The sequence below is a fragment of the Vulpes vulpes genome, chromosome 11 (assembly GCF_048418805.1).
Source record: "Vulpes vulpes isolate BD-2025 chromosome 11, VulVul3, whole genome shotgun sequence".
NCBI lineage: Eukaryota > Metazoa > Chordata > Mammalia > Carnivora > Canidae > Vulpes > Vulpes vulpes.
Genome location: NC_132790.1, coordinates 94,279,880 through 94,351,968, shown reverse-complemented (window position 1 = coordinate 94,351,968; position 72,089 = coordinate 94,279,880). Strand labels below are relative to the sequence as shown.

Below are 72,089 nucleotides of genomic sequence, written 5' to 3'. Positions count from 1 at the left end.
GAGTTACTAACATTGCTTTTTCCAACATTAGATCATATCTAACATTTCTTACTTTTAAGCAACTTGAACTTTTGGAACTAAGTTCTGTTTTAAAAAAATTGCATTTGCAAGTAGTCGCATCTCAAGCGAAACAGATTTCAGATGGATTGAAGTATTCCAGACTACTTCATAGGAGCAAAGATTAACATGGTTCATTCTCCTTTTTCCTGTTGTTTGTATGATAAAGAAGATGCAACATACTGCATAAAGACAAGAAAACAAACTTTCAATGGGAGCAGGAAGGCCGTGTATGGTTGTGTAGAATGCACACTGCACAATGCCGGGGAACCTGTTCACAACAGAGCCATCGTATATTTATGACACTAATTTCCTAGCAAATGGCTTGGAAATGTCTTGGGCAAGTGACTCCTCCCCAACCCCCATCCTCCAATTTGCAGAAAAGGTGCCATCTGGGAAAACAGTGGCCCTGATGATGAGTTAATATTTGAATGGTTTATTTTTGCTCCTTTGGTCTTAGGCCTGTAACTGAATTGAAATGATTAGTCTAGATTGGTTGTATCCTGCCGTGCTTAAACTTAGGACCTTTCTCCCAACTTGCTGATCATTCCAAAATAAGCAAACAAAACCCAAAGCATGGGTTATTTGCATTCTTTAGCTCCCCTGGCTTCCATTTGCTTTCTCCTGAGCCTAACGGGCTTCTTGCTGGGTTCTTCCACTTTGTCCTCACTTTATGCCAGATGCTGTTCTAAGCTCCTGATTCTAGCTCTCTGAGTCTTATAGTGCTAACCACCCTTTTTCAAAGGATGAGGCAAGTAAGGCTCAGAGAAGATAAGTAATATTCCTGTGGCCACACAACCAGTTAATGGCTGAACTAGGATTTGAATCCAGGCAATGTGGCACCAAAGGTCCTGCTGTTAACCACTCTACTCTCCTGCATTTCCTGAGCTGGTCTCTTGCCCCTGAAACCTGGGCCATTGTAGTCCTATTTAAACTGCTCTGGCCATGCACAGCCAGACAGCAGATATCCTACCGCCTTTACAGTGCCATTCAATTGGATCTCCGCTGGGCACTATCATGTGGCACCTTGCTAGACCTCCTTGAGGACCAGCCCTAACTTACACCAATTCCCAAAGGCCTGGTTCCCTCCAATCTCAATTTTCGCCCATTTTCTGCTGACCCACAGCTGAGGCTCCAGCATGATTTCTGGTGGACCTCCCTCCCCCTGTCCACCCAGTGACACATGAGGACAGGAAGGGGCAATTACTATTGAGGACCATGCAATTCCTGAACCCTGATATGCTGCTGAAGTTAGGAATCCTCATTTTTATTCTCCTTTAACCTTTAGACCCACTGTGGCAGCCTCCTCCTTTTTAAGGGACTTATCTTTATATTCTCAGCACTTCATAAGTCTGCCCGAGATCCTTGCTATATAGATAGAATTTATTTCTTTATACTTGCTTATTCTAGAAAGGATGTAAGAAAGAGTCTCAACTATATGCATGTATGAATGCAAAATAATGAGAGAAATAAAATTTAAGAAATAAGTGGCTAAGGAGAATAGGACAGAAGGAAAGTGAGAGAGTTTGGAAAGGTCAGATAAAATCAAGAGTAAGGCTGTACACAATACATGTGCTGTAAGGCCCTGCACGTTCACTGGTGATAGGGTCTGGGTGGGGGGGCAGGGCAATGTGGAGGGAGGGGGGGAGAGGGTAGACAAAACAATGCAATCCAGGGTCACTGTTCTTGGCTGGATTGACACTGTATAGACTTTAGAATGTTTAATGTGGCTTTTTAAAATCATGTTTTAGGTAAAACCAGTTCCACGGAATTTAATAGAGAATAAAAAGAAAAGCGGGCTGATGGATATAGCTTGTATTTCAGTAAGTTTGCGAAACGCAGGGTTAGCAAAGCAAATACATTTCTTTACTAATTTTTCTTACCATGCTCAGGTGTATGGTAGGTCTCTAGGGAGGGAGTTAGGGTTACAGTTATTTCCAGATTTTTTCAGCACAGGGGTCATTCTTTTGGAAACTTAGAGAACCACTGGATTCTGAAGAGATTTTGGGAAAGGAACTATTGATGGACAAGAAATGTTTTCCTGAAGGAGTTATTTTTAAAAGAAATGATCAGTAATTTTAAGTATATAAAAACCAAAAATTTCCACATGGGAAAAATACAGAAAAAGTCAAGGGAAAATGACAAACTGAGAAAGGATGACAGATAAGACAAAAAGCTAATTTCCTTAATATTTAAAAAGTTAGGATAACTTTATATATATAACTTTATATGATTACAAACCCACTAGAAAAATGGGTGAAGGGCATGAACAGGTAAAAAGAAAAAAATACTTCATAAACATGTGAAAAATACTTATCCTTACTCACAAATGGAAAAACACAAATTCAGTAAAAAAAACCCGAGCTGCTGCTTTTTCACTTCCAGTGTTGTGAAACCTCAGGAGTTTGTTACTGTGTTGCATTGGCCAGTGCGTGGGGACACAGGAAGTCTCCTTTACTGGTGGGAAAAGAAATTGCTGCAAAGACTTGAAGGGGCAATTTGGTAACCTCTGACCACATTTTAGGACCTCCACCACTGCCATTCAGGTCTCTGAGCCACTACATCTCTCAGCTGCAGTGCTGCAATGGCCTCCTGCTTCCATTCCACTCCCTAAAGTCCATTCTCAACACAGGTTCAGTTCAGAGTTAAGTATTTTATTTTATTTATTTTATATTTTATTTTTATAATAAATTTATTTTTTATTGGTGTTCAATTTGCCAACTTACAGAATAACACCCAGTGCTCATCCCGTCAAGTGCCCCCCTCAGTGCCCGTCACCCATTGCCCTCCAACACCCGCCCTCCTCCCCTTCCACCACCCCTAGTTCGTTTCCCAGAGTTAGGAGTCTTTATGTTCTGTCTCCCTTCCTGATATTTCCCAACATTTCTTTTCCCTTCCCTTCTATTCCCTTTCACTATTATTTATATTCCCCAAATGAATGAGAACATATAATGTTTGTCCTTCTCCGACTGACTTACTTCACTCAGCATAATACCCTCCAGTTCCATCCACGTCAAAGCAAATGGTGGGTATTTGTCATTTCTAATGGCTGAGGAATATTCCATTGTATACATAGACCACATCTTCTTTATCCATCATCTTTCGATGGACACCGAGGCTCCTTCCACAGTTTGGCTATTGTGGCCATTGCTGCTAGAAACATCAGGGTGCAGGTGTCCCGGCGTTTCACTGCATCTGTATCTTTGGGGTAAATCCCCAGCAGTGCAATTGCTGGGTCGTAGGGCAGGTCTATTTTTAACTCTTTGAGGAACCTCCACACAGTTTTCCAGAGTGGCTGCACCAGTTCACATTCCCACCAACAGTGCAAGAGGGTTCCCCTTTCTCCGCATCCTCTCCAACATTTGTGGTTTCCTGCCTTGTTGATTTTCCCCCTTCTCACTGGTGTGAGGTGGGATCTCATTGTGGTTTTGATTTGTATTTCGCTGATGGCAAGTGATGCAGAGCATTTTCTCATGTGCGTGTTGGCCATGTCTGTGTCTTCCTCTGTGAGATTTCTCTTCATGTCTTTTGCCCATTTCATGATTGGATTGTTTGTTTCTTTGATGTTGAGTTTAATAAATTCTTTATAGATCTTGGAAACTAGCCCTTTATCTGATACGTCATTTGCAAATATCTTCTCCCATTCTGTAGGTTGTCTTTTAGTTTTGTTGACTGTCTCCTTTGCTGCGCAAAAGCTTCTTATCTGGATGAAGTCCCAATAGTTCATTTTTGCTTTTGTTTCTTTTGCCTTCGTGGATGTGTCTTGCAAGAAGTTACTGTGGCTGAGTTCAAAAAGGGTGTTGCCTGTGCTCTCCTCTAGGATTTTGGTGGAATCTTGTCTCACATTTAGATCTTTCATCCATTTTGAGTTTATCTTTGTGTATGATGAAAGAGAGTGGTCTAGTTTCAGTCTTCTGCATGTGGATTTCCCAGCACCATTTATTGAAGAGACTGTCTTTCTTCCAATGGATAGTCTTTCCTCCTTTGTCGAATATTTGTTGATCATAAAGTTCAGGGTCCACTTCTGGGTTCTCTATTCTGTTCCATTGATCTATGTGTCTGTTTTTGTGCCAGTACCACACTTCACCACTGCTATTCAACATAGTACTGGAAGTCCTCGCCTCAGCAATCAGACAACAAAAAGACATTAAGGGCATTCAAATTGGCAAAGAAGAAGTCAAACTCTCCCTCTTCGCCGATGACATGATACTCTACATAGAAAACCCAAAAGCCTCCACCCCAAGATTGCTAGAACTCATACAGCAATTTGGTAGCGTGGCAGGATACAAAATCAATGCCCAGAAATCAGTGGCATTTCTATACACTAACAATGAGACTGAAGAAAGAGAAATTAGGGAGTCAATCCCATTTATAATTGCACCCAAAAGCATAAGATACCTAGGAATAAACCTAACCAAAGACGTAAAGGATCTATTCCCTAAAAACTATAGAACACTTTTGAAAGAAACTGAGGAAGACACAAAGAGATGGAAAAATAATCCATGCTCATGGATTGGCAGAATTAATATTGTGAAAATGTCAATGTTACCCAGGGCAATTTACACGTTTAATGCAATCCCTATCAAAATACCATGGACTTTCTTCAGAGAATTAGAACAAATTATTTTAAGATTTGTGTGGAATCAGAAAAGACCCCAAATAGCCAGGGGAATTTTAAAAAAGAAAACCATATCTGGGGGCATCACAATGCCAGATTTCAGGTTGTACTACAAAGCTGTGGTCATCAAGACAGAGTTAAGTATTTTAAAACAAAAGCCAGATCATGTCACATACATGTCTTGCTTAAATCCCCCCATTGGCATCCCGTTTTATTAAGAATAAAAGCCCAAATTCCCATGCTATGTGGCCCTATATGATGTGGCCCTAGAATCTCTTCCATCTTATCTCTTATTTTGTCCTTCTTGCTTCCTTTGCTCCAGCCACACTGACCTATTTGCTTTTTCTTGAACGTGTCGGTGATCATTTCATTCTAGAGTCTCTGCATGGCATCTTCCCTCTGCCTGGAATAGTTTTTCCTGCAAGGCCAAATCCTGCACCCGCTTCAGGTCTTGGCTGAAATAGCACTTTCTCAGTGAGGCCTTTACTGAGCCCTCGATTTAAAATTGCAAACCCGATACCATTCCCTCTTGTTCTTATTTACTTATTTCTGTAGATGTTACCATCTTCTAATGTACTATATGGCGAACTTATTTATTGTGGTTTTGTATGTTTTTTTTTTTCATAAGAATTTGAGCTCCACAATGGTAGTATACATTTTTTTCTTTATTCATTGACAATGCCTGGCAAGCTGTTAGTGTTTATTTACAAATATATTTCCAAATATTTGTTGAATATTTTTTGAGTTTATTGAATGCCATTTGATCCAGCAATTCTACTTCTAGGAATTTATTCTATGGCACACTTAAGTGTACAAAGCAACATAAACATTGATAGTCATTGAACTAGTTTTTTTGTAGCAAAAGATTGAGCAGTTCTCTCAAGAGACTAAACATTTCCTGAAAGGGGTTATTGAAAGGATTAGATAAAGTGTCAAACCAGAGAGGTTTAAGTTTATTCTATGTTCCACCACCCCTTAGAAGGTGGGGGCTGATATTGAAGACCAGATCAATTATAGTCAAAACAAATTACACCTCTGAATAAAAACTTGGAATATGTACATGCATGTGGTATTGTGTTTTTCCTATTTCTCCCAAATTGTGAATAAGGCTCAAAGTTGAGAACAAAATGGTGTTCAGTTCCCACATGCTAAATAGAACTGCCAGCAATTATGATCAGAGACTTCCATTTGGTGCTGAATTAACCATCACTTCTGCCCCCACATGCTTTTTTTCTTTTTACTTTAAAGATTCTATTTATTTACTCATGAGAGATACATGGGGGGTGGTAGAGAGACACAGGCAGAGGGAGAAGCAGGCTCCATGCAGGGAGCCGACCTGGGACTCGATCCCAGGACTCCAGGATCACGCCCTGGGCCAAAGTCAGGCGCTAAACTGCTGAGTAACCCAGGGTTCCCCCCACCCCCCCAACATGCTTATGTAAAAATATTAAGGAATAAATCCAGTGGTTAAGGTTCCTTCTCCCAAGATATAGTGAAGGGGCTTCAGAAGACTTATTCATAGGGATGGGGGCTGTTGGAAGAAGGTGCTGAGGGTGGCTGATATTTCCTCACCTGGCTGGATGCAATTCTGTGTGGAGGCTCACTGTGGTGTTATCATTGGAATGGAGTTTACTTGTTGAGAGAGCTTAACAGGTGCTCAGGTGGCTTGGAGGTAATCTGAACCCAGGGACTACTTATCTGGAGACTTCGGCGAGGAGGCTTGCAGGGGTCATCTATTGCAGTGAGAAAGGATGGGGCTCGTACGCTTGGGAAGAGGAAGTGGGCAGCCCCCACTTGAAGCTCTCCATGTCCTTTGAAAAAATGGAATATGAGTTTATAGGATACTGGATCTTCATGTAAAAGAGCATGAAAGAGAGAACTGAGATACAGGCCATGAGTTTATCCAGGAAGCCTCTGGGCCAAATGAATGTACAGGATTCAGAGACTGTATCAGTTTGCTAGGGCTGCCGTAACAAAAGACCACACATTAGGAGGCTTAAGCAACAGGAATTTTTATCTTCATAGTTATGAAGGCTAGAAGTCCAAGATCATGGTGCCAGCAACTTTGGTTTCTTCAGAGGCCTCTCTCCTTGGCTTGCAGATGGCTGCCTTTTTGTTGTGTTCTCACATGGTCTTTCCCATGTGTGTGGGCAGTTGTGGTATCTTTTTGTATGTCTAAATTTCTTTTTCTTAAAGGAATACCAGTCAGATTGGATTAAGGTCCATTCTTTTTTTTTTTTTTTTTTTTTTTTTGCCTTTTTTAAAGAGTTTATTTATTTATTTTTTATACATTTATTTTTTATTGGTGTTCAATTTGCCAACATATAGAATAACACCCAGTGCTCATACCATCAGGTGCCCACCTCAGTGCCCGTCACCCAGTCACCCCCACCCCCCGCCCACCTCCCCTTCCACCACCCCTAGTTCGTTTCCCAGAGTTAGGAGTCTTTCATGTTCCGTCTCCCTTTCTGATATTTTCCACTCATTTTTTCTCAGATTAAGGTCCATTCTAACAGCTTCATTTAACTGAATCACTTCTTAAAGACCTTATCTCCGGTCACATTCTGAGATATTGGAATTTTGTAATTCAATAAATGAATCTGGGGGGACACAATTCAGCTCATAACAGGGGCCTAGATTTTTTTATTGAGGCTGAAAAGAGGGACAGATGCCACTCTCTGAGGTGGCTCTCAAGAGTAGAGGAAGGCATGGAGAAGCTGGACACCACGCCGAGAAAATCATCCCACCCTGCCGGAAATATCTCCCTATCAGCAGAGGCTACTAGGAGCCTGTGGAACTAGATGAAGCCAAAGCAAGACTGGGAGAGCCTCCCAAGGATCCATAGGCTTTCAGTGACGTAAGAAGTGATGTAGAAGATGCTTCTGGTCCTCCCTCCAATCCAACCTGCCTGATCCAGAAAAGGAACCGGACCCTTTCCTTCTCCCTCCACAAAATGAAAGGGCATCTCCCCACCTGGCAGTGCCAGGTTTTCACCTGGGAGAAGAGAGGAGACAAGATTTAAACTGGATATGAGGTGGGAATTTTAAACAAATTAAAATGAAATTTAACTGACAGTGGCAAGGAAGTCCTAGGATCTGCTGAAGAAGTCATGCAGGCAAGAAAGGAGCTTCTGCAGAGTTCAGCTGAATGTAATGCTTGAAAAAATAATGCTATCACAATTTAAACTCTATCTACTTGACATTTCTCAATAAACCAGATTGCTATCTCTCTATATGAATAAAGGAGCATGTCTTGTAAAATATAACAAATGGTTTTTGTTTTTAGTAGTTACCTTGGAAAGGGGAGCTCATGATGAAGGCCAGGCCAGTATGAGCAGAAAATGTACTTTTTCACTCTATACCCTTTTGAACTTTAAAAAAAAACTTTTTTTTTTCCTTTTGAACTTTTAAAATAAATATCATGTGCGTGTATCATTTGAAAAACCTCAAATAATTAAAAACTAAAGTGGTTAAAATTTTATGGTACTAATGAACAGAAGCCTGAGTTCAGAAATAGCCCTGAAAGATATACCAATTCTGTATATGTTAAAGCAGTGCGAACAATAGTTGTCATAGGGTGAACCAGGGAAGCTCATAATGGGAAGAAGGTGAGGCAGGCTGGGCAGGAGGAGGAAATCTAGTCTATGCATTTGGAACAAGGTCTGAAGAAGATGGAGGGGAAGAGACTTGGGCCAGAGCTTGAATGTTAGAAACCAATGTGAACACTGCTGCTGGCTTGAAGGGAGATAAATGTTGTGACAGATGCCTGCAAAGCTTTTGGCAGGGAATGGGGTTCCATTTGGTATGATGCATTTCAAGGTTAAGCTCCTTTGTGTCATGTAGATATGGCATGTTTTTGGCTCCAGGCTGAACCTTGGGGTTTGGGATTTATATAATTGTGAAAGGCATTAAGTCAAGAGGCAACGCACAATGATTTGGTGAGTGACATTTGCTCTAATTCCTTACACATACATTGAAGCAATAGAAATCACCCCCAAAATATCAGGAAAGGATTCCAGCAAAATAGGAACAAAAGAGAGAGATCATTTAAGTCAACACATATGTTAAGTTTATGCATGTATCATTCATTTTCCCATACGCAATTCTTGGGTGTGTTAATAAAAATTGTAAAATCATCTCAAAAATTGGCTTGAGAGTGGGATGATAACCCTATCATCTTCCTGGAACTGACTTGGGCCGGGAAAGAAGAAGCTCTGATTAAGTGATGTGCTAAACTGGATATCAGACTAGAGCAATAAATGTAACTCATCCACACTAATGCCTGCCATTATTTTTTTTCCTGCTATTTGACAAGATAAAAGGAGCTAAGGTTATACAATGGTAATATAAATAGTAAAAGCTGCGGGTATCTGCCTTATTTTAGAAGGAGTCTTTGCTGTTGAGGAACACACTCCAAGGAGTCTACTGGAGCTTACAAAAGACAGCTGTTGGCTTTAATTTGATGCTTGTTATTCATTGAAGCCACTGGCTTTGATGGTGTCAGGCCATTTATGTTACAGAGTGTCTCCTCAAGAAAGGACTATATTCCAACCCCCCTTGTCTCATAAACACTCTCTCTCCATTGAGTTTTAAAATGGAAAATGTTTTTGCTAGTTTATTTAAAGCCTGGATGGTGTGAGATGTCAGGAAGCTGACTGGGAAGGAGAGGTGCTCTCTCTTTTCAGAGGGACTTGAATGAGGAAGGATGTCATTAGGTTGAAACTGTTGAAAGACCTCTTGCCAGCTTGTGGGTAGCGGTGGTGAAGCCTGTCCAGAATGTAGTAGCAGTACAGAGTAGGTATGGAGACTAGTTCCAAATGAAGGTTTTTGAAATTTCTATTTTGGTTATGCTTGAAATCAAGCCTGAAAGTTGATATTTTCAAGAATGTGGGTTAAAATATTCCACTCTCTCCACCTAAACCTTTATTTTGCTCCAGCTATTTGGAGAGAGAGCTTCTGTCATATGCAATAGGAGGATTTTTACCTGTTACTGTAAAGTACTATGAAGAGATTACAACAAAAATTTGAGAGGTAGAAAGAAATGAAAAGAAACACCATAAATAGGACAATTAAATCACAATAAAGACAAAAGATTAGGACCTAAAATGATAGATGAATAGGTGATTTAAAACAAAGATATAGGGGATCCCTGGGTGGCTCAGTGATTTAGTGCCTGTCTTCAGCCCAGGGCGTGATTCTGGAGTCTGGGATCAAGTTCCGCATCAGGCTCCCTGCATGGAACCTGCTTCTCCCTCTGCCTGCGTCTCTGCCTCTCTCTGTCTCTCTGTCTCTCATGAATAAATAAATAAAATCTTTAAAAAAATAAAACAAAGTTATAAACAATCGATGATTAAAAATATATCAATAACTCTGAAAAAAATGGGGGTGCCTGACTAGGTCAGTCAGTTAAGCATCCAACTCTTGATTTTGGCTCAGGTCATGATCTCAGGGTGGTGAGATTGCACCTCACATTGGGCTCTGGGCTCAGCGGGGAGTCTGCTTGAGATTCTTTCTCTTCTCCTCTGCCCCTCCCTACTGCTCACACTCGCATGTGCACTCTCTCTCATTAAAAAAAAAAATAAATAAAAATAAAAATAAAAAAATAAATAAAAGGGAGAAAAGATGAATATAAAAGACTAAAACCTATGATGTAAAAGTTTAGAATATAAAAGTAGAGGAGATTAAAGATTAAGAAAAGAAATTAAAAATAATACTAAAAAAAATTAAGCCAAAAATCTTAAAGACTAGACAAAGAAAAGAAAAAACAAAAAACAAAACCCAGACCAAAGTAAATCAGCGAGAGTCCACACAAAGTTCAAGTGGGTTGTTGAAAAAAATTGTTGATGGGATGTCTTCCATGAGGTAAAGAGCCAAGAAAGCAGAAAGCTCTTAGCTTGAACAGTTACCTGTAAATACGTAAGGATGTCTGCTAATTACTGACACAGAGCAAAACAGTGGGGGAAAAAACCTAGCCTTCTCATCCTTGGGAAACCTGAAAAGTGTTACTCATCCCACTCCACCAGCACACACACAATAGGTACTTGTCCAATTCTTTATTGTCTGACAATTTGGCATATTATGCATACAGCCCATAGAGCCCAGTTATAGTCAATTAGACAACTGGCAGGAAAAGCAAGGAGTCACTGGATTCCTTTATTCAAAGTATTTCCTTTTAAAGAAGAAATATATGGGGAATATGACAGCAATAAAATAGCTACAATTACTAAACATCAATAAAACTATGATTCCATTTGAGTTTACATGAGATGACAGATTTTAGCTTTGTGTTCAACAGTCTTTTAGTTCTTGAAATGCTAGAACAAGAAAGCAACTTTATATCCAATTTAATAAAAAAATCTTTATAGTATTTTTTTATAACCAATATTTTTCAACTGAGATTCAGATAAAAAAGGATTTAGTTCAAATTGAAAAAATTTATTGGGAAAAATATTGGTATGAATCACCTTGCTAATAACTTTTTCACAAAATTAGAAATAATTAAAAGTCAATTCTCATAGCCCTAAAAACTCAGGAGACAAAAACCCAATTTGATATTCAGACTCTAGAACAATATGCTATATGAAATTTCATCAGTTTCTCCCTTTTTCTGTAATCTAGAATGCTGAGAAAACACGTTCATTCACAAAAGCTATTTTTTCTTTACTTGCCTATACTACAGAATTTACTGTTACATTCAGTGTCAGTTTTTTTCCCTTGCTTAAAGTGTTTCCTGAAATATCTCAACTGCAGTTTCATGTATTTTATGAAATTCATTTGGAATACCTGTGAGAGTTAATTTTTTGTGTCTATTTGGCTTGATCATGGTACTCAGGTATTTGGCCAAACATCTATGGATGTTTCTGTAAAGGTATTTTTTATACAAGATAAATGTTTAAATTAGTAGGCTCTGAGTAAAGCAGATGGCTCTCCACGATGTAGGTGGGACTCATCCAATAAGTTGCAGATCTTAAGAAAAAAGACTGACTTTTCCAAAGAGGAAGGAATTTTGCCAGCAGCCTGCCTTTTAACTCAAACTACATTAATTCTTCCCTGGGTATTCACCTACCTGCTTACCCTAGAGATTTTGGACTTGCCAGCCTCAATAAGTACATGAGCCAATTCCTTAAAATGAATCTTTCCATATATGCACACATTCTATTTGTTCTTTTCTCTGGAGAACCCTGACTAATACAATATCCAAATTCTTTGAACAGCAGAGAATTGAAGGAGATTTATTTATTTTTTTGCAATGGAAAATGTACTTGGCTCAGAAAAAAAAAATCCACTCTTGATCAATAGAGTGCAATATCAAAATGTTGTCTGCAACATCTCAGAGGAATGTAAGTATCTTACCTCTTTCCTCCATTAAATATTTCTTAAATGAAACATACTTAATGGACAATTTTAATTATTATGAGATCTTCATAGGTTGCTAATCTTTGGGATTCACAAAAATGAAGTCACTCTAGTCTTCCCAACCCAGCAGTTCCCCATGCCCTCTACCAAGAACTTCATATAGAAAAAAAATACATAATGTTTTTCTGATAAGTGCTGGCATTTCTTTAAGAACATAAATAATTATTTAAAGAATTTTCTTGACCTGAATTAATTTTCAGCATCCTCTATATTATTAATTCTGAAAAGATTATATAAAAGGAAATTGTTCTATAAATATTAAGAAGACTTTTTAAAAAAAGATTTTATTTATTTATTCATGAGAGACACAGAGAGAGAGGCAGAGACATAGACAGAGGGAGAAGCAGGCTCCCTGCTGTGAGCCTGATGGGGAACTCCATCCTGGGACCCTGAGATCAGGACCAGAGCTGAGGCAGACACTCAACCACTGAGCAACCCAGGTGTCCCTTAAAAAGTCTTTTTTAAAGGCAAATTTGTAGAGTAATTATTTACAGAGTAATAGGACAGGAATAGGTAAAACAATTTAGGAATATGGGCTGGAGAATGTCTTTAGCATATATCAAGACTCTTTATAAAGTTGCAGTAATTGGGGAGCCCTGGGTGGCTCAGCAGTTTAGTGCCGCCTTCAGCCCAGGGCGTGATCCTGGAGTCCCGGGATGGAGTCCTACTTCGGGTTCCCCGCATGGAGCCTGCTTCTCCCTCTGCCTGTGTTTCTGCCTCTCTCTCTCTCTCTGTGTGTGTGTGTGTCTCATGAGTAAATAAATAAAATCTTAAAAAAAAAAAAAGAACTGACATTATAAAGCAGTGGGATAGACCCACAAACCTCAAATCATAAAGGAAAAGATTTTTGCCTGATAAATTTGGTATGCAAATTTTACGTGGCAGGTATCATAAGCAAGGTGAAAAGAAAAGACATTGACCAAAATAAATTATTTTCAAAGCATATAACTGAGTAAGAATCAATACTTTGAATATGCAGAAAATTTCTATAAATCAGAAAAACAAAAGCTTAGTTGGAAAATGGACAGGAGATGTGAATAAGAGATTAATATAATTAGAACCTGAGTGGCCAATATGCATATGAAAAAATGCTCAAATTCATAATCAGGAAACTGAAAATTTAAAAATGAAGTTACTCAGAAGGGGCATTCATACTCATTAAAAGTCTGAAAATACTGAGTATTATTGAGGATGAGGGGGAATTAGAAACCCATACCCTGTTGATGGCAGCATAACTTGGTATGCCACAGTGACAGCAACTTGACTACATCTAGTATAGTTTAAGCTTCCTATACTCTGACATATATGCCCTAGAGAATGCTTACAAACATGCACAATGAGACGCACAAAAATACTCTTTGGAGCATTACTTCTAATAGCCAGAATGTATATACAACATTTTAATAGAGAGATGGGTAAAAATTGTGGTATATTGAATATATATAGCAGTTAACATGAACAAACTGTGGTATCACTTTGAATAAATATAGAAAACGTGGTACTGGGTGCCTGGGTGGCTCAGTAACTGAGCGTCTGTCTTGGGCTCAGGTTGTGATCCGGGGGTCCTGGGATGGAGTCCCACATTGGGTTCCCCACAGGGAGCCTGCCTCTCCCTCTCCCTTTGCCTCTCTCTCGGTGTCTCTCATGAATAAATAAAATCTTTAAAAAAACCCCAAGAAACAAAACCTGGTACTAAATGAAGAAACAAGTTGCAGAAGGATTCATAGGCTAAACTAGTACTGAAGTAAATCTTTTAAACCATCCCACATCACCCCACATCATCAGATATGACTTTGGGGTAAATGCACACAGAGTAGAAGTATAAACACATGGACAGAAACAACAGACACCGTATTCAGAGCAGATGAATTAGGAAGGGTGAAGAATTTGGGAAGGTTGCAAAGGAGTTTTAAATATACCTATAGTGTTCTTCGAATCTGGTGAGGATGGGATAGAAGTGGAGGAGGAGCTAGCAGCACTGGTTGAAAGCCTCACTGCAGCAGATGAGTGGTTGCTCCATTGTTGGGCTGGCAGTGCCTTTCTAATTCTGAGCCAGGGCAGACAGTGGGGAGGGGCAAAGCATCTTTCCACCTTCTTTTCAGCCATCAGGTTTTCTGCGACCCAGTGCCAACACATTCACGGATCACCAATTGTACTTCTCAATCCAATTCTAAGGGCTTTACAAATAGTGGCCATTTCTCTAGATTTTGGCAATGAAGTGCCAGTTCTAGTTTTTATTGCTGTGAGTTCTCATCACTTACCAGCGGGCTTTTTAAGCATCTATATTAGTCAGAGTAGGCTAGACTATAATAAATATATAATAAATAAAAAAATATAATATATAAAAATATAATAAATAAAAATGCCAATCGCAGTGGCTTAAACTAGCCCATGTTTCCTTCTAGTTTCTTTGGTATCCAGTGCAGCTATTCCTGGTCAAGAGGCTTTTCTGGGTAGTTCTCAAGTGTACTCATTGATCTAGGCTTCTTCTATAGTACAGCTCTGCCACCATAGCCATAGGGAGGAGAGAAAGATGGTGACAGATTGTGAAGGACGGTCGACAGCCAGCTCTGAATGTGGTATACTTCACTATGGCCAATGCCACTAGCCAGAACCCAGTCACAAAGGCCCAACTAGCCACGAGGGGGCCAGGGAATGTAGCTTTTCTCTGAGCCTGAGAGGAAAATAAATGAGTTCGGTGAATTTATAGTATAGTCCAGCCACCACATTTTATTGAGAACATAAGACTCTGAGACAGAACTTAAAACCATTATATTTTGTTTTTTTTTTTTTTATCTTTTACTTTTAATTATTTACTTAGTTATCATTAATCAGGTGATAAGCCCCTGCAAACTCACCGCCCTAAATAGAAGCAAGGACCTTGACAAAATCCTACAACTAACTAAATGATCTTTCCTACCTCCATCCTCTGCCTCTCTACACAAGATTACCATCATCCTGAAACTGTATTGATTGTTTTATTGTTTTTTCTTAAAAAAAAAAAATCAACCATTGTCTTCAGATAATTTGAGATTCACACACAGTTGTAAATAGTAACACAGAGAGAATCTTTGTGCCTTTTACCCAGATTCCCTCAGCGGCAACATCTCGAAAAATTACACTACAACATTATAAACAGGATGTTAACATTGATGCAGGCAAGATATAAAATATTTCCACCATGAATAGGATCAGTTATGCTGTACTTTTATAGTCACACTAACTTCCCTCTGGTCCTCAATCCCTCCTTAGCCCTGGTAACCCCTAGATTGTATCTCACTTTTATAATTTTGTCATTTCAAGAATGTTATACAAATGGAACCACTTCATTTTGGGAGTGGAATTTTTTTCTGTCTCAGCATAATTCTCTGGAAACTCATCCAGATTGTTTCATGTTCCAATATATCATTCCTTTTAATTGCTCAATGGTATTCCATGGCATGGATTCCCTGCAGTTGCTTAACCATTTACCCAACAAATGGTAACTAGATTGTTTTCAATTTTAAGCTATACAAAAAAAGTTCCCATGAATATTTTTGTACAGCTTTTTTTTTTTTTTTTTAACATAAAGCTTTATTTCTCTGGGATAAACCCCCAGGAGTGGAATTGGTGAAGTTTGTGTGTTAGCTATGATGGTTCTCTTGTCTTTCCCTACAAACTCTAGAATAACTTTGTCTACATCTACAAAACATCTTGCTGGGATTTGGTAGATATTGTGTGAAATCTGTACATCAATATGGGAGAAACTGACAGCTTTATTATATTGAATTTACTAATCCATGAAGATGGTGCAGCTCACCTTTTATTTAAATCTTTACTCCATTAGTGTTTTATAGTTTGTAGTACAAGTTCTGTACATGTGTTATGAAGCTTATACCTATTTTTGTGCAATTTTTTAATGATATATTTTTAATTTCAGTGTCCACATGTGTTTATTGTTAGTGTATAGAAATTTAATTGATATTTCTGTTTATCTTGTATTTTGCAACCTTACTGAATTCACTTATTAGACCTAGGACGTTTCTTTTTGGAAATTCCTTGGGACCTTCTATGTAGAAAATCATGTTCTCTGCAATAGGAATACTTTTATATCTTCCTTTCTGATCTGTATGCTTTTATTTAATTTTCTCACATTATTGCATTGGCTAGACCTTCTATGTGGAATGAAAGTGGTGAGAGTGGATACCCTTGTCTCGTTCTAATCTTAAGGAGAAAGGGAGAAAGCATTAATCTTTTATCATAAATATAATATTAGCTGTTGGAAGGTTTTTAAAATTTTTTTTTAATTTTTAAGATGCTCTTTATTAGGTTGTGTCTGCCTCTCTTTCTCTCTGTGTCTCTCCTGAACAAATAAATAAAATCTTAAAAAAAAAAAGTCATGAGGTTGTAATGTACAGCATGATGTTTGTCTTATAGGTTATAGGCAGGGTTTTTACCTACACTTACTGGGAGGAATAGGGATAAATCCATCTATGCTCCTGGAAGTGGAAGAAGCTGCTTTCCTTTTCACGTGGATAAAGTGTATTTTTGCTTTATTCTTTGCTTTTAAAGATTTATCTGTTTGTTTTAGGGAGCAAGCGAGAGAGCCCCTCTCCTGCTTATGTGCCCCCGCACTTGGGGGGGAAGGACAGAGGGCGACTCTCCCCGCGGACTCCCGCTGAGCCAGCAGCCAGGGGGCTCAGCCTAAACCAAGAGTCAGAAGCTGTACCCCACCGGGTCACCCAGGTGCCCCTGTTTTTACTTATTCTAACTTGGCCTTTATTTTAGTTATTTTTAACTTTACAAGAAGAGCATCACGTTCAATCTATTCTTTAGGGCCTTTCCCCCCAGATTAATATCACATTGATAGGAGTTATCCTTATATGGCCATAACAAGTCCCGTGTGGTTAATTCCGTCTGCTGTGCTTGCATAGCAAGGTTCAGCCACCCAGGTTACCGTCCATAGGTATTTGTGATGTTTGCAGGTTTTTGCTATTGTGAACTGTGCTTTACATGGGCGCTGTTTTACACGTCTTGTCCTACGGATGCTAGTTTCTTTCTTTCTTTCTTTAAGATTTTATTTATTTATTCATAAGAGATACAAGGAGAGGGGGAGAGAGAGAGGCAGAGGGAGAAGCAGGCCCCACGCAGGGAGCCCGATGCGGGACTCGATCCTGGGTCTCCGGGATCACACCCTGGGCCAAAGGCAGACGCCCAACCACTGAGCCGCCCAGGCGTCCCGAAGTGTGTAAATCTTCCACTATATCATGCTAAATTCTTTAACAAAGTGGTTGCGCTAATTTACCTTCCCACTAGCTTTGTGGTACAGGTAACAGCAGATCCTTGCTGAGCTGAAGTCTCCCGGGGAGTAGGCCGCCGGGTGACTGTGGGGCTTCCCTCAAATTTCCTGCTCCCTCTGGCATCACTTGCTGTCAATTGTTGTGTTAATGACCCCGATATCTAAAAACTATTGTTCCGTATATTTTGCCTTTTTTTTTTTTTTTTAATTGTTTCTGGCAGATGAGTCACTCTGGTCCCTGATTCTCTAACTTGTTTGAAAGTAGAAGTCTTTTATAATCATTTTAACTCCAAATTTTCCTGTAATAATTGCCTCTTTTTATTTCCGAAATCATTTGTGACTGTTCTCTACGTATCTTGATTAGTTTTGCTAAGGTTTACTTATTTTGTTAGTTTTTTCAAATAGTTATAGTTCGGCGTTTTATCTTTTGTTGGTCTTCTCCATGTTTTCATTGATCCCTTATCTTGTATTTTCTTTAGTTTTATCCTGTTCCTTTTCTGATCTCTTAAGATGGACAATTAATTCATTAACTTCAAGACTTTCAATTTTTTCCTTTAATTTTATAGGCTATAAATTTCCTGTTTAAGGCTATAAATTTCCCTGTTTAAGGCTATAAATTTCCCTCCAATCACTGCTTTTCTTGCATCACACAAATTTTGATAAATAATTAAAAACCATTTAAATCAGTTCCAGGTATTTTAAAATTTCCATTATGACCTTATTTTAATCCATGAGTCATTTATCAGGGCCTTGAAAAATGAATTTCAAATAAGTGGGAATTGAAAATTTATATTTGTATTATTAATGTCTAATAATGTCTAATAGTATATTTTTTTTTGGTAAAATTGTTGAGTCTTTATGGCCTAATTCATGATAAATTAAAAAAATTTTTTTTCATGATAAATTTTTATAGTCACCTGACTTGAGACTTTATTCAAAGTGTCAGATGTGTATTAGGTTATATTTTTTAATATATCATTCAGATCTTGTATATCTTTGCTGTCTTTTTTCTGTATTTGACTTTTTGATAATTGAAAGAGGTGTGCTGAAATCCCTTACTATGATGGTGGATTTATTACTCTGTCCTTGCATTTCCAATAAAATTTACTTCATGTATTTTCAGGCAATTTTATTAGTAACCATGTATTTAAAACTACGTTATCTTCTTGGGTAATTGCATTAAGTAGTGGATTGAATTTTCTGTCCTTAATAATACATTTTACTTTGATATTTATTCTATATATTGTTAGTAATACCTGTAGCAACTTTTTTTTGGTTGGTTGTATTTGCTTCATATTTATTTTTCTATCATTTTATTTTTATGCTTTAGGAATAGCTTTTATAAACAGAATATTTTAGATTTTGTAAAATCAAAACTGTGACTTTATCTCTTAAAATTTATTAATATTTATTTATGCTAGTTATTAATATATTTGGACCAGTTCAAAATATCTCAACTTACTATTTCTCTGTTTTTTTTTTCTCTATTTCTTTTCACCCACTTCTTCTTCTCTCCTTTAAATTAATAGCTGTATCTACTCAAAATGCTCATCTGAAAATTGTTACTGATCCATAAGGATAAGGTCCTCCTGATAGAATTTAAAATAAGCACCACTCCCTTCATTGAGAAAGTATGTAAAAATCATGTTATCTGAACTAAGCAGTGTTTTTAGTGATGCAACTGGTACACACTTTAGTGCAAGAAACTTGTTAAGAACTGATGAACAGTTCACAGATCAACTAGCTTGGTGGACTACAGTTTGAGTTCTTAAATACCTTATGAGAATGTAACTCTCAACATACTGATATCATCTAAGTTTTTATTTTTATTTTATTTATTTATTTTTAAAAAATATTTAATTTATTTATTCATGAGAGACACAGGGAGAGGCAGAGACACAGGCAGAGGGAGAAGCAGGCTCCATGCAGGGAGCCTGATGTGTGGGACTTGATTCCGGGACCCCAGGATCACGACCCGGGCTGAAGGCAGAGGCTCAACCACTGAGCAACCCAGGGATCCCTGCATCTAAGTTTTAAGTAGGGTTTATTATAAATATGTTTCCTCTTTTTAGAATATGTTAATAAATTTATCTTATTTTAATTCAATCTGCTATGTTTCCTCTTTTATTTTGATGATAGATTTCTTTCTCACCCTCTCTCTTTTTTAAAAATTTATTTATTCATGAGAGACACAGAGAGAGGCAGAGACACAGGCAGGGGGAGAAGCAGGCTCCATGCAGGGAACCCAACTTAGGACTTGATCCAGGGACTCCAGGATCACACCCTGGGCTGAAGGCAGGCACCAAACCGCTGAGCCACCCAGAGATCCCTCTCACCCTTTCTTTAGTATAGCAACCAACTTTAGCACAGCAACCAAGGTATTTAATCTCTTTTATTCACATATCACTTGCAGCATCTCTTGTTTGTCCTTTTATTTACCTTGTTTTCATCATGGATCTTTGCATGTCAAACCTTCTGAGGCTTTATATTCCTGAGATGTGTTTATCAAGGCTTTAGATTTGTTTTATATTTGGGCTGTGTATAAAGTTCTAAATTCTAAGTTCTTTTTCTTTAATAGTTTGGAATAGTTTGGAAATTCTACTTCCTTAGTCTTTAGGGCAGTGTTGCTTCTGAATAATTTGATTCTTACTTCTTTGATACAATATGCTTTTCCTCCTTTTGTTAGATTTTAGAATTTTTTTTCTATTTCTTATTCTTAAATTTTAATATAATGTGGTGCGGATTTTTCTTTCTTTTTCTTACCGCTTTATAGACTATTTCCATCTTAGGCCTGTTATCTTTAAAAAAAATTGAACATTTATCTACATTGCTTCTTCAAATATTACTCCTCTTCAAATTTTTCTCTTTCTGTGATTTGGATTTTAGCACTTCTCTTTCTATTCCTTATGCCTATTGAATTTTCTTTTATATTTCTCATTTCTTTGCCCTTCTTTTCTGAGCAGTGTTCTTTTTAAAGCATATCATTTCTGTGTTATTTCAAACATTATAATCTTGTCTTTAAACACCTGCTTCACTCTTTTTAAAACATTTTTAATCCTGTTGATGCATTCTTTAATCCTAATGATATATTCTTTAATCCTATTGATACATTCTTTCCTTTAAAAAATATTAAGCTGATTTAAAGTTATCGGTGTGTGTATTTTTGCTTCTGATAGAATCTGAAAATCCAGATAGTTGTACTCCTCAAATATCTATCCTTTTGACTTATGGGTTTGTTTTTCCTGGGCTTATTCTGTCAAGCAGAGCATGTAGGGGAAGGTCAGACCCCTGCCTCTGTCATTTCCATTAGCTCAGAGGGTGGGAGTAGGGTATATGCATGAGGCCTAGGCAGTGAAAAACTCAGTCTCTCCTCACTCTAAAAAAAGGACTTAATGTAGGGCTTTTGCTCTTTGCTCCTCAGGAAAGAGTAGCTTTACGTGGGGATCTTCCTTAAGCATAGCAACTTAACTGGAGTCATTACTTTGCTTTGCACACCATGTCGCAGTAACTCCTGCGATTGATTTTCCTTTATTTTTGAGATCCCTTGGACCAAGTCTGAGTTGCTATAGGTGTAGGATGGATATTCTTTATCCCAATAATACCTTTTCTATTTTATTCTATTTTCTATCCTCTCTATACTTTCCTGGGCTGCTTCGTGTGCTCCCTGAAGCCAGTCTTTCCCTCTCACATCAGTTCAAAATAGCCCTTTGTCTTCATCTCAGGGACTTTTTATACCTCTCTTGGTGTATCTTTGATTGGTCTTGGGAGTGAAAGTCAAGAACGATTGCCTGTTCACCTTCCTAGACGGATCTGAAAATGGATCCTTCTACTCTTTGCTACTGTTTTTAGGGACCATCATTTTTTTTTTCCAGCACAAAGTAACATAGTTTTTCTCATGGTTTCATTTTCATAAAAGGTGTTCAGAATATAAATAAAAATGTAGAATGTAAAATATACCCGAACTCCTTTGTGTTCCACTTCCAAACTTTTGCCACATGCAACCACATTTTTTTTTATGATACAGGCTTTTTTTTTTTTTTTTAACCATACATTATTTTGAATGTATTTATTTTGATGTATTCTTTTTGTTTATTTTTATGATTCTACAGTGCTTATTTTTAACATATTGCATAACATTTTTAAAAATTATATACCAAAACTTACTAAAGCTCTCTTAGGTTTAGATTATTTTTACTTTTCACTATTAGAAGTGAATATAACATGTTTATAAATATATCTTTGTCTTTTGATTTATTGGTTTAGATTTGTTTTAAGAATGAGATTACAAGGTCCATGGATATAAAAACTTTATGACTCTTGATAAGTATTGCCAAATTGCACTTCAAAGAATGATGCTATTCTTTGAATGGCTTTCTATATACTTATTCTGATGTATACTTAATTGCATATGCACAAACTTGTTGTATATCACTTAAGACAAATCCTCTTCTTTTTACACTACTCTGATTACATTTTTTAAGGATACATTAAATTAAAATGGTGATAGACCATCTCCTTTTTTTTTAAACCACTATTACTTCCAAATAGCCCTGTAAAATCCTCTTAATTCTAATTCTAATTTAAGTAATTAGGAATATAAATATAAATTAAGACAATGGGTGACATTTACTCCCTCAAATTCTAGCAATATAGACAGCATGTATTACTTACATAGTTTGAGGTCTTAGGTGTCCCAGAAAGGTATAAATATTTTTTGAAGTCCATTTACTTCCACAAGTTGTCTGAAAGTCTGGCCCTCCCCCACTGTTTAGGATCATATAAGTCCTGAGGGTTTTGTATCATGCAAGAAAGTGATGGGGGATGGAACAAGGACAGCTATTAGACTTGTTGGCAATCCTAATGTCTAGTGCTCAAGCTTAGATATGATTTGATATAGAAAATGTAAAAATAACATTTTTTACATTTTGAAGCCCTGCTATTCATACCTGCTATTATTTTTAAACAAAAACTCTGAATATATTGCTTACATATATTGCTTACATCATGCTATATAATTTACAAGAGTCCTGAAATAATTACGGTTACTACGTGCCAAGCACTGTTTTAGATGTATATTTGATGCTTGTGGTAATTTTTGCTGCATAGTAAACAATGTCAAAATCTTGGGGGTTTACAATAATAAACATTTTCTCCTTTTTATGTCTGTGGGTTGTCTGAGGCTCAGCTGAGTTCTAAGATTGCCTGGCCTTGGCTCTGGGCTATCAGTTAGGTTCCTTTCTGCTTCTCTAGTGCCAGTGGCTGTCTGGGACCATGGTCTTCTTTTTGTAGACAACTGAAATGTAAGTAGGCAGGCTAAACTACACAAACATATCTAAAACTTATGCTTGCATCACATCTACTAAAATTCCATTGTCCCATGCAAATCACATGGCTAAGTGGAACTGCAGCAGGTTGGGATATATACTTTGCCCACAGTGGGAGGCACTGCAAAGTCATGTGGAAAAGAGTGTAGATGTGTAACTTTATAAAGAAGTGAGTGAAGAACTGAGAATAATAATTCTATGTATCATAATTCTCAATGCAGTTGTGCAGATTGTCTCTTGTTAACTCGCCATCATCCCCATCCTCTAAATGATATTAAAGCTGCTGATTGCACTTCATTTTAGGAGAGAAGGCTAGTGTATTAAGTTAGCTTGGGCTGCCATAACAAAATCTTATAGACTGGGTGGCTTAAACAACAGAAAGTTATTTCTCATAGTGGTGGAGGCTGGGAGCATCAGATTAGGATGCCAGCATGATTGGCTTCTGGTGAGAGCTCTCTGTCTAGCTTGCGGCCTTCTCACTGTTCCCTCAAGTGGTAGGCAGAAAGAAGGAACCAGCTCCCCAGTGCCTTCTTATAAGAGCACATTTTGTCATGGGGGTCTACTCTACGTGTCAGCAGGTAGGCAGGTAAGGGGCAATGACAGACATGAGGTTTATTTTTAGTTTTGGACGTTCTTTATAAGTCACTTGCTTTGGTGCTGCCAGCAGCTGAGATCATCATCAGAGGTTTTCTGTGATTCTTTAAACCTTCTGACCTCTGAAAAGCCAGTCGTGGTTTTCCCTAACCTTGGCTCCCTTAGATCTTCCCATAATTTTGTAAGCACTTGCCATATTTTATTGAATTTAAGATGCTATCAGTTGTGTTGCTAAGAAAGGAAAAATAGCTAATCAGTTAGATTAAAATTTTTTTACCCCTAAGATTTTTGTTCCATATTTTTAGAAGAGGCTCTTTTAGACTTAGATAGGCTTTATGACACCTACACATACAATTGTACATACATAAAAATAAATATGAGCACAATAAATCCACTGTTAGTCCTGAAATAACTTCATATTCAGAATTTTGCTCTTCTGAATCATTATTTCCACTTAGAGTCCTTGGTGTGCGGTTTTCCATTCATCAGGAGGCATTGGGAGCACTGGTAGTGGATCATTTCTTCAAAGAGTACTCCATCATTACCTACTGTCTTTTCTTCCAAGCTGCTACCAAACATTCTGCCAATTTGGCTGGGATTGTCTTAATTTTGTATCAACTCCTATTCCATTTACAAACAGTACTTAAATAGTTTGTGGATTCGGTGTGTAAGGCTTTACAATGGTTAAGTCATGCCAGTGGGAATGACCATGAGGTTCTGCACTTCTCTATGAGCTTATTCTTTCTTCTTCTTGATACACATGTCTGCAATGCATCAAGAACTGATCAGTGGATTGTGTAGGGTTCCTAGGTATCTATTCCCAAGAATTTTAGCTAGTTCAGTTGGCATCTGTCTGTTTTCTGAGCACATACTATGACATCTTAGGGGAAGATCTCATTTTTGTATACCATTTTACAATTTAAAATTAAATCTAAAACCCATGGAATGTATAACAGCAAGAGTGAAACTTTAATATATATATATGGACTCTGAGTGATAGAGATGTGTCAAGTGTTGATTCATTGATTGTAATAAATATTATACTCTGTTGTGAGATATTGGTGGTGCATGTGTAGAGCAAGGGGTATATAGGAATTCTGTGTTTTCTGCTCAATTTTGCTATGAAACTAAACTCGTTCTAAAAAATCTTAAAAAGTCTATTAAAATATTAAATATAAAAATAATCTTGTTATTGGTAATTATTTGCAGTTTTATAGGGTTAGGCTGCTTTTTATAACCTGTGTCATGATGTTGTTATCTTTAGCATCTTTAGTAGTGATAGTATCAGCACTTGAGTTTCTTTAGCATTTTCTATTTCACCAAACAAATGGTTTTATTAATTTACTCAATTGAATCACAGGTTACAGGCAATTAAGTAAGTTCTATTCATAGTCAGCAAGACGTTTCTGACAAATTGATATTTAGGGTCTTAAGGATAATCTTTGGTGGTACATAAATGATTCACAGAAACCTCTTTTTCAGCTCTTCTGGATGACTTGGCAATTTCTCCTGTCTTGATCTCCCTGTTAGTTTGAGTTCACCTAAAAGCAGAGCCTGAGATAAGGTTGTGGGTATATAGAGAGCATATTTAGAAAGTGCTCTCTGGGGGTGCCTGAGTAGCTTAGTCAGTTAAGTGTCCAACTTTTGATTTTGGCTCAGGTTATGATCTCAGGGTCGTGAGATCAAGTTTCGCTTCAGGAGGGATATTCAAGCTCAATGGGGAGTCTGCTGAAGATTCTCTCTCTCCCTTTGCCCCTCCCCTGCTTGCTCTCTCTAAAATAAATGTATAAATCTTTTAAAAAAAGGACTGCTCAGGTGACTCAGTCAGTTAGGCATTTGACTCTTGGTTTCAGCTTAGGTTGTGATCTCAGGGTTGTCAGATTGAGCCTTGTGTCTTGGGCTCAGCGGTCTGAATGGAGTCTGTTTGAGCTTCTCTTTCTCCTTCTCCCTTTGCCCTTCCCCCTGCTCATGTTTGCACACTCTCTCTCAAATAAAATAAATAAATAAAATCTTAAAAAAAGGAAAGTACTCTCTGAAAGCATGTGACCCTCTAAGGCCACTAATTTCACCCTTGGGCCATTTACTGCCCCCAAGCCCCAATTGCCAGGGTTCTCTCAGATAGAAGAGTAGAGACACCTTATTGTTTTGAATAAAGGGAAAGAGCAATGATGAAAACTGAGAGTTGGCTACTGGGAAGCATATGCCAGTTTTATTTTTTCCCTGCATTACTTGCTAGTCCAAAATGCATAAAGTTGAGACAGTGTGATCTTATGACATTTATTTTCCCAGCCTTTTTGTATTTCTGCCTCTATAACAACTACTTGAGATGGATGTGTACCTCAAGTGTATCTACTCTGCTTTCTCCATTTCCTTCCAAACCCCTATCAGCCCATAGTAGATGAATAAGTTGGCAATCTTATGTGGAAGTCAGACCTTAGTGTATCTGGTTGACATGTGTTTATTTAGCAGAACTTGTTTATCCTCATCACATTTCTGCACATCAGATTCTGAACTGTGGTCACTCCACCTAGGCGTTGCCATCCCAGGAGGCCCTGCCAAAGCAGCCTGCCAGGATTGGTTTTATCCTTACTATGTCATAAATGTGTTAGGTGCTGTGGGAATAACAAGAAGTCCATGCAGTAGTGGCTGATTTTAGGAAGTATAGATGCATGCTCAGGAATAACCCTCCATGAAGGGAAGTTTAACAAGGCAGTAACTCAAACTTGGAGTGGTTGAGACAGAGGAGAGCTTGGATGGCCTGGAACCTTTAGGAAAGGCCCCATGAGGGGGCCAGGTCTGAGTAATAAATTTGAATTGGGAGAGTAGTTTTGATAAGGGCTCCTAGGACATGTTCTGTTTGGAGATTGGACTTCCTAAGCAAATGTCATTTAAAATGTGATCTTATTCCTCTTTAATTACCAAATATTGTTGGAAGTTGTTGAAGTCTGCAGACCTTAAAAGCAGGCAACTTGATTGTGGGATTGAGGTTGAATGTGGATTCAAATGCTGTGTTTGCCAAAGAGGTGGGTGACTGACATTTAGCAGTGTCCTTGAAGAGGCTTACCATTGTGTATGGAAAGCTCAGTTTCTGGAATGCCTGGCACCTCTGGATAAGAGCCATAGATGGAGTAGAACCTATAAAGAGGAGAACCTAGTTGACTTGCTCATTGGGGCAGCCAGACACACTTAGGTCCATGTACTTGGTTCCAAGCCATTGTGTCACCTGTGTTCCGCAGCACAGGTGGGGAATTGCTGGGGGATTGCTGGCTTGTTGGATGATGCTGACCAGCTCCTAGGTGAACTTGTACTTTGTAGAGCCGTTGCATACCTACCCGAACAGCTTTCATCACTAGGGAAGAGTACCATTTACTTTGGTTACGTTTTACCATGGGCTATAGTGGCAGGAGTCTAAGGTGGCTAGGTGGAATATTAAACCTTCCTTTTATTTTTTCATTCCTTGTGAATCTGTGTTGCCCTTAAACTGTCACATGTTAGAGTTCACTTTCAGCTCTACAGGCCTTGAATGGTGTACCACAAGGACTTATGGTCACCTTTGGAAGGCATAGTGCTTGGTTCTCAGACCTGGGTTCAAATCCTGATGCAGCAGCCCCTCTGATGAAAACTATGGGTTATTCTCTTAGATTCTTTGAGTCTTGGTTTCCTCCGTTATATGGTGGTTAATTATTCTGTTTTATAGCCTTGTTGGGAGATAGAATAAAATATGATTAAAGTCCCTGGCACAGAGTTTCAGAGATGTAGTTTCCTTCTAATAGAACCTATTTTGTCAGTTGTGATACCTGAAGCTAAAGTTTTAAGAATTCAATTTGAATTTAATGAAAAAATAATATATTTATGCATTATTCAAAAAAAAACAAAATGAGAAAAATGTTTAGATTTAAACCTGAGGAATTTTGAAGGTAGAATTATGGTCTTATTTCCTAAATGCATTTGTTTCCAGTGACTATTTTATTCACTTTATATGGAAAAAATTATGTTATATAGAAGAGATAGCCTTGGTATAAAGGCATCTGATGAAATGCAGCTAATTAAACACATAATTTGGTACAGACTGTGTACCCAACATATTTTGGCACATAAAATATTTACTCTGATAGACTGAAGCTGTTATTTTGAACTGGGTCTCAGTTGTTATTGAGACTGAGTGTTTTTAATCTAGCAAACGATAATGACTTCATCACTTCTGACTTTGTGTGTCTGGTTTCAGCCGGGAATGAGATTTTATTGCTGTGCTTTCAGCTTTCGGTAAGAGTGCTTGATAGACTATCACTGCTAAGATCCTGTTTTTGAAAAGAACATTAAATACTTGTTAATTTATATTTATATTCAAAACTCTAAATCTGTGCTAAACATAAGTAAGCCTCCTAATTATGATTTCCCTCCTATTTTCAGTTTTACGTGAAAGCCGGGAACTTGAACAGCACAAAAAGTAGATCAGCTCAGAGTTTCTTTTCAAAATGCCTTGGTATTTTGTACTCTCCCCTTCCTGCTTTGTTACGCATTTATGTTAGAAAAAACGGTATAGTCTTGGTCATATTCTAAGTAGGTATATTTTGAGGACCCCCCCCCAAGCTTGTGCTGTAAGAAAGCACTGTTTGAGTTTCAGTTTCAAGTTGACTTAGTGTATTTAAATTTACTTCTTGAGTTGCAAGTTCTACTTTAGTTCAACCTTAGACCTTAGTTTCCTTCACGAAGTCTCAGGTTATGCTGAGGCTAATCTGACTGCTTGGGTTCGAATGCCTTGCTGTACTGTTTATACCCCTATGACCTTGTGTAGGACGTTTAGCTGCTCTGTGTCTCTGTTTTGGCATCTGTCAACATGGGAATGATGAAAATGGCATTTAGCTATAAGAGTTCATAAGAGTTCGTTTGAAGAATATTTTGAACTGAACTGATAGAGCCCACATAAGTATTTAACACCTAATAGCAAAGTGATTACTAATAAATATTAATATATATTTTCTTTGGTGAAAATAGTTTTCAGAAAACTGGCAGGGGAGAGGAGGAGCCCTTGAGAAACATTTCAGTGCAACTCAGTGACCAATTGTCCCAGTTTTCCCAGGACTGGGTTTTTCAGTGGTTTTTTAGTACTGAAAATCTCTTGTCCTGGGAAACCCCTCATTTCTGAGCAAACTGGAAGAGTTGGTCACCCTTATGTTTTATACAGTTCTTTTTAAGTCTTCACAATAATTTTATGACATAGGTATCATTAACTGAATTTCTCAGATAGGCCGTGGCTAGTAAGTAGTGAAGTTTCTATTCAAATCTGCCTTTGAGCGACTTCATAGTCCTTGCATGCTTCATTACATCTGTAGGATAATCAAATGTTTTTGCTATCTTATGTAGTCTTTCAAAATGTATAGCAGAAGCATATTTGGTTTAGAATAAGAGAATAAAAGATATTTAACTTCCATAAAGTTCATAAAAAATAGGTAAATAGGAATATACTGGACATGTAAGAATCATGCAACTTCCCTGGTCTAAGGTCTGAGCAAAGGTGACTCATCTGAAAGACTTGCTTTCTCATCTCAAAATCTGCTTTTTTGTAGACTAAATGAAATGGGCAGTTAGGTTAACATGAAGCTTAGTGGCAGGATATTTATATAATTCTAGTAGAGGATGTAAGTTTGTGGAAGGGGCCAGGAAAAACCTGATTTTACTACTTTTTTCTTCTTGACCCTTTTCTTTCTAGTCTTCTGCCAAAATGGCCAGACAGGTGTTCCTTACCTTTCTTTCTTCATTTCTTTGCCTTTGTAAAAAATTAATTGGAGTGGACACAAGTGAACTTTGTCAAATGGCAACATCAAGGGATGTCTGAACATAAGAAAGTCCTCATATTATCCCATTACCCTGTCTAAGCTTTTTATGTGACAGTGAGAGAACCATATCAGCTGGAATCCTTCTCTTGGTCTTCATGAAACAAATGCTCTTAACTCTAAAAATACTTCTACAAATACTTCTCACAGAATTTGCTCAGTTTTACTATTAAGAAAGCTAATGCTTATTGCCAAAGGAATTCTTACAGTGGTTTCCAAACCAGAGTTTCCTTAGTTGGATATAGCCCTAGTGAACCTGGGCCTCAGGGGAAGTCACATTTTTTATGTTCTAAAAATGGACTTGGGTATGACATTTAACATAAAAACTGAAAACATTTAAAAATTCAATACGTTGATGTAAAATATAAATAATAAAAAATAAAACCAGTTATCTTAAAATCTGTAGAATCTACAAAATTTTAAAGAAGGGATCCTTTGTTAAACTAATTAATGTATATTAATGAAGTATTTTAGTGTGTAATGGATTTGAAATGTGTAACTATTCAAATGCTTGGTTTTGCTATTTACAGACATTTTTATAGAAGATAAGAATTGAAATGGAAATATCCCAATTTCATCAGTTTGGTCTGCCTACAATTTTAATTGAAGACAAAACCCATGAGTAAATTACTTTTGCAAGTAAACTACATAGCTCAATAAAGATCACAATAATTGAAAAAAAACCCCAATCATTGAAAAATAGAAGGAAAATTTAGGATTATTCTTTATCAGTGGTTTTGAAAGTGTGGCTTTCAAATATCAGCATGGCTTGGGAACTTGTTAAAAATGAAAATTGATGTGTTCCACCCCAGACCTGTTGTTTCAGAAACTCTGGTGGAGGGGACTCACAGTCGGTATTTAATCTTCCTAGGAGATTCCTGTACATGTTCAAGTGTGAGAATCTCTGGTCTAGACCATCTAGAAACGTGTCCAGTGGGTCATTAAGATGATATGCCTTTAGCAAGGTTTGAGAGTTAGAACCTAAATTGATGACTCAGGAATTAGCTAAACTCTTTTCCTCTTTGCCTTTGAGAGAAGTGATGATCATTGGACAGTGTGGTATAATAAAAGAATTTGAATTTTGAAGTATGAAGATCTGGTTTCATTTTGCTACTTTATATATGCAAATCGCTTAAGTACTTGGAGCTATTGTTTCTAATATATAAAATGGGGATAATGATAGCCTCCCCACAACTCAGTCTCATAGAATTGCTGTGATCAAATGCAGACTGCATGTGAGGGCAATTTTTAAATTATCTGGTGCTGTGCAAATGTTACTCTTCATATGATCATTACTGCCAGTATGATTGCAATTCTCAAAACTTACCTCCTCACCTCTTCTGTCTTTGCCCCATTAAAATTTAATTGCCTCTTGAAATTTAAGTTTGCAAAGCAGAGATTTAAAAAAAAAAAAGAAACTGGAGACTTTAAACAAGAAGAACAGAGTTCTTGCTATTTCTTTTACATATGAAATGATACATATGGATTTTTCTTTGTTTCATGAATAGTCTTTTAAGCTTTTAATCCACAATGTAAAATGACCCAGTAGCACACTTCAGTGATACCATAGCAATAATAATGCATTTGGAACATTAACTGTCAAATTTCCCTTACATATTTCAAAAATTGTTTTACATTTTTTTTTCTGGTTTAACCTCTCTTGACACCAGTGAACTTAAGGCTTGTAATTGAAGGATAAGTGAGCAAAAAAGCAGTTCAAGTGATAATATATCCATTTCAATTCTTATTTTCTGGACGGAGACCTTTTATGCTAAGTTCATGTGAGAATAAATTTTTATGACAAAATTATAACCCTCAGATCGATGTTACTCAGGCAGCTGAGATCTGTCCTGATATAATGGATTTTGTGACAATGAAATGCAAGACAGTCTCCCAAAAGCTTTGCCTAAGGAATTTCTGACAGTAGCCTATATGCTACCAAAATTTTCAAGATGCTATTATGACTCATTTCTACTCATTACAGAAAAATGGTTTGGTATTTTAATCATAAAGATACAGTCGTGTCAAAGAGGAGAAAGAAGTGTAAAGACATAATCTTTGAAATATTGCCGTGTATTCATATTAGCTGAGCTATTTAGTAAATGTTGCTTTTACTGTGGCTTTTATTTTTATTTTTTTATTTTTTAAGAAGATTTATTTATTGGAGAGAGAGAGAGAAAGAACACAGAGGGAGGGGCAGGAGAAGAGGGAGACAGAGTCTTAAGCAGACTCTGTGCAGAGTGTAGAGCCCAACTCGGGGCTCAATTTCATGATGGTGAGATTATGATCCTGAGATGGTGACCTGAACCATAACCGAGAGTAAGATGCTTAACTGGTTGCACCCCCAGGTGCCCCTTATTGTGGTTTTTAATTTGGAAGCTTGCATATATTTGTTATTCCTAACAAATAGCAAATTTTGGAAGGTTGCACGCACTTGTTATGCCACTTTGACTTCCAGTCATAATCTTCTGCATGTTGAGTGAAAGGAGTCTTCTGTAAGGCGAGGTGTGTTCTGTAATAAGAGGTAATCCGAACTTCACATAGTTTCCTGTAAATTCTTTCTTCCCTAAGGGATACTACTTCTTCTCCCATTTCAGTGGGTTCATATTTTTGAGGGAGAATATGTAAAGTTATTTCAAAATATTGTAACACATGCAGTTGAAAATATGGCATCTGCAAGAGCTACATATTTTTTCTTTCCCCCCCTCAATTTTATTGAGTTATAGTAACATAAACATTGTGTAGGTTTAAGGTGTGTACACTCTGCTGATTTGATACATGCATATATTGTGAAATGATGACCACAGTAGGGTTAATTAACACCTCTGTCACCTCACATAATTACCTTTTTTTTTTTTCCCCATTTCCGTGAGAACATTTAAGATTTACTCCCTTAGCAACGTTCAAGTATATGTTATGGTGTTGTTAACTCCAGTCACCATGCTCAGTGCTAGATCTCCAGAATGTATTCATCTTTTAGCTGGATGTTTGTGACTCTTGAACAACATCTCCCCATTTCCCTTAACCCATGCCTGGCAGCCACTATTCTGCTATTTCTGTGAGTTTGGCTTTTTAGATTCAACACGTAAGTGACTCCATGCAGTATTTATTTATCTTTATTTGTCTGACTGATTTCACTTAGCGTAATGCCCTCAAGGATCATCTGGGTTGGGGACACCTGGGTGGCTCAGTGGTTGAGCATCTGCCTTTGGTTCAGGGTGTGATCCTGGAGTTCCGGTACCGAGTCCCACATCAGGCTCCCTGCATGGAGCCTGCTTCTCCCTCTGCCTGTGTCTCTGCTTCTCTCTCTCTCTGTGTCTCTCATGAATAAATAAATAAAATCTTAAAAAAAAAAAAAAGGATCATCTGGGTTGTAACAAATAGTGATTGTCTTTTCTTTGGATAAATCTGACAGACTTACGGGGACTCCCTTATAAATGATAAGCTTCTTTCTGTTTGCTACTTTTTATATTCTGTTTGTCTTTGATTTTTGCCAGTTTTATTGCAATGTGTCTTGGAGAAGATCTTTAGAGTTGAATTTAGTTGGGGACCTATGAGCTTCATGAGCTTGGATGGGCAAATCTCTCCCTAGATTTGGGATGTTTTCAGCCATTATTTCTTTAAATAAACTTTCTGCCTCTTTCTCCCTTTCCTCTTCTGTGACTCAGTAATTTGCAGATTGCTTCTCTTGATGATATTCCATAATTCACATAGGCTTTCTTCACTCTTTTCATTAATTATTATTATTTTTTCTTTTCATTAATTAAAAAAGCTTTTTTCTCTGGCTGGATAATTTCAAAGTCTTTTATTTCTTGGATTTTTTCTTCTGCTTGATCCATTCTATTGATGCTCTCTATTGCATTTTTTTTTCTATTGCATTTTTTAATTTCATTCATTGTTTTCTTCAGCTCCAGAATTTGTTAGGTTCCATTTTTATGATTTCTATCTCACTGTTAAACTTCTCATTTTGTTCATGTAGTGTTTTTTTTGGGGGGGGGGGAGAGGGGAGGAGAGTTATTTTTCTCGATTTTCTTATAGCTCATTGAGCTTCCTTAAAATAGCTATTTTGAATTATCTGGTAAATTGCAGGTCTCCATGTCTTTGGGGGTCAGTTACAGGAAAATTCTTGTTACCTCTTGGTAGTGTCATGCTTGTTTGATTTTTCATGTTCCTTGAGATCTTACGTTGCTGTCTTCACATTTGAAGTAGCAATCACTTTCTTTAGTCTTTATTGACTGACTTGGGGAAGAAATACCTTCTGTAAGTCCTGCTAGGGATTCTGAGGTTTTTTTCAGAACTTCTGAGGATATGCTTGTTCTACGCTTCTTGCCCCCTCTTGTGGCAGAATTCTTAAGCTTGTAGGCCTTGTCCTGAGCTTGCGGTGGACCAGACTGGGTTCTGATAGCCTCCCTTTTACTTTTCCAAGGGCAGAGCTAAATGTTCAAGTTTGTGGTTTCTTCTTGGCCTGCAGATTGAGGCCAGCTTTTGGCACATGTTCACTATTTGTCTGCCAAAGCTTGTTCTCACTGCTGTCAGGAACACACACATGGACCCAGCCATGGAGTGTGGGTACACGTGTATGATGAGCATGTAGCACTGTGGTGCTTGTGGGTGAGATGGGAGGTATGCATGTGAGCTGTCTCAGTGACTCGTGGGTGGACCTTATGATGGCGTTCCTGATAAAGTTAGAAGCTCCCATGTCCTCTAGATATGTTCCAAACCCTGGCCTCCCAACAGCTGATTGCTTTCCAGTCAGCTCATGACTCAGTACTCTGGAGGCAAAGGATAAATGGGCCTCCTTGGCAGCATCCCACACAGCTGTGGAAGCCAGGTGCTCATACATATTCTCTCCCTTTCCTCTGTGGGAAAAATTGCAGGCCAACAGGGCCCTCTTGGGTTGAGCTGTGCCACCTTGCAGGAGAGGTGATGTAGGTAAAGTAAAACCGTTCCTCTTACCCTCTCCAGTGTGTTCAGACTCAAATATTTTTGCTCCAGTGGTGTGCTGGAATTTCTCCACTGGACTTCTGGACTTCCACATAACAAATAAATTGGCAGGCTTTAATAATTTTGTTAAATTTTAGGATATTTAATTTTCTTGGTTTTGGTAATTGGAAACGTAATAGGTATTTTATATATCTTTTCTGAATATTGCTAAGCAAACAAAAAAAAATCCATAGTAACAAACAACAACAAAAAGGAAGCAAACTACACCACAGACTCTAAGTTCTCTGAGTTGGAGTTAAGACTTACTTTGATATATGCAAATGTTTTTTCAAATTATGTTGGATTTTTCTGTTGTTCTTAAACATTTGAGGATCAGTAATCCTTAGACTGTAAAAGTTTGTTGAAAGCTTTCCATACAGGAAAATGTATATATGCACATGCACCTGTCACTTTGCTTCCTATCACAGCAGAGCCTTGGAGAAGAGCCACACTTGAGAGCAGCAGTTGTGCCATTGTTTTTGTGCGTCCAACACCTACCTTAATTAGGAAGCCACCTGACCTATCTTTAAGATAAGTGTACTTTGTTCCAAATACGAACAAAATGGAAATTAGTGGCTTACCTTGTGAGTATTTATTATTTCAAATACTATCAAAACTCTAGAAGGTAAGCAGGGCAGGCGAAGGGTGATTGTGTCTTACTGGATATCATTTGGTAGTAGATTCAGGATTTTAACCCAAACTATCTGATTTCTAGTCCTGTGATTTTGTACAACACAACATCATTCTCCAAGGATTTCTACCCAGGAAATGTCTGGAACTGTTATGCTAATTGTCATGAGCATAGGCTTCTACTATCAGTGTTTTTGCTTCAGTTCTCGAGGGCATTTTATGGTTCAAGATGATTGCTTATCATCAGTCATTACAATTGTATTTCAGTATGAAAGAAAAAGGGATGGAGAAGAAGGACCGAAGTGTATATGCCAGAGATCTTTGAAGTCAGCTGCCTAGACTTTGCCACATAATGTTTGCTCTTCAAAATCACTGGCCAGAGTAGTTCAAGAGCCACCTCTTTTTGGAAGGGAAGTTTTGAATTTGAGACTTTATTTGAGTGGCCATGTGCCCAGTTCAGAGTTAGGAGACCTATTATTAGGGAAGAGGGAAGAATAGATTTTAGGTGACAACTAAAAGTTTTTCAAGTCGGGCAAAGTTTCTGGACCCCATTATTTCTTAGAGATGCTCAAATAAATGAGTGTTTAACCAAGATTGCTTACTGCAGCTGCTTTGTATTATTTGTATCTTGGGAAATCAACATTAATTTGATCCTGCCACATTTCATTGTAGATTTTTGGAACCACTGCATATTATTTTTTACCTTTTCTATATAAATGGTAAAAGATTATAGTACTGAGGGAACCACGTGGTGGAATCAAGAAGAGTTCTCTGTGATCTTTTCTCATGTCCAGGAAAGCCCAACATCCATTCATTTGGAATGACCAAAACAAATTAAACTCTTTTCTGAGAACAAGATGCTAGGGGAGAATCTGACAACAGTCTTTAATGAGAAACAGAAACTCTTGTCAATAAACCTAATGTTTACTTAGCCAGCGAGCACTTATATAGTTATAGAAGATATACATTGTGTGGTATGTGGGGAGAGAACCTCTAATACAACATTTAAAAATCAATTTGGAGTCACATGCCCACTGGAAACTCATTTATTTGTGTTAGGAGAATAATTAGCAAGATGTTTCATTTTCTCACATAATGGAGATGTATGTCTTAGCCACTAGACCAATGCCATAACATAATAAATTTTCAAAATATTAAACACTGTCTCGAGTTAAAACTAGAAAAGGAATGAAGATTTAGAAGATATTTTTTGGTGAGACATATTGTTAAGAATATCATAAGAGCATAAACTTGTAACGAGTACAAAGTCCTCTTATGGGTAAATGAGAAATGATGAGAAGAATCACAGCACTCATTCAAACTTTCCCATAAAATAAAATGACATTTTAATTTTAAAATTTTAATATACATGGGCAGCTCCGATAGCTCAGCGGTTTAGCGCCGCCTTCAGCTCAGGGCGTGATCCTGGAGTCCCAGGATCGAGTCCTATGTCGGGCTCCCTGCATGGAGCCTGCTTCTCCCTCTGCCTGTGTCTCTGCCTCTCTCTCTCTCTCTCTCTCTCTCTCTGCATCTCTCATGAATAAATAAATAAAATCTTAAAAAATAAATAAAAAATAAAATTTTAATATATGTTTCTTCATATATTCATTTCTGCAATTCATATGAAATCAAAAAAGCAAATACTCTGAAATGTCATGCAAAAGCTATTCAATTATGATAAAGAACAATCTTATTAGGATTTTTTATATTTAGCCACTCAATTTTTGTCCGATTGAGAAAAGAAATATTAAACTACATAAAACTCAAATAAAATGGTATGTGAAACTTCTGTGTCTTTCATAATCTGCATAATGGATGAACACAGGAGATAGTCAACAGTTGGGATTATCTTTCTTACCTCTTCCACCTAAAGACCCACTGGAATTAGAAATATTTATGTTAAAAAAAAGAAATATTTATGTAAATTTTAAAGCTAAAATTTCTTTCAGTTCTTTCTCAGTTTAGTAAGAGTGAGTGAGTGAATACTTGCCATATGGTTTATTTGATGGAATGAATTTGCATTTCCATTTTCTGAGCCAGTTTTGAATGCTAAATATTTAGGTTTGATATTGATTTTTAATAAGAGGCAGTGTAATCTCATAACCACTGTTCTGCCTTTTACTTTCTTGACTCTTGTCACCTTTCTCTCCTCTACCTATCAAGCATTTTTGTTAGTTTATATTGGTGTCCTCTAGACAATTTTTCATGGGAAGCTTTTACCTACCTCGTAACTATCAGAAATACCATCACTTTGTAGATTTGATGGCATTCTTTCTTTTATGGATTAATGAGGAATGTTTGTTTACCTGGTTTCTTAGGATCTTTGAGGATCTTCAAAAATTTTGTCCAGAGTGTTATGAGAAGTCAGTTTGTAGGAAGTCAAGGAACTCTTTACTTGTCCCTCAAATTCAGGCCAGGTGTCTGTGTTTTGAATTTCTAGAATGTAGACACTGCTGTTGTTCAAATGATGAGGCATTGAAAAATCGTAGTGCTGGAGGCGGTGGGGGAGTGGGGAGGGGGAGGTATTTTATAACTCTATCTTAAATAATAGGATTATAAACAGTATAAAAGTATAAATTACTCTAATTGCTTTTTTATCAACGTGACTTTCTCTCTTACACTTGTACCACATTTCTAGGTTTTTTCCCCCATTCATTTTGAGAGCAGAGCTCACAGCTGACCAGACTGTTTTGGCTGTGTCTGTAACTATCAAGAGATGTTTTGGCAGGTGGTTTCCTTGTAATACGGCAGGCTAAATTAAACAATTTTGAATTTAATATATATTATGTTGATGAGAACTGGATTGGTTGAAGCACTGTATGAACATTTTATTTCCTGCTATGACATCCTTTTGCTATTGTGAAGATATAAACAATGTCTACTATTAAAAAGAAATATATATGCAGGCAAAATATGTATTTGAATTGAAGATATTATTTCTTATTAACAGGCTTCATGAGACATTAATATTGATTATAAATGCTAGTAGAGAAATGTAAAGAGTATAATTTATCAAAAAATAGAAAATGCATTTGGAATAGTTTATTTTATTATATTAGTACATGAAATGATGAAGCCACATGGAAAACCTGATTCTGGAGAAACTGAAGGTTCTCATTTCTTTTCTGTGACTCACCGTATATCATGTTTCAAAACACTCAATACTTTTTCCTGGGTTCAAACTTTATTTGGAGCAAAGAAAGGTAGTTGAAAGCTTTCACTTAAAGCTATTTGTTAAGGTGCTATTAAAAGTAAATAAAAACAAAGGACTTAAGTGAGCAAGAGAGGGATCACTTCAGGTAATGTGGAAGCTATATCTAGGGATAATTGAAGATTGACTTTCTGATAAAAGGCACAAAGAAGGGTTAATTGGCTTATTCCTAACTGAGTCCACTTCTTTAGGAAGTATGCTTGAGAATATATTTGGCAATAAATTTAACAGCTAGCAAGGTTTCTTTACAGGTTGACTTTATCAGAGATTCTGGAAGGAGAAAACCATATTTGCCTTTATCTCGGAGTTCAAAGGCAAATGTGTGTTTGATGCCCACGTTGTAAGCCCAGTCTAAAGAAGAACCTGATGTCGGGTCTGTAAAACATAAGCAATAAATATTTAATTAGAAACAAATGCTAATGTTTTTCTTGAAATAGAAATTCACTGGTGTAAAATTAGCAGTAAAAAATAATTATGTGTACAGTTAATTGCAGTAATGAATGGCAATAGTGGTCTACATAGTATAGAGTGTAGAGTAAAACATAATCATGGTTTTGGGATCCACCACAGATTTTAAATACGTGCTGCGTTTTCTTTTTTAAGATTTTATTTATTTATTAATGAAACACACACACACACACAGAGGCAGAGACACAGGCAGAGGGAGAAGCAGGCTCCATGTAGGGAGGCTGGTGTGGGACTCGATCCTGGGTTTCCAGGATCAGGCCTTGGGCTGAACGCGGCACTAAACCACTGAGCCACCCAGGCTGCCCTGTGCTGCATTTTCAAAATAACATTTTGCTTGGGTCAGTACTCTAAATTGAGTTTGTTTCCTGGGCATATACTATTGCAGATGGAGGTGGTCTAGGCAAGTGCAAGCAGCTGTAGAAACCAACTGAGGAGGGTCTCTGGGCACTGAAAACTCAACAAAAAATCATTCACACAAGCTAGGCAAAAGTAGATTTTTTTTAATAGGTCAGGTCTCTTTCTAGTCATGTTGCTTGGATAAAATATTTTATAGGTAAAAGACCAAGAAAGCTTAAATCAATTATTTTAAGGATGTATTTAATCTCTTAATCCAACTTTTCAATGTCAGGTTTTTTTTAAGATTTTATTTCTTTATTCATAAGACACACACACACATATACACACACAGAGGCAGAGACACAGGCAGAGGGAGAAGCAGGCTCCATGTAGGGAGCCCGATGTGGGACTCGATCCTGGATCCCCAGGATCAGTCAGTCCCTAGGCTGAAGGCAGCGCTAAACTGCGGAGCCACCCGGGCTGCCCTCAATGTCAGTTTTTATGAGATTTTACTAAGAATATTATTATTTGAAAATCTAAAGAGATATCTATAAGCTGTGTACATGTGAGGTTTGTACAAGTGCATATATATATATATACACTACAAATGCATTTATGTATATTTTGTTTTGCATAATAAGAAAACTGCCTTCTTGTGCATAAAATTATTTATGTTCTAGGACAAGTAATGAGTTTAACTAATAATAATATTTTAGGTTTGGATGATGAAAATTCAAAGCTAAAGGCGATGAAAGAGAAGAAATATTTCAGTAGAAAGAGGATTAGATCTTAAAGTATTCAAATATTGATTAAAGGTTTAATATTCACAGTGCACTTTACTTGGCCCTATGGAGGACATCTGTGCAGGGTGCAAAGACAAAGATGATATTGGTGTCTTTGCAAACTTACTGTTTAGGGGAGAGAAGTCAAAGATTGCAAATCAGTAGAGACAGGGAATAATATGTAAGTACCATAAGGAAGGTACAATGTCCAATGCCTACTAAATGCCACCTTCTTGATGGAGAGCCTTGAAAGGTATTTTTCCAGATAGAAATGGAAGAAGGGCATTCTGGTCAGTGAGCTGCAAAGATGGAAAAGCATGGAGGCCGTTTTAGGGACCAATGAGATCCAGCTGGACTGGAACCAACGGAGTAGTGAGAGTTTGTGGGCAAAGCTCAGAAAACCTGATACATTAGGACATGGTGTTTTGTTTGGGAGGCAATAGTAGTTATTTTAGTGTTGCACTGAGGACAGTTAACCTGGGCTGGAAAGAGTAGAGACCAGTCAGGAGGTATTGTGAAATGAAAACCTGAACTTATGTAGTCACCACACTAGGGATAGCATTGAGGGCTTTACGTCAGAAACACTGGAAACTAAGAGTCACAGAATCTGATAAAAATGATCGAGATTTCAGTCTGCATGGCTGAAAACAATCTACAAATTATTAATAGAAATAGGAACTCAGATAGTGATGGGGAAAAGAAAGGATAAAGGAGAGAAGACAAAATAATGTTTAGCATCAGCCACATTTAGGAAGGAGCTTGTGAAAATGAATTTTAAAGGTATTGGCAGAAACATGATAGGTGAAATCGGCTTGCACACATTCAGGTTCATTATTTTTTTTTAGTGGATTGATCCTTTTGTCTTCATTAATGTCCCTCTTTGTTTCTAGCAAATTTCTTTGGTCTGAATTCACTTTATCTGATATTTAATATGGCCACTTCTCCTTTGATTAACATTTGCATGATATATATATATATATCTCTTTCTAGCCTCTCAGTTTCTATGTTATATTTAAAGTGAGTTTATTGTAGATAGCATATTGTTCAATTGTAGTTTTTAAATCCACTCTGCCAATTTGTTTTCATTTAATATCTTTAGGTAAATTATTGATATGACTTAAATCTGCCATCTTATTGTTTGAATTTTATTTGTTCCTTTGTTTTTCATTCCTTTGTTTTTCTTTAATTTACTTTTTCTTAAATGAACATTTTAAGGATTCTATTTTAATACACTTATAATAACATTTTTGGGTATATCACTTTGTATAGTTTTCTTAGTCATTACTCTAGGTCTTAGAATATACACATATAATTTACCATCATCTGCTGATATCAGTGTTTTGCCATATCAAGTGACATGTAGAAATCTTACTTGCATTTAGGTTCTTTTCATCTTCCTCTTTTTAAATATAATCATCTTGAGTACTTTTGTACATGCATAGAGCACCACATCAAATGGAGTTATGTTTTGTGATTCCACTATCATGAAGAGAAAGATAGTCTTTCATTCACTGACTCATTCTTTATCTAATCTTTTGTTCTTGCTTCCTTTCTCCAGTTTTAAGGCTTCTCCTCTTATATTTCGTTCTTATTTGGACAGCCTCCTTTAGCCATTTTTAAAGGGTGGGTCTTTGGGTGATGAATTCTCTTAGTTTTCCTTTCTTTGAGAATGTCTTTATTTCCTTTTCACTTCTGAAGGATATTTTTTTATTGAATATAGAATTTAGGGTTGGTAGTTCTTTACTTATAGCACTTGAAAAATATTGTCATCTCGTTTTAGCTTTCCATGGTTTCAACGAGAAATCTTCTGTCATTTGAATTGCTTTCCCCTCTATATTGTTTCTGTCTAGTTGCTTTCAAGAGTTTTTTCTTTGTCTTTAGTTTTCAGAATTTTAATTATGATGTACTCAATGTGAGTTTCTTTGGGTTTATTCTGTTTGGCATTCACTCAGCTTTTTGGTATGTTGGTTTATGTTTTTAGGAAATTTAATAAATTTCAGTCTTTATTTTTTCATAATTTTTTCCATTCTCACTTTACTTCTGTTCTTCTGAGACTTTGATGATATGAATATTGTCTTTTGTTACTGCATCTCAGCTCCCTGAAGCTTTGCTCATCTTTTTTTCAATTTGTTATATCTATTCAGATTGGCTGAATTCTTATTCTGTCTCCAAGTTCATTGATTCTTCTCTCTGTCATATTCATTATGCTATTGAACCCTTTCAGTGAGTTTGTAAGAATTTAAGTTATTTTCCAGTGCAGTGATTTCCATTTGGTTCCTTTTCATATCTTGCATTTTGGGGGTGAGATTTTCTGTATTTTCATTTGTTTCAAGGCTATCTAATTGCTTGTTGAAGCATTTTTATGATGGTGACTTCGAAATTCTTCTTAGATGATTCCAACATGTAAGTCATCTCAGTGTTGACATCCGTTGATTGTTTTTTCTCATTCATGATGTGATTTTTCCTCATTTTTGCTGTGACAAGTGATTTTTTTCCTTGTATTCTGGACATTCTGACTATTATGTTAAATCTTAAATCTTATCTGCAATCTATTTTAGCGATCATTTACCCTCTTTAGACTTAGCATGCAGGCCCTGGTGTTCTTTTGTAATTTGTGGTTCCAGTGACAATATGGTTTTTAGAATCTTTGCATTGCTATTTTGGTCTGGTTGGTTCCCCTGGTGCTGCTGCTGGTTTCCCATTGATGGCAGCACATAACTACTACATGGGTGAAAGGTGATCCCCTTAGCTTGGCCACCTGGTGCCTCTAGGTGGTAAATGAGGATTCTAGCCTGTAGGATAGAGAGCACTTCCCTGATGAGGAAGAAGCAAAAGGGGAGAGCCCTGAAGAGAGAACCCAGTGTAGTATGTGCATAGTGTACCTGTTTTCTTGAAAATGTCTACTTTTAGAGGCAGTCAGCGGAGACAGAGTAGAAAAGAAGGAGGAGGAGGCAATCCATTGTAAAGAAGGCAAAGGAATGGCAAGAAGAAGGGATATCAACAGGGTCCAGTGTTGTAGGGAGTTTGTGGAGTGTGTGAACTGAAATAACTATTGGCTTTAGTGATCAAGAAGTCTCTCATTTTTAGCTAGAGTTAGATTTAAGTTCATTAGAAAATGGCACGTTAAATTTGATAGCAATAGAGGTAGGTTGAGTAGGAATTTTATCTTGTATGGTGATTTAGAGTTTGCTAGGCATTTTAATAAATTAGGCCAATTTCTAGCTGTACTAGTTCCCTATTTGCAGTTAAATAGGGAACTGCAAATAGGGGATAGTGATTTAAGAGTTAAAGAGTATGGCTATTTCACTTTGACAGATTTATTTTATGCGAAATTTCTCATTAAGATTAATAGTGGTTATTGAGAATGTATATAATTTGTGATTCTTCATAATTGTGTGATGTTATTGAGTGTAACACATTTTCTTTTATGATACTACTTTTTGTATCTTCAAAACGTTAAATTTGCAAACAAAAACCACATAAGGCATAAAATAAATGCAACAATGAAAGCTTTTTACTTGTAAGAATACATTTTTATAGAACTTAATCTATTGAACACGATATTTAGCCTTTTATTTATCTACCTCTATATTTACCAAGATATGTATATATATTTATAAAATATAATAACCACTTGCTAAATATCAGGTACCCTTTATTGCTTTATATATGTTAACTCATTTCATAAATTTCTATCACAACCTTAGGATTTAAGCACCAACTGCTTTACAGAAGAGGAAATTTAGAAGAGATTGAACAATTTGCTCAAAGACACTAGTACATGGTTGTGTCAGGAATCAAACCCAAGCTACGTGTCCTCAGAGTTTGTGCTTTTAACCATTATATTGTCCTATCTACTATATGTCAATCTATAGTCCTCCCAATGAAAACTCTTCTTTGAGTTCTACAAGATAATTTTTGTTGTTAACAACATTTTTTTTAACGTCATTAAAAAAATTCTATGCCTTTCAAGGCATATTAGATGTACAGAACTTACTGTAATACCATCAAAGCAAGTCAGAATAGGGGATCCCTGGGTGGCTCAGTGGTTTAGTGCCTGCCTTCAGCCCACGGTGTGATCCTGGAGTCCTGGGATCGAGTCCCGCATCAGGCTCCCTACATGGAGCCTTCTTCTCCCTCTGCCTGTGTCTCTGCCTCTCTCTCTCTCTCTCTCTCTCTGTGTCTCTCATGAATGAATACATAAAATCTTTAAAAAAAAAAAACCAAGTCAGAATAAAACTGAACCAAGCTAGGAATCTGGTTTCAGCCCACAGGAATCTACATAACAATGCTGGTGGCTTAACATGTGTTTTTGAAGAAAGTATTATTGACCTGCATTAAACATAATAACCTGCACTTTTGTGTCAATACTAAGTGAAAGTTCTAATTGAAGCAAGAGCTAAGCTAGAGGTATGTGGGCATAAACTTTGCATTCTTGTTGCCCCTTAATATAACCTTAGCTTGAATGTCTTAGTAGATAGAGATTGGGTGTTGTGAGCTACAAATTTGAGAACTTGATTTTCTCTTTTTCACACTGTAGAGTGGTACAGAGTGTGGAAAACAGTACTGGGTTGAGAGACTGGGTTGGAGCAGAACTAACAATTTGGTGTGTGCGGAAGGCAACAAGAAAGACGCTTTGAAATTAACTTTTTAATTTATGATGTGATTCACAGATAGATGATATTAATGATGCAAGCTATATGTCTCTATCAATTCAGTGAACTAGTCTTACTAACTAGGTACTACGTTCAGTTATTTCTAAGATGATAAAGGATTGGATAGGTCACCGATATACAAATGTAAACATTTCAAAATCTTTTACATCAGTTTTTGTGCCATCTAAACATTGTTGTTTTGTGGCAAAGTAGGTAGTATATATACCATTTGACTCTGGTCTGGAATGCTAATCTTTGTTCCTATATTTCCCCAAATTGATAAAATTGTTCTGTATCTTATTTTTTTCTTAAAAGATTTTATTTATTTGTTCATTAGAAACACACAGAGAGAGGCAGAGACACAGGCAGAGGGAGAAGCAGGCTCCATGCAGGGAGCCTGATGTGGGCCTGGATCCCGGGACTCCAGGATCCTGCCCTGGGCCGAAGGGAGGCATTCAACCACTGAACCACCCAGGCATCTCTCTTTCTGTATCTTATTTTTATAGTCTATAAATGAGGGTTTACGCTTAGACCAGTGGTTCTCAAACCTAGTTTCACTTTGGGTAGTTTAAAAAAATGCAAGTGACTGGCCCCCACCACAAACTAATGAAATCAGAATTTCTGGGGGGAGGGGGGGTGGGGCCTATTCAGCCACATGTTTTAAATGCTCAGATGATTCCAATGGGAAGTCAGACTTGAAAACCTTGAATTAGATAATCTCCTAGATTTCCTCCTGATTTCAGATTTTATTATTTTAATTGATTTGCTATATTTGTTTCTTAGGTTCAAATTGCAAACTTATTTTTTCTGGAGGTCAGAGGTCTCTCCATAATTTGGGGTTTAAAAATGTTCCCTCGGTCCCTTTTCTTTGGTCTCCATCAAATCAAAGAGGGAAAACCACCAGCAAATGCTATATAGATGCTTTCCCCACGTCCTGGGACTTGTTAAGTGACAACCAGGGTACTGGAATAACTAAACTAATAACTAATAACTAATTGTGGAGTGCTCTTCTTTCCTGTTCTTACCAAGTCAACAACATGTTGCTACCCCCTGCTTCTCATGACTCTTTGATTAACATTCAGTCAGATGCTTTATTAAAGCAGTCACTCCTAAAAAATTTTAAACATCTATCAAGCTGCTGCAGCCCTGTATGGAAGAGGAAATTCTTTCTAAATCTGCATTAAAAAAAATCTTTTAATATAATTAAAAAAATTTAAATTTAAAATACTGCTACACAGTTGTACAGAATAGTAATTCCTCTCCCCCTATCTTCTCATTTTGAAAGTGATACATGATGGCTTGGAGCCATGGTATTTTTGGCTATCTGTTTCTCCCAATTAGAATCTACCTCATGAGAGCGGTTATTATGTCTTAATTCTTCTAACCTATCTCTCAAAACTCCAAAATTCTGGACTGTGAGGGAGGCATTCCATAAATTCTTACTATTAAATGACTGTGATACAATGCCATGCATGGCTTTAGTATGCTCATAATTTGCATATATATGTAAATATACATAGCATATATATATATGTGGAAAGTGTGATAGTAGTAATCCTTTGGTGTTTTAGTTGCCATTTGCAAAGTGTGTTCCTATTTGGACCACTTTGTTTTTTGCTGCCAAGAATATCTAGTTTGTCTGGTCCTGCAATTTCTCAGTATCCATTAAGAAGGCTGCCATTTTAAACTGGTGTTCTAGCCTGTCCTCTTGTTCTTAACTTTGCTCACTTTTGGTCCACTTACATAACTGAGTATATCATCTTTGAAATCTTATTCCCATCCACTTGTATGTGTAATGAATGTCTAGCATGGTTGTGTTGCAGCGAGAGATCTATTTGGATGTTAGTGATTGTGTCACTTTTTCTTCAGCCTTTTAGCAACTACTGGTTGATAGGTGATTGCTGATTAATGTTCTTTAGGAATGGGACTTATTTGTTTTTTTGGCCATTTTTCTAATTCCACCAAAGGAGCTTCCAGTAAGCTGACTCTAGAAGTTGTATGTGATGATTCTGGCATTTTAAATTTCTATAACAATTAGCAATTACCTAGGGTATAGATGTTAGTTCCAGGTTTATACTTGTATCTTGGGTTAGGGAAGTAGTTTATAAGGTGTGGCCAGCTAGAATTATTGCAAGGAATCCACGGATTCACATATATATGTGTGTATATATATTTCTTTTTCTCAGTCCACAAATTTAAAAAGCATAATGGAAATAAGTATAGGTATTTGGTGGTGGGTTGTTCATGAAATGTTTAAAGGCTAAATAGCAGTCTTCATGCTAAAAATATTGGATGTCATGGCTCTAGAGAGTGATGCGGCTAAATTGAGTCTAGTCTTGTGGTTTCAATCCACGTTCACTCTTTTTGGATCAGTCAGGGTGTTATTTTAATTGAGCAAGTTTACAGGTATTAATTTTGCTGTTGTTCCATGTCCTGCACTGTGCTAGATATTATGTGGTCTGATAAGAGACCTGAAGTGTAATCCTTTCTTTTAAGGAATTAAGTTTTGCTAAGTAGTTAATGTTTCATAAGCAGTTCATTGCGAATTTTTCATTCTTCAGTTCTGAGGATTGAAGCTGAGAAATTATTTGGAGACAAGGCATTTTTCTACTGAATATTTCCAAACTAAGATCAGTGGGATCTTGCCATAAGAGAAAAAAACAATTTTACTTCCCATGATCTGAGTTAATGGTCTTTGGTGAAAATGAATGGATTTCTTTTCATTGCTTAAAAATAGAAATACCTGGTTATGTTAGCTACAGAAACCAAATGAGAAACCATCATGCACCGTGGTCAAGATTATAGGTTTTGGTTTTGTTGAAACTTGGGATTAAATCCCAGTTTAGGGGATCCCTGGGTGGCGCAGCGGTTTGGCGCCTGCCTTTGGCCCAGGGCGCGATCCTGGAGACCCGGGATCGAATCCCACATCAGGCTCCCGGTGCATGGAGCCTGCTTCTCCCTCTGCCTGTGTCTCTGCCTCTCTCTCTCTCTCTCTGTGACTATCATAAAAAAAAAAAAAAAAAAAAAAAGTAAATCCCAGTTTAGCCAGTTACAAGTATAGCCTACCTCATAGGATGTTGTGACAATTAATTGAGATTGTTAAATCAAGGGCCAGCCACAGTGACTGACTTGTCAGAAATCTGTCATTAATTAAAAAAACACACAAAGTCTGAAAATAGCGAAGAGTAAGAGGTGCTTAGACACTAAAACAAAAGCAACAGAACTAGAACCTTTATACCTCTTTCTTAATCTGTCACATAAATCTCAGTTTAACACACTAGGAAGGGGCTGGTGAGAAGGACAAGAATCTAGTTTCACCTGATCAAAGTGACTGAAAATTTGCCCTGCTTATTTTCCTGCAGGTGCTAGGGAAGACTGTGCTTGCATAGGTCAAGGCCAAAAAAGGAGAGTCCAATTAAACAGCAACAATAACAACAAAACTGTTGAGTTTGCCCCAACTAATTCTCTTCAGTTCCTGTGAGGATAAATGTTGTTGTTGGGGAACAGGAAGGTGGATAAATTAAACCATAACTTCATATTGATTTAACAATTTCTATTGACCTTGTAACCTTGTAAAAGTTCAATGTAATTTGCTTTTCAGAAAAATCTTATCCCCCACAAAGGGCAAAGTGTATCCCCTGGATTCACATGTAATTCAGAATCACCTGTTAAAATTGAAGTATAATGAGCAATTCTAGATGTTCTAATCCTAACTTACAAATTCTAAAATTTCCTTTAATATTTATAAAAAGAATTAGGGAAAATAACAATAAGTGATAGGAAAAACTTACAGTAAGTTGATGCTATTGGGCCATAGATGTAGCGGGTTTCATATCGAGTTGCTAGAGCATCTGTGCCGATCTTTGCAACTTTGTCCTGGAGAAAAAGGAAAGTTAGAATTGGCTTGATAAGAAACCATGTAAGTGCTATTAATTTGTTGGGGATTTTAAAAAAGTAAATTTTACTGGTTATTTGGCAAGTGAAGATCAAAATAAAATCCGTGGTTAAATGAGAAATTTATTTTTGGTAAGATATATTATCATTGTGAAGACTTCTAAATGTGAAATCAGTTATAAACAGTAATGCCATATCTCATTTTGGATTTCTACTCTTTCTTCTCTCTCTCTTGTTTCACCCTCTCTCATTCCTTCTTCTTCTCCCTTTCCCTGCTTTCTTCCTTTTGTCGTTTCTTGTAAAAAACACATTCTTTGTACTCCCTTTCAGATACTTTTTGGCTGTAGATATTTGTCTCTTCCAAAGTCAGTTTCTCCCGTGTTCCTACTTCCTTTGTTTTTATGGGTGCCACACTGCCAAAAGGACTTTTTCCACATTGGATTTTAGCATGTTGAAGGAAGAAATGTGGTTGACTCTTCTTTAAAATGGTTGTTGAATTAGAGTTTCTCTTCTAGGGTGAATGCATTTCATGACCTTTAATACACATTAGTTTTTCATGCTAGGAGAATGATTATTGGAATGAATTTTAATAGAATATAGTAACTAACAAATTTGTATCCTCAATGAAGATTTATTTTTAGTTTGTATGTGTAATGTGTATGACCAAAAGATAAGTTTTTTCTTAATTTAGTTGCTGTGTAAAAACCCTTTACTCAAAATGGTTTGTTGCGTATATTTGTAATTTTAATCCATAATACCGTTTTCCTAAGGGCAGACTGAAATTGCACTGCTATAGCTTTTCATGAACTAATCAAACTCATGGGTTCAGATTCTCAACTATATTGGCTAAATAAATGAGTACGGGCCACATATTGCTTGTATATTTTCTTTGTTGTATATATAAAGATGGTTTTAATGACTGGTAAATCTCTGCTGCAACTGAAATTGAATGCTGTTGTGTGGAATACAATGGACGGAAGTCAAAATGACAATTGTGACTTCTTTTTAAGAAAATTATTTTTAAAAATATGAGGCAGTATTGGAACCATAGCTTTTACTGAATGCATTATATTTATCAGCCCCACATGGGATCTACGACACTGAACTTTATATGCTTTATTTCTTTTGTTTTACAGCAATTAAAAATACCCCTTTTTATGGATATTCACATTGCTGGTCCTTGTGATGTACTGGAACCCATATGCAGAAGTTTTGTTTGTTTGTTTTAAACCATATATGATCAAATTAGTTTTCATACAAAAGAAAAGGATGCATAGTGGATCTTTGTTCTTGAAAGACAGTGTATTCTCAGTGAGGAAGCTTCACAAACATTCATAACGTTCTTTCTTTAGATATAAAAGAATATTATTTCCAAGTTGATTAGGAGGATAAAAATACAATGAATTTAAATAAATATGGTGTTTTAGGGACAGAAGTAGGTATTTGCTGTTCTGTTAGACTTTTGCTGCATGTGGTTTTACAGTATGGCTATGGTAAATGTTTAATTTAACGATCTGTATAGTAATGGAATTCTACTCTGGATGGCTTAGATAATTTTCCCTATTGGCTTTAGCGTAGAATCACATTGAAAGATTTATCTATATTTTTTTATCACATGAAAAAATAATCTAGGAATTAATGATTTACTACTCTGGATGGCTTGGATAATTTTCCCTATTGGCTTTATCGTAGAATCACATTGAAAGATTTATCTATATTTTTTTATCACATGAAAAAATAATCTAGGAATTAATGATTTTAACTCTAAGGTAAATTTTATTCTTTCCCTTGGTACTAAAATGTGAAACTCTTTCAACATAATGCAGTTGTTCATAAAAGTCAACGGTGGTGTCTGTCAGTGTATAACCATAGTTTTTTTTTCTACATACCAGGTCCTCATGGTTAGATGGCAGTTTTGATGTATATCCGTAGGGAAACAATAACATCTGGGAATAAGAGTGGAAGGTGATATAGGCCTTGATTGATTTCAGATGGCTTCGTATGAAGTCAGTGACAGCTTTGGTCTCTTTCTCAGACTCTGGTTTTGGGCCCCGATATATATTTGCACATGGATTCTTGGTGTTCTGAAAAGCTGCAGTGGACATGGGTGGATGAGATCACAATCTGTTCCCCATCAGAAAAACACCTGTCTCTTCTGACGTGGGCTCACAAAATGTTTTAAACATTTTCATCTCCCAGGCTTACAGGGCTGCCTCAATGTCTCTGGTGTCCTAGTCATTGCAGACCAACTTTGTACACACAACTCAGTGTGTGACAGACCCAGCCCACTGGAATATTCTTAACCTTATTTGTTTTGCCTCTGTTTCCCAGGGTTATAGGAATAATATACCAGAAGAATCCCAGAGCCTGGAGCCAGATAGACCCCAGTCTCATTTCAACCTCAGTCTAACTTGCTGGGGACTGGTATGAATTACCTATTTTGAGTCTGAGTTTCTTCAACCCATTTCAGCAGGCAGCTTTTGCTTAGCGATAGCTGTTATTATCATATTTACTGGTAGAATAAAATTAAAAACTGAGGGTATTTTCAACCAATTTAGGTAAGAAAAAATGTACGAATTGAATTAGTGGTGGTAATTTCTCCTTGAATATATGCAATGATGAAGTCACATTTGTGTAGCAACTAGAGTGTCATCTGATGTAGCCTGCCTCTGCTTATCATTGCATTTCCATTAAACCTTTTCACTTTCTTTGCCCCAGCTGTTTCTTTTCACTAAACATCTGAAGAACTATCTGTATGCTGGTTTTAACCACTGATATTTCTCAGCTTTTATCAGACCAGGAAGAGGAGGGACCTGAGACCTCTCTTCAGATTATCTGAATTTTTGTACATCTGGATTATGCCTGATTTTTAGCAAGCTAGATGTATTAAGTAAGAGATGGTTTGATAAATAATCCCACCCTCCCACTTCCTCCCATATAACAAAACATTCATAGTATTTCTAAGGTAGGGATGATTATCTTTTATTATTTAGATTAGAAAATTTAACACTCAGGAGATACATATTTTTACTGAAATAAGTAGTGGTTTAACTGAATTTGGTATCTGAATGCTCTTTTATAGCTGTTTTCTTTGAGATCAAGTCTACTACTCACAGTTCCACGAAGCATTAAAGTTCCTGTTGAGGTCAGTGCCAATGCATTTGGAGTTTTGGTTCTTGGAACGATTTTTTCTCCACATGCGGTTCTGCGGGATTTTGAATGATAGAAGTGTTTACATCAGATCAGTTTGCATTTTTCAGTTTGATCATTTCAGATCCTCTCTGCGGGTTTCTATAGCTTTATTTGAAATCTACCTAGTTAACTTGAGGTTCCTTTTCATAAAGAAAAAAATATACTGTTTTCCTATAACTTGTAATATTTTCAGAAATGTTGTTTTTTACATTAATATTCTAAGATCTTGATAAAATAATTTAGGTAGCTTTAAAAACTGTTGATTAGTTCTCGGTACTAGAAAATGATCAACAATGTTCTGAAATTACCTGTAATTTAAATTATAACTTTATTGTATCTTTTACCATTTATAGATTTTAGATATAAAATAGGCTTGTGACTATTAGAACATAATTGTCACTATTAGAACATAATTTTCAGAAAAGAACTGAATGTGGTAGTATGTGTCTGAAAGTTCAGTATTAATCTTATTTTGCAACAGTGGGTAAATAAAGGATCCTGTTAAAGGACAGATAGACATCTTTGTTACTCTTTTATTTATTTATTTTTGATACATTTATTTCACATCAAATTCTGTTTCAGATAGATTGGAATACAGTGCCTTTTGCTTTGAGAACTGTGTTCATAATGTCTTTAGCTGACTTTTATTTTTAGGTAGAATGTGCTTTTGCCATATCATATCACATACATTTCTTTTATAATTATTGCTTTATTTCATTTTTTTCATTACTAGCTTCAGCAGCGAAAATTTTATATTTTTTCAAAGACACCTATGCAACCAGGAAATCATGCTTGCCTTAGCCTGAAATTGAAATTCTTAAAAATATGTTTGAGGTAGAATTAACTGGTTACTCAAACCTTAAACTTATTGCATAGCAGTCAATGTACATTAAAGTCAGTAAATACTATAATCATTCAAATGCAAACGAGACCATAGACCATTACCTGTGTCCATGACCAAATATATCCATCAACATTGAATACAGGAAGAACATAAAAATTCATTCGGTCCAGGAGTTTGGTCATAATTTTATTTTTTCCATAACTTTTGGTTGCCTGTAGGAGTAGGGAAAAATTTAGCTATTGGTGTAAAGTTTATCACTATGTGGAGAGCTGTGGGTATAATAGTAATAACTACCACTCTTTTTGTCATTTGCCCAATATCACATGATTTTAAACATATTTCCCCTAAGTAGCATAAAAATAAGTGACCCATATAAAAATCACTTATTCAGACTGATGAAATTAATTGAACTGAATATTCTTTAAAGGGTCACTTAATTGTCAAGGCTGTAGCATACTGCCTTACAGCATGCAAGGTATGTTTTACAGGAAGAACAGAGACCAAGTGAAAAATTAGCAGCATACCTTGTTTTAAATGGATTCTTTCCCTTACATCCTTTAGGTAAATATAGAATGAGTTTGTAAGCATAGAAATATGTGAATATTGGAGAGGATTCATAAATTAATTATAAATAGGATTAAAGAAAAAATATTCCATTAATAAAAAACTCAAGCATTTCATTTAATAAAAAAAAACCTCGAGCATTTAGATTGTCCAGTCAACTCCTTTTTTTCCACCAGATTTCCCATCCCAAATTTCTATAATTATCTATACTTTCTATGGCTACCTAAAATCTTTCTCATTCCTGAAAAATCTCTTCCAGGTACATCTGTTCCAGAGCCACGGGATTTCTCGTAGCCCTGTCACATGTATATTCCTTTAAAGGTCAAGTAAGGGGAGCTCTTGGCTATCTGCTGGAAGAGATGAAACAACTGCAGGGATAAATCAGTTCTGGCAGATTCATCCCTAGTGGAAGTATCCATGCCCAGAAAGCCATTGTCATGTTGTATGCAAAAGCTGGTGTAAAAGAGAAAGTTAAAAGATGGTAAGGGCCCAGAATAGACTAGAATGAGAGGAATCACAACTCATAAGCTGGATTTACCTTTAAAAAAATGTGAGTTATTTTTCACTTGGAAAGGAAATTAAGTATGAAAATTCCAAGTGCATGATTGGCCAATTAAATATCTAAACAGAAACTAGAGGTCTGTGCTTTGAGCTCACTGAAGAAAGGCCAAGACTGTAGGTTGTGATATGATTATCCATATTTCACTGTAGGATAAACCATATCATAGCCCCCCAAAAATTCATTTAGTTTTATAAACTGTCAGCTGGAATTCAAGCCGTTTGAAGGAAGGTGTCAATTTTATAAAAACCCCAAAGATGAGTAAAATCCAGAGCATTTATTTCTTGACAGCACCAAATGTGGGCCCTTCTAGTTAAGTGGAACTGCACTCATTTGGAAAGGGGTGTTGCCACTCAGTGAAGTGCTGGAGATTTGACAATCAAAGGAGAATTGCATGCGCGTTCCGATTCACTTACCTGATAGACAAACCACTGGCAAAATGCTGGGGAGATCCATTCTCGTGCATGAATGCCACAATCCATAAAAATAGCCTTTTTTCCTTCATTCCCTTTCCCAACCTATTTAAAAATGAACTTGAGATATTATTTTGCATGAGCTCACACATTGATCCTTTGTTGTCCAATAACTCATTCCTATGCTCAAAGCAATTCTTTCCCCTGTCTTCTGTTGAATAACTAAGTATGTACATACTGTTTTCAGGGAGGACCATGGCACATATCCTTAAATGTCCATACATAATTCATAACCTGTTACATAGTCTATTTTTCAAAAAATTTTCCTGGTGTCAGAGTTGCTTTTAGGGTTTTTAAAAAAATCAAAGTATTTTGTTTTTATTATTTTATTGTTAACACCTTTTGGTCTGAGAAATAGATTATATGTTGTTTCTGTTTCTGCCATTTCGTTTTGTTTTTCCGGGTTCATTAATGGGATGTTTAGCTTCAACTGGAAAAGATTTTGTAGTTGTGTTTGCAGTGGGGAGGAGGACCAGTGGCTGGATATTTGAAGGGCTGTCATTTTGAAGAGAATTTAGATTTGTTTTGGGTAGTTGGAGAGAATGACTGGATGGGAATTCAGGGTAAGGAAGGACTTCCCAGTTATTAAGGGCATGCTTCAGGGAACATTGGCTTGGGATGTAGAAAAATCCAGCAGCAGCTCAACGGTAATTGTCAGCTCCATTGTAGAAGGAAATTCCCTGTCAACATGGGGTTGAAATGCCTCATGTACTGTTCCAGGATCCTATGATTCTGTGATACTTAAATTTCTCTTTTCTTCATGACATTTAGTCATCAGCTTTACTGAATTTTAATGGATGGAAAACTGTTTTATGTACCAGAGATATAATAAACTCTTATAATGAAGATTTGGGATAAGATATTTGTCTGAGTTTGCCCTTTGTGTCCCACCTAAAACTACCTGTCACTGCTACTTTTGAATGGGCATTTAGAGGTTATATGTGTTCTTCAAAAAATTTTTTTTCATCTCAGAATTCATTAGTTGTGTGACAAATTAGCTTTTAAATTCATATTTTTCAACAATAATAAGAGTCAGTAGTTCTTGAGTTAGTTTTACCTTGAGAACATATAGAGGATTATCTTCAACAGTGGTTCCGATTTTAATACGAGAGACCATATCAGGATGCTTATGAACCATTTTTTCAGTCCAAGCAACAATCTTAAGAACAAAACCAATTTTGAGGAATTAGAATTAAAAAAAAAAGCTAAATGAGAACAAATGTTAAGGGTTATAGTTTTTTTTGAAGTACAGGTACTTTATACTGTACCTTGTCCCAGTTATTATATTTTGCATAGCTGTGCCTGCCTGGGATATCTTCTTTAACATCAAACTGTTTCTCAATCTCTTCTTGTAGATCATGAATCAAGATTCTGTTTGACAAGGGAATGATAAAATACACATTGAATGTAGAAAAAAACCCCCACAGTTATCTTTCATTTACAGATATTTTCTCTTCCTTATTCTCTATCTTAGATCAAGTTTGCTCTGTTTCTTCATTATTCTCTAACCATCTCTTTTAGAAATGTCATGTGTCTGGCTTCAAATCTTCCCATTTATCTAGAGCTATGCTTTTCACTAGGGTAGTCTAGCCACACAGGGCTACAGAGCATTTAAAATAGGGATTCTCCAAAAAAGAGGTTGCTGTTATGACAAATATATACTACCTTATGAAGACTTTGTATATAAAATTCTGTAAAACATTGCACTAATGAGTTTTAGATTCATTACATGTTAAAATAATAATATTTTGAAGTAATTATATTAGGTTAAATAAACTATTTTGCTAAAGTTAATTTTACCTATTGCTTTTTAACTTTTTTAATGTGGCTACTAGAATCTTTAAAATTGCACACATAGCTTGCATTGTATTACTGTTAGTTAGCATTGGTCTATAGTAACTCTCTTTCTTCAAACACACACACATTCACATACACACCAGACAGGCAACAGTGCATATTTTTATGCACAAATTTGTTGACCATCCCTTATCACTTCATATTTGAGAGGTGGGAGAAACTTTCTTTTTAAAGGTTTTATTTATTTGAAAGAGAGAGAGAGAGAGAGAGAGCTGTGCGGGAGAGTGCACACACAAGCAGGGGGAGTGGCAGAGGAGAGGGGAAAGCAGACTCCTTGCTGAGCAAGGAGCCTACCATGGGGCTTGATTCTAGGACCCTGGGATCATGACTTGAGATGAAGGCGATGCTTGCTTAACCAGCTGAGCTACCCAGGCACCCCAGAGGTGGGAGAAACTTGAATAACAGTAATCGTAAGCATTTAGCACTTACCATGTGCCATTCATTGCTTTAACTACCTTATGTACGTTAACTCATTTAATCTTCACATGAAATTATTATCCTCATTTTACAGATGAGAAAACTGAGACACGAAGTGTTACTTGTCCATAGTCATAGAGCTAGAAAATTGTTAGGGTGATTTTGAGAGGGTGAAATTAGAGGCAGAAGGAATTGTTAGGAGCCTAATGTTGGGGACCCAGAGAGAGGCTTTATACCTCAACCCTCTTTTCTATTTTCATCTCTATTCCTGAGTTATCTCATCTTATCATCTCATTAAATTCCATGGCTGTAATGGTTGCCCATATTTGTGCTTCCATTTCTGGACTCTCCCCTGAAGCTACCACTACCCTGGCTCTTCTCCTACTTCTCCTGTGGCTTGTGCATCCAGCTGCCTACCTGATATTTTCACTTGAACATCCATTTGTTTAATACGGGACAGGTCCTGCTTTACATACATTATTTTGTTTTTATCATGTTAATATTATCATCATTTTAGACATGAGGACATTGTTGCTTAGAAAGCTTAAATACCCATAATTTGTGTGTGTTGGGGTTGGGAGTTTGAATACAACCTTGCTTGACTTTAAGATTTATGTTTCAAAAATACCGTTGTCATCTCATATGTACTCAAATATTTTTGTATATTTTGTCTATTTGAGGATTTTCTATTGTGCTCCACTGAAGTTATCCTCCTCTTGTGAAAGAACTAAACTGTATTTAATAATATTTGTAATATTGAATTTTATTATTTAATGGAGGGTATCCTTATTCTTGTTTCCAAGTTTTTGACTAATTTTACCTGTTCTTAGTAAATGTTTGGTCTGAATCATTTTAGAAGTTATTAGAATTATTAGAAAAATATAAGTTTTCATTAGAATTGTACTGTTAGAAATAAATTTGAGAAGAATCTTACTCATAATGGACCATAATAAAGCTATCTTTTTGATTCTTCAGTAAAATTTTGTATATTTTGTTTATTCGTATATCTTTATTAGTCTTGTGAGTGGCTTTTTTCTCATTAACATTTGAACTGGTCATTCATACATTAAAAAACATCTCTGGTTATACCTATCGATTAGCCACCTTATTAGTTAAAAACGATCTTTTTACTTCTGATAATTTTTTAGTTATACCATTATGGCTTTAGGGTAGTTATTTCTTTTATAAAAAATTATACTTTCTGCTTTTTTCCCAATAACTATTTTTCCCTCTGCTTTATTTCACTGATTAAACTCTCTGGACAATGGAAAATAATAGTGGTAAAAGAGGGCATTCTATTTTTTTTTCTGCTTTTAACAAAAAACCCCTTTCACCACTACATATAATGTTGATTGCCACTTGAGATTAATATGGTGGTATCTATATGATCAAATTATTATAGTCCATTGGTGTCTAGTTGCATTGAATTTTATTATTAAATTCATTAATATGTTAAATATAAGTTGCAGCCATCAGAGATTAACAAATGCCCTCACAAAAAGCTTCATTCATCTTATTTTAGATATTATTATAAAAGTCTTATTTAGGGGATCCCTGGGTGGCGCAGCGGTTTGGCGCCTGCCTTTGGCCCAGGGCGCGATCCTGGAGACTCGGGATCGAGTCCCACGTCGGGCTCCCGGTGCGTGGAGCCTGCTTCTCCCTCTGCCTGTGTCTCTGCCTCTCTCTCTCTCTCTGTGACTATTATAAATAAATAAAAATAATAAAAAAAGAAGTCTTATTTAATCTAGAAGGAATCCATTGGACATAGGTAAAATGATTAATAGAAAGCAAGCATACTATCAGTAGGTGATGGTTAACAGCCAAAAAAAAAAAAAAAAAAGGAAAATAAACTGCATAAACAGAAGGATTTAGCAAACACAGGGGTCAGTACTTTGGTGTAAATCCAAATGACCCAGCATATTTTAATAAGTAAATAGCCTTTAAGGATATAATTCTTTTATTTTTTTATTTTTTGATATAATTCTTTTATAGCACAGTGTGGAAATTTATGTTGGTAATGGTAATTCCTTAACCAAATTAAACTATAGTATTCACTATATTTTGCAGGGTAGAGATTGATGGCTTATAATAGAGATATTTCAATGAAATATTTAAAATCAAGTATTATTTGAAGTTGTACTTGAACAGTTTCCTTATTTGGATTATATTTTCAATTGACTTCTTATTAAAAAAAGGCATTATTATTATTGATGAAATGCCTATGTATTTTCCTTCTGTTAGCAGTAAATCCTATGTAGGAAGATGCTATTTTTTAACATGTGTTCTAATCATTTAGGACAGTATCATACACTCTTTCACCTCCATGAACCTAATCATAAAAGGAAGTAGTGACCTGGTGGGAAGAGGCTCTGTGGTCATTCTTGAGTCCCAGCGCCATATTGGCTTAATACTTTATGTGATCTTGGATGGGTTAGTTATCTCTCTGAGCCTCAGTTTACTCACTTTTACAATGGAACCAAACGTGTCAGCCAGGATTGTGGTGAGGATGAAAGGAACTGAAATGTGGGAAGTGATTAGCAAATCACAGGTGCCCCATGAAGCTCAATATGATACTGAAGTTTAGTCTCAAAATTGACAACCACTTCCCAGACTTAATATGTCTTTAAACCAGGCTTCGGTGATGTTAGTTGTTTGACTCTGATATCTTCAATTTCTTATGATAATGAACTATGACACTGTAGCACCCACTCTACTTGTCGGTTTTTTCTTGCTGATTGACTGACTGATCTGAGTTTGGAGACAGAAGATAAATGAGGAATACTTCTAATTAGAGTTTATTTAGCACATGACACCAAGTACTACTCATGAATATTGATTCCCATTAACATTACTGACAAACACATTATTATGCACATTATATCTAATTCACTGTATGCTTGGCTTTTTGACTTCTGGTGAATCTGGGATTTCTCAGAAGAAAAATTATGACAACAGATTAGGAATCAGGTGTGGTATGTTGCACTAAAACTCATAAAGCCTGAGAGAGTTAGAAATTATATTTTGGGTGGTCACTATAGATATAATGAATTTCTTTTAAGTTTTTGTTTAAATTGTTTTAAGTTCTAAAGAGGGTGTGAAGCTTTTGCTTTACCTGCATTTATAGAAGTAGTGGAACCAAGCAAAAGAGAAATATTATGGTCCCAGAGGTTGATTTGTAACATAAGGTAGTATTAATTAGTCACAGGAAGCTCGTATCTAAGAATATTTTTAGACTTACACATATCAATTTAGCTCTTGTGATAACAGCAGCAAAAGAAAGTTGTGTGAGCTAAAATACGACCTTTCCATAAAGCAGCTGCATGAGGACATCAGAATGGTGCCAGATTGTTGCTGATAGGGACTAGAAATTAAGCCTAAGGCTGGAAATTAAGAACTAGGGCCAGATGTTATTTTCATGAGCCCTTCTACTAACCAGCAGCCAGGCTTAAACAGATGAAACCAAATTACTTTCTCCCAAATATTATTTTAGCGCTCTAAGATTTGCTTAATTTGTTAAAAAAATTTGTAAATGTAGATGAAAGGATAAATAATTATTATTGAGGATTTAATGATGTAAATGGCTAATGTTTATCGAACCTTTCTTATGTGCCAGGCATTCAGCTCAGCATGGTATTTACATTTTATCATTTCATCTTTATATCGTCACTATTAATTGGGTACCATTATCATCCCCAAAGGTTAGATAGGGCTTTCCAAAGTTGACACAACTCTTACAATGCAGAAGTGGGGATTTGAACATAGAGGTGTCTGACTTCAGTAATCCAGCTGTGAGCCATTATACAACAATGCTTCCAGTCACAAGGAGTGAATGAAATCCCTGGGTATTGACCTTAGACCTGTAGTCTTCTTAGTCTACTGAGTATTGTGCAAAGTTCTCCCAGTTGACTAGCCCTCCTGGAAGTCTGTGTCCCAAGGTTAGGAAGTAGATAATTTCAGAGAAGAGGCAAAATAAATCCTATTTTGACAATTTCAATGTTCCCTCCATCTGTTGCTTTTAGAGAGTAACTAAGAAATGGAGAATGGTAGGCCGGCCAGTGTATGTGACTGCCATAGGATCTAGGGTGTGTGTGTGTGTGTGTGAGATGGCAAAGCACATTCCAGGAATGCAGAGTCATTGTTAAGCTGTTTTATGAACTGGAGGTCTGGATTGCCTCTTTTCCTCCATGCCCACATTCCAGCATAAAGGCTACTCAAAAAGCATGATTTCAGATTTCTACAAGATCCCATTTGTCCCCAGTAACTCCCTAGTTGGGTTACCATGTATCCAACTTGGCATTTACTGACATGGATTTCCCAAATTTGAGGCACACCTCTGTGTTGGACAATAAACTTTAAGGCACTAATTTATTTACTAGGACGGGAAGGGAACATCTAGTGATAACCTCTAGTTATCCTCTGTTGTAGAGAGTGTGTATGTGTGCATTCATGTAAACACATGTGAAGTGGTCTTCTCCTTACTTGTGAAGTAAATAAAGGAAATAGGCAAAGGGCAATTTTTATGGTCCCAGTCAATCTTCATGAAACCTCTATGAAATACCACTTTAGAGATGAAGAAAATGAGGTGAAGAGAAGTTAAATAAATTGTCAATGTTTAAATACCTAATGTGTAGTTTAAATGGGACTGGACCCAGACAGCCTCACTGAGAATCCACATTCTAAATTACCACACTTTATGCTTTCCATCATGACCAATCTCTCTTTGCCTTTTGTAGCAGGTATCAACCTAACCTGTTTTACTCTTGGACAATTACTGTATAAAAATGTAGAACAAAGGAAAAATGAGTGGGACAAGACATTAGAATGATTTATTTGTTTGGAATACTTATCTGATAGTAGTATATATATACACTTGACATATGAATTTGTGTCTGAACATTATTAGATAATTAGACATTAATATGAAGTGTCAATGGTGAGTTTGATATAGATTGGTCAGTTTGATGCAGATTTCTTTTGCATTTCTCATATAATCTTATGTATATCTTACTAAGGTTTCACTTAATCGTATCATTTGTTTTACTATATTTGTGCTATACCATATATATTAGTAGTTTATTTCTGTTTTCCTTCATTAATAGTTCTTTATTTTCTAATTTTACCTTTTGATCAAAGAAAAGATAATCTAAAATGTATCAAATACAAATATCTAAAATACAAAAAACTAGTAAAAACACTAGAGTTTTTAACTGCTGAATCTAAATATGGTTTCTTCTCCTGTAGACTCAGTCCAATAAATGTGCTGTTATTTTTTTTTTAAGATTTTATTTTATTTATTCATGAGAGACACATAGAGAGAGAAGCAGAAACATAGGCAGAAGAAGCAGGCTCTCTGTGGAGAGCCCGATGTGGGACTTGATTCCCGGACCCCAGGATTGCTACCTGAGCCGAAGCTAGACGCTCAACCACTGAGCCTTCCAAGTGCCCCTCTTAGGACATTTATTCACTGGGCTGTTCAGGTTTGTTGGTATGTAGGTATTATTTGTTTTTCAGACTTAGTCTTTTATGATTTTGTAAAAGTGTAAATAAAAACGGAGCAAATATGCTACTTTAAAATCAAATCTGTCTTAGTAATTTAATTTTCTAAAAATTAAAAAAAGTCACACACACATACTTTAAACTAAATAGTGGTTTATATGCACTGTCTAATGAAGGGTGTCTAAGTAAATCATTGTGTCAAACCAGCCTCTAAATGTGGTTTTATTCAGACTGGTGCCTGGGTCCACCAGATGTTTCTGTTCTTAGAACACTGTTCTGTTATTGACTGACACCAAGTAACACATATAATTAATATGCAAATAAAATTATCTATATAATTAGTACTTGGAGACAAGATTTAAATAGTCCTTGTCTGCACAGATCACTTTACATATTTATATTTCTGAGGAAGGTAACTATCTAATTATGTGGCTTTCCCACAACTGTGGCTAATTTGGACCAATTTCTAGAAATCATGTCTTAATTAGATAAAACTAATTTTTATTGGTAGTTTTAACACTTTGGTTCTTGGGTGCCTGGGTGGCTTAGTTGGTTAAGTTTCTGCCTTCGGTTCAGGTCATGATCCCAGGGTCCTGGGATTGAGTCCTGCGTCCTGTACTGGGCTCCTTGCTCAGTGCAGAGTCTCTTCTCCCTGTACCCTTCCTCCCTGCTCATACTCTCTCTCTCTCTTTCACCCCCACCCCAAAATAAATGAATTTTAAAAATCTAAAAAAAACCCTTTGATTTTTGATGTAGATAGCAAGGAAGTATTTTGGCATAAAAACAAAGTGAAAAACACACTATATTTGTGAGGATCTGGATTTACACCTCTGTTTGAGTCAGAATTGTTTCAGCCTAAGAGAGACCTAGAGGTCCAAAGAGGAGGTAGAGGTGCATATAAACCACTATTTAGTTTAAAGTATCTGTGTGTGACTTTTTTAAATTTTAGAAAGTTAAATTACTAAAAAATTAAATTAATAAATTAATACTCAGCTACTAAATAAATCAGTGATTTATTCCATTGTCCACACTCATGTCAAGCAACTAGCTTTTTGTCTACATTACCAGGATATTAAGGAAAACCTAATACTTTATTCTTCTGTTCCTGTTCAAATCAAATTAAACAAAATTGACCAGTTAAAATTTATTTTAGCTTAGACTGGATACTTTGTAAGAATTAGTTGATCAGAGGAAATTGGGTCAGGTCTATAATAATGAAGTAAAATAAAGAGTATGATAATCAAGGCACATATTTAAGAAGACTAACTGTGAAGTGAATCAAGAGGCACAGGTACCAGGGAATATATGGAGTGGTGTTGGTGGTGGTGTTGGTGGTGATTTTTTTTAGATGAAAAATCAAGACCATCTGAACCTTAGTGTAAGTAGAGAGTCTCTAATGCATTACTAATTTCTGAGACCTTGGAGGTCCATTTATAAAGTGTCTTTCTAATTTCAATGGTGCAACTTATAAGAATACAGGAAAGCACATATTGACATATTAACTAGAAAGGATTAAATGCTGATATAAATTAATTTTGAATATGTGCTCCTCAATTATTAATTTCTACATTTGCTTTATAACCCTCTTGAAACAACAGCAAAAACAAAGACAGTCATCAGCAACAACCACAAATAAGTGATTAAGCCATGAATAAGAATTTTTTTACTTGCCTTATATTTATTTCTCTTTCCTTGATTTCAATAGAGTTTATATTTATTAAGAGTATTTTAGCAATAAAACATAATCAAGTCAGGATAAGCAGGAGTAAATCCTGTCCTGCGATATTGACCTGATATGTTTCAGCCAGAGTAGAAGGATTTATATGGCTCTATGTTGGGTAGCAGAGGCAGGAAACAGCAAGTCAAAAAGAAAGAGCTAGCGCTTAGCAGTGTTTTAAATGGTGAGTGTCTCAGTAAAGGGAATTACTGGGATGACAAGGGCTGGTGGAGTTAAAACAGGACCCCTGAGTACATCAAACACATTTTGTTTTCTATGTTATGTGTAGATTTGTGATATTTATCACTGGGCTCCCTTATTCACTGCCTATGGTCCAGACTGTGCATGGCTCATGTTTGGTTTTCAGTGAGTTCTAATTTTCCCTTATTTCTCTGTGGGACCACAATGACTCATTTCTGCATCTTTGGCCATTTGAGAATTCTCTCCTGTTAGATTTAAGTTTTACTCTTATTGCATTGCTTTTGTTTTCTCTGGAGAAGAATTTCTTTCATAAAGAATTATTTATATATATATATATCTTATTTCCCACATCTATGACTCAAAGATGAGCACAGTTTTTTTGGGTCTCCTTTAATGTAGCAAGAGAATTCAAATTCTCAAGAAGGCGGTGCTGGTAGTCGCTAGTAGTGCCTGAGCTCAGTGTTGATTACCTGTCAGAGGCGAGGAGTATGGCTAAACCATCCATGCCTGCGCAAGTGCACAATGTCCTTACTAATTTTTTATTTTTGGAGCTGATTTTTGAGAGGAGAGGGCAGACATAGGTAATTGTCCTTCTTGAAGATCAGAACAAAAAAAGATGGAAGTTGAATAGCTGAGTGATCTCATCACCTCTGTAAGCAGGCCTTAATAGTCTGTTTGGAAGTAATTGTAAATTTTTATCTCATAGAACTTTATTTTTTTGGTCCAATTAAAAAATAGTACTTCCTTCTTAATTTTAAGATACCCCAAACACTGAATTTGAATTTTGGAATATTTCATAGGACTTACTCATAGTGCATATTATTTTGATCCAAGGCAGACTGGATGGACTGGGATTCCTTTTCACTAACTCGGAAATCTATCGTCATATTAGCAGTTACGTGGTGGGTGGCATCTGGATACCAGAAGTCAAGCTGTGAAGATGAATTCAATGTTAGTCACAGTTATTTGCTCATGCAACACATATTTTCTAAGAAACATATGTGTCATACACTACAAAAGGAATTTGGGGTTCAATGTGGCCAAGGTATGGATCCTTTTCTTAATAGGCTTATGAGTGTACAAATATACCGTCGAATATTAGGGAGTGGGAGAGATCATTTGTACTGATCACTTTTTTAGGACATAGGTAATGTCTATAAGTGCAAAAAAAGGGTAGTTTTAATTCATCTGTCTCCTTCTACCATCTTTGGGGTTGATTTGGGTTGTTTCACAATTCATTTACATAGAATCTGTCTCTAATTGGGAATATAGATTAAAAATATGGCTCCCCCCACCCTGCCCCTGCATGAGGCCTCAAAACCAGTTGTCCCTGTGAAGTCTGGAATTCCTGGAAGGTTTGTGTCCAACAAAAGGCATAATAATCTCCAGCCTTGTCATTTTTCTGGCAGTATGTCCTTGGGCAATACTAAAACTCCTTGAGTTTCAGTCCTTTTCTCTAAAATCTAGGATTAGGAGGACTCCATTGGGAATGTTGTAAATACTGTGAAATAAATATGAGCTCTGGGACCTGCAGGCATTTAACGGCTGCTGATTCCCTTCTCTTTTTCTTCCTCTAGCTGAGAATTTCAGAAATTTGGTGAATGCGCCCAAAAGGATAGCATTCAGGTTAAAATAACTTTTAGAAGATTCCAATTCTTGTTGTTCTTCGAAATCATACTCAATTGTGAAACCAAATGAAGTACAGTTCCCCAACCTGGGAAATGTGAAGGAAATGCTCAATTCCCACCCAGAATTCCAGGCTTGGTGACATGTCTAAGTCCACCTGGGTATTTTGTAGTTGAATCCCACTCTACCTCTAGGGCTGTCTGTTATATGCTAATATGAGGTGCTAGGAATCAACCAATATGTATTGATTTATTTTGATCAGAAAGCCACAGCATAAACTGGACATATGAGAGATGTAGTGTGTTTTAAAGGCATTTTTGGTGTTCATGGAGCTTTAACAGTGAGAAAGAGGGTGGAGGAGCAGGAGACTGTAAAGACTGGCAGTTTGGCAGATCATGAAGGACTTCAAATGTCACACCAATACCAACAGAAAATGCTTCTGCCATGCTTAATTAGGAGCAGGCGCCCTTCTGAGCATCACCCAATTATTAGCTTACTTAGTCTTTATAACAACCTTAGGAAGTAGTTATGATTATTATCCTCACTTTACAGAGGAGGAAACTGAGATCCAGAGAGGTCAAGTAACTTGTCTAAGGCCACAGAACAAGTGTAGAGCTAGTATATGAAACTTTGAAGATCATGCTCTTTCCATACTAGGCTGCCTCTCACTAGAAACCTTCAAATGGAAGAGTATAATCATTCAGTTTTAGAGCAGTCAGGCTGTAGTGCCGATGAGGCAGGACTATAACCTGAACCCCGGATAAGGGGCATTGAAATAGTCCTGGTAAAAGGTAGGACAGACATAAATTTGGCAGTGGCAAGGAAATGAAGAGGAAAGTATAGATTTGAAAAACATTTGAGAAATTAGAACACCTGAACTTTTTATTAGTTTGATGTGGTGGTGGTGGTGGTGGTGGTGGTGGTGGTGGTACTAAATCTCAGATTTAGTACTGGATTTAAGTCTGCTGTGTGTCATCTTGGTCATTTAATTTACTGTCTTTGAACTTCGGTTCTTTTGTGTTAAGTGGGTTCAGTTATACCACTGACACTGAAAATCGGTTTGAGAGTTTGAAATGATAGGTATAAGGTAGCTGGCACAGTGTGCCTTGTGTATGGGAACAGCTGAATAAATGATAAAATGATTGTTAGTTCATTGAATTTTAAAAGAATGATCAAACTCGAAGAGTTTCCTTTTAAAATGGACCTACTCTTGGGAATGGTCGCATCATGATACTATAAAACATTACTTTGATGTTACCATTTAACGAGCACCTTGATGTTATCATAATTTTAAGAGAAACTATGCCACTGGTGGAGATCAGGGTGGGAGAGAGGAGAGTGAAGCAGGCAAGGCGCTAGCAGGGAGGGGGAGAGGCTCCCAGAAAGATACCAAGAACACCCCCTCCTTCTTTCACAATTTCACCTAGAAAAAGCTGTTGTTTTGCAAAGCTTTCAGGAAGGAAAACAGGAGTGGCAATTTGGGGACAAAAGTAAAAACGAGGAAAGCACGATAGTGGTAACTGGCTGAATTCTCCAAGTAGCTCCAGCCGCTCCCCCCATCTTTGTCTTTGGAAGCTCTGTGTGCATTAAAAATAAAATACAAAAGAGGCAGCTTTTAGAGCATGGAAAGAAAAGATAAAATAACCCTCTAAATGCTTTACCTGGTTGGTTTGGGCCAAGTCCTTTATGATATTTGCTTGTTTTTCATCCTGGGGCTTCACGCGGAATACCTTCTCCCTTTAAGAATGTAGAAAGATGAAACATGTGAACTGTAAAGCAGTCCTTCCTTCCTTCTCTCCTTATATAGAGACTGGAACGCGGGACAGTGAGATTTACCTGTCAAAGCGGACAGGAGCAATTGCAAGGGTGGTAGCGATCAGACCCACAGGCAGGATGAACCACATGGTTCTTCTTTGCCTGCCCAAGACCCTCTGCCAGTTTTATGCCTCAGCTCTTATCTGGAAGAGCAGCTGATTTCCTCTTAGGGTTCTGGTGGATGAAACGTTTTTCTCTTTGTGTTTTCTAGTTGGGGAGGGAGGGGTAAGATGGCAATACCAACACTAAAGTCCCTTTTGTGGCAGATGCAGTGTCATGCTACCCTTACGCAGTTGGGAATACCCATTTTACAGAGGGCAGGCAAATTCATTTTTTTAGGAAATAACTTGTCCAAAGTAGCAGAGCTAGGATGTTCACAGAATTGAGGTTTAAACCCAGTTCTTTGTTCTAAAATACAGCTTTTCCATGTGCTGAATTGAATGATGGAAGAAATTACTTTAAATTTGTACTCACCTACAGAATCTTGGTGGGTGGTCTTTAATGACATAAAATATGTTTTTGAAGCTACATTGGTAACTTGTTAAATCACAAAATATTTTGAATATACTAAAAATACTATAATCTCAAAAATACTGATTTGTTCACTGTCTAGCTTTTATACTTTTGCCATATTTTCTCTGTACCTCTCTGTAAAGAAGTAAATGTTACAGGAAGAGCTAAAGTAATCACATCCCCACTCCTTTCCCCTTCTCTTCCTCTGTCTCAGAGACCCTTATTCCTAAAGCAACTTGAGGACTCCTAGAAGGCACAATAATATGGTTGCTCAAGTGTTTGTTCATTGGCTGCTTTCTTCAGGGTTTGGATACAGGGTTCAATAAATGCCTTCAGAAAGTCAAGTTGATGAAAGCCATTTATCGACCATTTTAAGTAGAATTTCCTTTTTAAAATTTTTAAAGAGATTTTATTTATTTATTTGAGAGACAGTGAATAAGAGAGCACAAGCAGGGGGAGGGGCAGAGGAGAGGGAGAAGCAGACTCCCCCCTGAGGAGGAAGCTCAAGGAAGGGTTCAATTCCAGGACCCTGGGATCACGACCTGAGCCAAAGGCAGGCGCCAAACCATTGTGCCACCCAGGGATCCCTAGAATTTCCTCTTAAAAATGACTACTTCACGTTGAAAAATGTATATAAATCATTCTATAGGAAACTTCTCAGAGTCATGGTTATATATTTTTATTAGCAAAATAATATGGTTTGGGAGATGCCCGTGTTACCCATAGAGCAGCTTCATTCCTCTCCCTTTGTTAGATGTGCACTAGGACATACCCTCCAGGAGGCTCCCCTTGCTCCAACCCTGTAGGTAAGGGAGAGGAGGGTTTTACAAATGCCTTCATGTTCCTGACATTGGACAAGCTTATCAGCACTAGAAACTCCCAAAATAAATCTTTGCTCCATTGCTTCTAAGGATATATTTGGTGGGGTTACAGAGTAAAAGAGCTTGACATTGCAATTAGACACATGTAACCTCAGAGTGGCTCCTTCACCCTGAGCAGGCTGCTTAGTCATTCTGGGCCTTGGTTTCCTCATCTGTAAAATGGAGATGCAAATTGGACTCTGGCAAGTGCTGTGAGGGCTAAACCAGATAGCATATGTGAAAGACTTGGTGGATAGTAGGTGCTAAAAAATATGCTCGTGTCTTCTAAGCACTTGATAAAACTGCCAGGTTCTATAAACAGACTTAAAGTTGGCCATTGTCAACTGGAATATCAACATATATCATGAGGTAGATTAAAGTGGTGGCTGTGTCCCTTAGGGGTGAAATATCTTTCTGTATTTGGTTTAATGTGGACTATTTCAGGAAACATTTTCTGTGTTACAGCTTTTCTTTTTGGAGTTTTATTTTCGGATTCTTCAAGCAATATCTACTAAAAATAATTTAGCAAAATACAGAAAATTTGAAAGAAAAAATAGACATCACCCTTAATTCTAGCATTCTTCTATGTTTTTCTTAAAATCTCTTTCTGTGTGACTAGTTAAAATTGTGGAGAAGACTTGTATGTCTGTTTTTCAGGTCAAATAGGAAGGACACTTCTGTTTTATTTGGGGATCTAGGTAAATGTATGAAGGATCCTGGTATCTCTCAGGATAAGACTCTGATTATAAGTAATCTTGGACCTCTTAATATCTGTTATGTATTTCAGTTCTCTGTTTCTGGAATAGGACATTGACACGTGATACTTTTAAGACTTTTCACTCCTCCCCAATTTATTTAGCATCTGAAGAACAGATACAGTAGATGGATTTCAAGAGTATTCTGGGGCTTTTTCTCAGAACAGGTGGGATTTCTTGGCAGGCATAGTTCTGGACAATCATATTATTGCATCAAAAATTATAAAAGAGCTTGGCATATGTACAGAATAGATGAATAGTTGTTGGACAACATATCTTTTTAGGATTGACTTTGTAAGGTGGTGTGATGTTTCATAGGGCAAATTAATCTCTTTAAAAAGATATTTAAAGTTGAATATCTCACACAACAATATTTTCCGTCTTTCTGCATCTTTGAATTCCTAGGAGTTTTATAGTAGTGTATGTGTAGCCACAGTTTAAAATATTGCTTTATTTTTAAATCTATACTTTTATGCATATTTAAAAAAATTATCACTGTAAAAGAGATATCCTAGAAAATGAAAGTGAAGATTCTCTTGTGATTTTACTAGAATCTTTCAAATAATTCTCTATCTTCAAATCAAATCCAATAAACTGGAATACCTTTAGACATCTCATAAAGGATATGTTGAAATAAAACTTTGTTGCCTTTAATTGTGGATATTGGCTTAACATTGAAATGAAGCTGCCCAGCAAAATGCTGCAGGAAACTTGTCTTCATTAGTTGAAGGAAATATGGCATTTCTGGACAAAAATGTGGGTGTGTGGCTCAGGCAATGTCAGACCTGGCCAGAGGGGGAGTGACTGTCTGCTCAAATGAGATGACCTAAGAGGATCATTAAGACCCCAGTTGGCCCCCAAATAACCTCATTTGCTGTCATGTTTCCTTCTGTTTTTTTTTTTTTCCTGTGCCTGAAAATTTTTTGAGCAATTCATATAGGTTAGCTGGCAAAAGCAAGTGAATCCATGGGATATTATTCTGGATATGGAGATCTCCCATATTCCACACTGGAAAAACCAGTCTTGCTATGTTGTAGCAATACCGTTTGAGATAGAAAAGATTCAGGGAGCCATTTCTGTGCTGTTGGTTAATTACTGCTTTGGAGCAATCAGAGCTTGGGACTGAGGAAGGGCACAGAGCATGTCCTGGAATCTCAGTGTGGGAATAATTTAATTATTCCACACTGGAAATTTCAATAATTTGAATTGGAATTTCAAATTCCAATTTGAATTGGAATTTCAATAATTTGAAGGAGGGCCGGCACCTCCCTGCAGCCACAGGGCCGCTAGAGCGTCCCCAGACCTGGAAGGGTGGCTCAGCTGGGTGTCACGAAGGCCCCCGGGGACCCGGCAGCCTTCTCCTCCTGGATGTGTGGACTCTGCGGGCTGGGTCCTGCACTTTTCTTCATTCTGCCAAGGGAACCATGTCCCGCAGGCCTGGAGTCCTTTCTGCCCAGTTAGAGCTGTGGCTTGATAGACACGCATATGCGTATGTGTTACTGGGTACTGTATGGGGTGGGGTGCTGTTTTGTACCTACTGATTTTTCCTGCAAAAAAGTATTTTTCCTATATAAGCATAAAATAATGAAAAAGGCAAAAAAAAAAAAAAAAAAAAAAAAAAAAAAAAAAACCACACTGGAAAAACCAGTCTTGCTATGTTGTAGCAATACCGTTTGAGATAGAAAAGATTCAGGGAGCCATTTCTGTGCTGTTGGTTAATTACTGCTTTGGAGCAATCAGAGCTTGGGACTGAGGAAGGGCACAGAGCATGTCCTGGAATCTCAGTGTGGGAATAATTTGAAGGAGGGGGGAAGAGAGATTCCCCTACAGTCAGAGGCCCCTGGGTGGGCAAGGCTGAGCAGGAACCCTTGGCAATCCCTGGTCTGCCTGGCAAGAGGTCATATGTTACTATTGCACTGGGAAGGACTAAGGCAGACATCTCTCTCTCTCTTTTTTTTCCCCTCAGTTTAGCTCAGGCAAGTGACACTCCTAGCCAGCTAGCTGTTGACTTTTGGTCGGCCAAAGATATAGCAAAAATGTTTCTGATGCAAGAAATCTTGGAAATATGGGATTTTAAATGAGAATATTTGCATATTTACTTTCCTAGTCACTATTTTTCTTAAAAATTCCTTGGAATTTTTGAATATTCCTGATTTCTAATTTAAAGCACTCAATTTAGAGACTTTAAAGGGTTCTTTATGGTTTACACACATGACCCCTGAACTTTGGGTCACACATAGCATTTCTTAATTAGAGGTCAGTGATGGGATGGAGTATGGGAGTGTCGTGTGGAACTATCTATGGGTTGAATAATATATGTCCAGCAAGATGACTTCACTTAGGTAACTCTGGTTGAGTTAGCTTTCCAATTCCAAATATGAATATAATTTAAATAAAATGGGAAAAGATAATCTAGCTAAATTACATCTGTTTTTTTTATTACCATCAGTAATGCTTGAGAATTCATGGAAATTTCTTTTTTTTTTCACCTACGTGTCTATTTAAATGATGTATTACTAAATTATTTTGAAGATGATTGCTTGACAAATTGTAGCAGCTGCACTGCTACCATCTAGTGGACAATTAGTGCAATTAATCATTCTTTGGCTTGACAACTTCCAAACCATTGTGACTTCAGAGTATTCTTCTTTTGAATAGGACACTGTCATAGATATTTTAACATGTTTTGCTAGATATGGAATCTTATTTTCCTTGGATCCACATAGAAAACAATGATCTTGTATTTTGAAGTAAATTGAGTAGTAGATTTTAAATTAAGAGATGCCCCCAAATTGTAACTAAATACCTATTATTATATTTTAAATTTCAAACTGCATAATACTCTCTGACATTAGCATGTTTGGTTTTAGTTCTGGGACACTTCAAGTCATGGGGTAATATTTGCCTTTTTTGTTTAAGGCCTAACACCCTTCTCTTTTATCTCCAATCTGCTTTGTAACACCCTCCTGTAACAATCTCCTTGTTAACACCCTCTTGACACTCTCTTGTTTTACCTCCAGTCTGCTTTCCATACCTTTCTGGTGTGGTATGGTATGGTATGGTATGGTATGGTATGGTATGGTATGCTTTCCATACCTTTAAACAGAGTTTAAAAACTCTG

General features: G+C 36.7%; 1 protein-coding gene across 1 annotated transcript; it reads right to left on the bottom strand.

Moving 5' to 3' along the window:
* Positions 1 to 37,760: 37,760 nt before the first annotated feature.
* Positions 37,761 to 66,949, bottom strand: CPA3 (carboxypeptidase A3). The gene is made up of 11 exons (XM_026015757.2): positions 66,862 to 66,949; positions 66,687 to 66,762; positions 64,207 to 64,331; positions 54,980 to 55,082; positions 54,769 to 54,870; positions 53,655 to 53,756; positions 52,217 to 52,327; positions 51,194 to 51,284; positions 49,969 to 50,171; positions 47,977 to 48,061; positions 37,761 to 38,319 (listed from the first exon to the last, which is right to left on the bottom strand). The coding sequence occupies exons 1-11, from the start codon at positions 66,927 to 66,929 to the stop codon at positions 38,132 to 38,134; spliced, it is 1,254 nt and encodes a 417-aa protein (XP_025871542.2). The 5' UTR covers positions 66,930 to 66,949; the 3' UTR covers positions 37,761 to 38,131.
* Between the last annotated feature and the right edge of the window lie 5,140 nt (positions 66,950 to 72,089).

What these genes read in the sequence shown, in the direction of transcription:
- CPA3 (XM_026015757.2), bottom strand. Translation starts at nt 66,929, where the DNA reads ATGTGGTTCATCCTGCCTGTGGGTCTGATCGCTACCACCCTTGCAATT. An exon ending in AATATAATAACTGGGACAAG is followed by an intron (nt 54,871 to 54,979) that starts GTACAGTATAAA and finishes TTTGTTCTTAAG; the next exon opens with ATTGTTGCTTGGACTGAAAA. An exon ending in CATCTAACCATGAGGACCTG is followed by an intron (nt 48,062 to 49,968) that starts GTATGTAGAAAA and finishes CTTTTTCTCCAG; the next exon opens with GACAAAGTTGCAAAGATCGG.